The following is a 72,089-nucleotide window of genomic DNA, read 5'->3' as shown; positions in this document are numbered from 1 at the left end:
GAATGAAGCTCGCAATGGTTCTTTACTTATGATTACGCTGGGTAATTTGATATTTATTAATCTTAGTAAAAAAAAAAAAAAAATGCTATTATGGAGGTTGGGTGATGATGGAAAAAAGCCTTAGTGTTTTCTTTATGACTTTGGCACATCGTAACAAAACTCCTTTCTGTCGGCACTATCATTACCAATAAGCAATTCGGTTTTTCTAGCAGTTGTTTTTTGTCTCTACTACGGGATTATAACTTTTTTTCACCCCTTTTATGATGATGATGATTTTTTGGTGTCCCAGCATGCATTGCAAGGGTCGGATGAGTTGCGCCTCATTGTTGTGTGGGGTGTGTGCGCCAACAATCTGTGATGGACAGCCTGACATGAGAACAAAAACGAATCGGAACAATGGCGCCCGGTGTTTTCCATACACAAGTCAAACACGGAAAGCGGGGCGGACAGAAAGCGTATCGGTAGAAGAAAAGGATATATATTTTTAAAAAAATGAAATAGAAAAAAAGAAAATAATAGAGAAAATGGGTGGAGGAGAGAAAGAAAGAGATAGAGAGGAAAAACAATTGAATGCCTGGTCCCATGACTCACTTGAATTCAGCCCATCAGTTCACCATGGTATGAGTTTGAAAAATTGAAAAAAAATTATAAAACGCAATTTTGCGATTTACACGCTATAACATTGCTGATGGACGAAGAACCGGGATAGGGAAAGGGATGAAGTGAGAGAGTTAGGGATGTGGCGGAGTGGGTTTTGTTTGGAAATATTAAAAAAAAAAAAAAGTCTAGTTCCCAATAGGCTAGGTGGGAGAACCAAAAAACAAAAGTGAATCATATCTTGTCTCGATTTTTTTTTTTTTTTTTTTTTTACAAAAATCAAAACAAAAATGTGATGATAATAGTGGCAGTATCTATAGACAAGAAAAGAGAGAGAGAGAGAGAGAAAAAAAACAATATTTTCAGTGACAAGGCACCCGAAAAGAAAGAAGGAAAAAATCACACTATCGAATCGCCATATCGTCTTTCTTTTGTGAACTTATCTCCATAAATATCTCTGTGTGTGTTGATGTTGATGGTTTTTGCTACACATACACACAAACACTTCCGCCATTACCAATAGAAAAGATCTCTAGTGTGAAAAACCACCTATTCACTGAGTATTAACCCATTTCATTGTCTTTAATGCATCGCATTTTTCTATCGCAGAAAGGTATTGGTTTAGCAAAAAAAAAAAAAAAAAAAAAAAAAAAAAAATCTTACGTACCAAAACTTAACATATTCATCTCATCAACGTGATTATTTTACGTAACATATTTTTTTTAGCTCTGAATAAATAATATTATAAAAAATACTCGTCCATAAAATTGGGAAGAAGATATGCTAGAAATATAAAATTATTTAATTCAACAGCATAGGCCTATACATAACTAGTTCTATTCCATAGAGATCATAAGCCTTTATATACTGACAACAAAATTTAAGAAGAATTTAATCCATGCACAAGGACAATATAGATATCAAAAAGAATCATCTCTTTGTAGAATATTATTGTATATTTTTTCTATATATATATTTGTATACTAGAAATACCTGCAAACTCCCTTTATTTGCAAACCTCTTTCTATAGCAGATAATTCATTGGGAATTTTATATAGTTTTTAAATAACTAATAGAAACTTAAATCTGTATTATAGAACTTAAATATAAGAAGAGTTTAGCTTGCTATAAAACTTTTCTATAATACGAAGAATTAAAATTTTTTAAAAATCTCTGTTAATTCTGTTTAACAATAAGAAGATTCTACAAAATTGAAACAATATACGGATGAATGAAAAATTTATTCGTTCAGTTCTATTATAAAATATCTTCCTTTTATGTACTTCATTGTTTCGTGAAATAACCAAATTTAGGAATTTGGTATTTTCCTACGAATTACGTAACGCATTTCCAAACAAATTTTTATATATATAGGGTGTAACAAAAAGATACGGCAAAATTTCAGGGATGGATTTCTTATAGATAGACAAGTAAAAAAAATTCATATGACCCATATGTCGGGAAATGCATCGCTACAGAGTTACGGTCATTAAGCCGCCTGATCGTGTGGAATAAAGGCTATATAAAGGACTGTTACATTTTCTATATGGAAGATAACATAAACATAATGCATTTAGGAAGTAAACAAAAGTACACTAAAGGAAAATTCTACAATATTCTTAGCGCTTTACGAAAAAAAAAAAGTTCAAAGATAAAGTATGTACCAATCGATAGAATTTATTGGAGTGAATAAAATGATATGCGTGAGTGTGAAATCTCTGCGTAGTTTTCGAGGAAATGAAGAAAAATTAATTTCTTTTAAACTTAAAAAAAAAATTTGCTGTGCTAGAGCAATGCCAATTATTATTATTATTATTATTATTATTATTATTATTATTATTATTATTATTATTATTATTATTATTATTATTATTATTATTATTAAGTATTCTGCATTTTGATAGGTCCTGGGACTTATGGCTTTTTTTTTTTTTTTTTTTTTTTGTAATTAATTAATTTTATTTTAGGTTTGGCTCTGGAAATGTTTCTTCCACGTTTCTCGATCTTCTGCTTCCTTTTCTAACTTCCAATATTTATTTCTGTTTTTCAAATCGTCGATCAGTTGTGTTCTTCTTCTTTCTTTTTCTCGCTTTCCTCCCATCTTTCGTTCTATGGGTGTGTGAAGAAGACAATTTCTTCGCAAGATGTGTCCAATCCAATTGAACTTCCTGTGAAGGATATTGCTTAAAGTGTCCTCTTCTTTTCTATCTGTTTTAAAACATCTACGTTTGGTACTCTCCCTGTCGATTTTATCTTCTCCATCTTCTTCCAACACTACATTTCGAAGCTTTCTAAATATTTCTTCTGTAACTTTCGTAATGTCCAAATTTCTGAACCATACACTACAATATTGCATGTATAGCACTTGACCAATTTCTTCCTTAGCACAATATTAAACTTGCTAGTTAAGAGCGATCTTTTCTTGTTGAATGCTTCTTTGGCTATGGCAATTCTTGATCAAATCGTTTTGGTGCTGAAGCGTTTATCGTCAAAATATTTCCCAGATACTTGAAATTATCAACCTTTTCAAGTTCTCTTTGTTGTACTCTCACCTGTAAAGACGCATTTCCACGAGATATTCCCGTGACTTTCGATTTTTCGATATTGATTTCCATTCCATATAGTTTTCCAGTGTCAACTATTTTGTCAATCATCTCCTGTAGTCTTTCTTCGGTTCTACCTATAATAAACGTATCATCTGCATATCTGATCTTGTTAATAGTCTACCTTCCAAGTAATGCCACTTACTGAGGTGAAACCGATCCTGAAATATATTCCAGTTAAACTCTTTCTTGTGATACTAGCAGGCCCACAAGTATAGGTAATTAAATATATCTTAAATTTTCAACTCTTAAATTTTAATTTCTCATTAATAGGGATGCGCACGAGACAAGATTTGAGGCTGTCTCGTCTCGAAAATGTGCTGTAAAAGCGATGTCTCGACTCGAAAAATGTATATTTCTCTATTAGAAGAGCTGTGTCTCGACTCGAATTTTGTCAGGAAAATTCTGTCTCGACTCGTCTCGTGCGCATCCCTACTCATTAACTTAAATATCATCCAAACATAAGGCAATTGTGGGTCTATATCAGTCAATAGATCACGTCGAATTGAGTAAAACCACTCAATTCGATGTGAGAGCTTGAGGTAAATTCTAAACTAGGTAACTTGAGGTAACTACACATAAGAGCTTCAAGATAAATTCTCATGTGTACTTTTCGAGAAAATCGACAAGAACTAACTTTTGGGGCCCTAAAAAATGTCGTTCGTTGCCAATTGGCAGCTTTAATTTTGCTGAAAAAAATGTTATTTATACATGTACTATAATTGAAAATACACTGATAACTACCAGATTGTATCTGTTGTTTGTTCTTTCCTAACGCTAACACACAGAGCACTGCTTTACATATCTACTACTTGTATCTAAGAGATCCTTTTTGTTTTTTTAGATATAATATTTTGGTTGTTACTGATCTCATGAATGCGACGTGCCCTGGTGAATTTTGGAATATATTCTAATCAGAAACAAGTTGCCAATATCAGAGGAGAGAAAAGAAAAACTTAAAAAATTCCTCTCGACAAGTGGAGATAGATAAACTTGGTAGCTGCCAGGAGCAGATTTAGATGCAGTTGAATGTTGCTGGAATAATATTTTATCAGTATTTACACCAGAAACGAATTTACTCCTTTTCTTCATGAACACGAATCTTCTTTTTATCTTTTTTAATCTTTCATTGATTCTCGGACGTCCCTGTTAAAACTGGTTGAAAAATCTTGATATAATCCAGATAGAAACCAAAGTGATATAACCAGTTTTAAAGAAAAAAGAAATCACTCGAACATGATCAAAACAACGGAAACACGTGAACAAAATGCAACTCACCTGACTGCATGGTGCTACCGTCAGCCTGTGCACAAACACCTCTGGCTTATCTTAAAATTTCATATGTAACTGACGAACGCACTCCAGAGGAATATTGTTTAGTTTCGCAAGCAGTGCAATGTTCAGTTCTGTCAGCGAGGATCGAGAAAGATACGCCTCAGAGTGCAAACTCAAGAATTGACCATAGGTGTGTTTTACTACTACTCGTTTCACTCTATATAGCCTACTTTGAAGTAAATAGTTTAAGAAAAGATAAGATTTAAAAAGAAGAAAAAACAACATTTGCATTCAGCATTAACTTCTCTGTAATTTGATTCTCCATATTATTATTATTATTATTATTATTATTATTATTATTATTATTATTATTATTATTATTATTATTATTATTATTATTATTATTATTATTATTATTATTATTATTTTGGCATCCTTTCTTGAAGAAGGCTGCCGAAAAATATATTTCACATGACTATATTTATGTATATTTTTAATGTGTTGGTTGTAAGAGTACTGGCTTCACTTTAAGGCAGAAATATTTTTTGTGGGAATTAATTGTACCTTTTTCTCCTATTTCAATTCTACTAAAGGAGTATTGTGGGAGGCTGATAATGCTCTTTGCCTCCATAGCAGTGGTACCCGATATATTTGAATTTTCTGGATATGTAAATGCTACACATATCAACGTGCAAACTTCCGTATTTTTCGTAAGTCGTGGACATAATTCTTTTCAGTAAAAAGTCTGGGAAAAGATATTCAACACTTGTTTAATTTTTCCATTGGACAGCAGTAATGTCTTGAAAATGAGAATTTCCATTTCGTCTACATTTTACACCAGAAAGACAGTTTCGGTGGGTTCAAATCTCAGCCTCTTCTAAATCTATGCATTTAAGGTTTAGTAGTTTTGTAGAATATTTCATTAATAGTAAGCAGAGGGGCCACGGAGGCTCACTTGTTAAGCGCTTCCCTCTCGTGCCTAGAGTCCCTTGTTCAATCCTGGCTCGTACCATGTGGCCTTTGTGATGGCAAACACTGTGTGCGTTGGTTTTCTCGATGTTTGAAAATAAGTAAGATTATTCGATAGTTTTTTAAAAATTCCTGCCTTCTTTGGTTGTGGGGCTCAGGAATGATTGCTCCCTCCCTTAACACGAGTCTGCTAGTAACTGTCAGTGGTTTGACGTTGCTAACATTATTATAGCCTAGTTATAGTCAGCAGTCATGACTTGTTGAAAATAATCATTTCGATCTATAAAGGGGTGGTCTAGAGGGTTGACGGCACTATTTGGCTTTCTTAATCGTGGTATCCGTAATGTTTTAATTTTTTAGATAACTATATACGTTACTCTCTATCAATGTGTGAAATTCCATACCTCTAGATCGTCGAGAACAAATCAAACAGTTATGCTAGTCACTGACTGAGTCAGCCAGAAACACGGCTGTTAAGAGATAACACAGAATGGTATATTGATTTGTAATATAACATTTGACTGTAGCGCTCCCGTCTTCTCCAAGTAATCGTGTTGCAGCAGATACACAAATGTTACTTCAGATCTTTGACGGCAGCGTCGCAACGGAAATAATGTTAAAGTCTTCTAGTATTTCTGGGTCGCCACCGCTTCTAGAAAACCACCGAATGAACTCTGATTCCGGTTGGGTGGACAGTAAGTGTGGTACCAATTAAGTTCCAAAATCACATTGCATGGGACCAATCTTCAGATGCGCGTTTAAGCCACAGTATTAGACGAATTATTTAAACTAATTCAGAGGAATGACTACATAAAAGTAATTATAATAGATAATGCTTTTATGAAAGCTAATCTTCAAAGCTAATGCTGAAGTACAATATATATTATATAATAACAATAGCAATTTATAATAAACTATTGAAACATAATAAGAAGTAAACATTTTCTCAACATCATGGTTTATGAGAGACAGTTGAAGTTCGCAGAAGAAATACAGAGATAAAAAGGTAGGTATTCAGCTGCCTTCCATACATCGATACCAATCATTGTCCAGTTTGAATTTAAGTGTCATTATATATTTCCTAAATGTCTCAAAATTAGGTTAAGTTTATAACATTTTCCTGGTAAACTTTCAATAGTTTAAATTAGATTAAGTTGATATGATGTTATTCAGTTTGTGCATGTATTTTATAATTTAGATTAACTTTCGAATAGTTACTCGTATCCTTTGGTAATAGAGTTAGATTTAATAATATTGAAAAGATTACTGCTGATATATGTCATGCGAAGATAAAACTGTTAGTTCGATAAATGATCATAGTTGTAGTGCACAACTAGAATATCTTAAGATGACATTAATCACGTATCGTGTCCTTTAGAAGCCAAACATAACGCATCCCTCTCCATACAGATACTTCTGACATTTCCGTAACAGACGAGCGCGTAAATTAAGTAAAATTGCCTTTTAAGTAATAATTAATTATTTAAAGAATTTGCTATACGCACTAATTCAAAATATGTATATACTATACATAATATATTAACTGTATAGCTACCAATACAGTGTTTATTTCATTTAATGGAGTATGTTTAGTAGAAGGGGTCCAGAAGCAGGTAAAAAAAAAAATTACAGGAGAAACGAATGATCGTAACATAACGTAACCAAATCTAGCCTAACCTAATCTAACCTAACCTAAGCTACCCTGAACTAATCTAAATTAACCTAATATTAGTAGAAATAAGCGAAATTCTACCATTTTTTGGAAAATTATGCTGGATCTCTACACTAACACAACAAACTAACCTAATGTGAACAGAAATTACTAAAATTGTAACTTTTTTTTTTTTTTTTAAGAAAAAAGGGCTGGACCCCTTCTGCTAAACATATGTCCATTTAATAATGACGCATAGGTCTACTCTTTTCTGCTATTACGGAAAGATTCTATATTTACTGTAAGAAAGAGATTTGAAGTAAAGGATTAGGAAAGGATTACGTATGACGTGATCTTATTTAGCACAATTATAAATGTTGTTTTGCCCCAACAGGAAATTAAAGTATTTCCAGTTAGTCTTATTACCTTCGCCGACTAGTGCTTTATCGTAATGTACAGAGTAACATGAATCTGTTTTGACATCAAATAAGCAGAACACGAATGATAGGGCGATGAAGAACCGATATGGCGTATTCATTTCATAAGAAAATTTTACTGCTGCTATCAAATTTTCAGGTATAAATTTATTTTGCCCAAATAGTACAGTAAATAAAGGTCTGAACCCGGAAAAAATTCATACAAGCAAGAAACTTTGCAAAAAGTTTCCTTATGATGTCCTAATCAATATACTAAAAGTCCCCGAAAATTCATGCTGTGCTCTGGCCGCCATCTTGGAAAATGGCGGATTTTCCTAATATTTACAAAATACGCCATAACGTCCTTGCTAATTGACGTATTGTCATGAAACTTCCACTAAATTAAAGAGGAATAAATAAGAAATCTGAAAATAGTAGTATTATTGTTATATTTTGTTTCCATAAGTGAAAAATAATTAAATAATTAAGATTTTGAAACGTACAAAAACATATTTTGAGAAATAGCTCTAAAAGTATGCAAGATACCCGGCTTTAGTACATAAACTAAAAGGAAGATGCAAACTTTTTCTTTCATTTAGCGCAATTTTGGTTACGTTATGACAAACCGTAACGAAGATATGATTATTTTTCTAAACATAAATGACTATTGTTTTACGGGTTGCATAACTACGCGCATAAACTTGAATTCTTAAAATTTGTAATGACGCCCTTATAATTAAAATGTATCAATGAAAGTTTCACTAATCCCATCAGAAATACTCAGGGAAATTTAAATATAATCTTCAATACTTCTTATATTACCTAAAATTATAGTTTCGCCATATTAAAAACATGTTGTATAATAGATCGAAATAGGTATTAAATTTATTTCATAAAATGATCAAAATGAGGTATAATGCATTCCTTAAATTATCTTGGAAATTTCACAGCATTGCTTTTGTTATTTTTGATTTGTATTTAATCTATATATTAAGATGTGGTTCTATTTTCATGTACTATATCGTCTTAGACAGTTGTGAGAAAATTGCTTATTATGTTTATTCTTCTCTTTACAGGCTGAAAAGTGAATAAAATATCATTGAACATTCTATACGCTAAAAGTACGATACAGTGCAAATACCTTCTGTGCTTGCTTTAGTATTATTGTATTGTAGTAAGAAGCCTCAAGATGGACGAGAAAAATATTTGTATTTTATGTGGTGAGTGCCTTGATAAGGATGTAACTGTAAAAGTAGGATTGAAAGGAATTCACACGTTAGTTGACGCTAGTAAGAAAAGAAAAGATATGAAATATGAAATGATGCAAAATTTAGACATACTTGTAGTTCATGTTCATTGTAGGAAAGAGTATACAAGACCAAGTAGTATTGTTTCAGTCAAACGTAAAAGAGAAGAAGACTTATCAGATACTTCTGAAATATTTCTTCGTTCAAGTGTGTCTAAATTTGATTACAAAGTTAATTGCTTGTTTTGTGCGGAAGAGTGCAAATTTCCTAACACAAAATTACCAAAGAATCGCCGAAGAAGGATAAGTAGAGTTGAAACTATGGATATTAAAGATACTATATTACAAATATGTTCCCTTCGCAACGATTCATTGGCAAAGGAAGTCGCGATTCGTATAACAGATGCAATTGACTTAGTAGCTGCGGAAGCGCGTTATCACCACGATTGTTATATTGACTTCAGAAATGTGCCAGAGAGAGAAGACCGAGGGAGGCCATCCAATGTTTTAGGACAGACATTTGAAGAGTTGATTAATTATCTTGATGAAAATGATGAATGCCAGTACACATTAGCAGAGTTAATGGACATTGCAAAGAATATAACTGGAGTTACCGAAGAAATGTGTGACAAGAAAACTTTGAAGAAGTATTTGAAAGATTATTATAAATCAGGACTTGTATGTACTGAGATACCAGGAAAACCTTCTATTTTTAGCTTCTTAGGTACTTCTCACAAAATCATATCTGATCAGTGGTATGCAGAGAGACGGAAAGCAGAAGAAAGTGAAAGGATGAGAATAGTAGAAACAGCTGCTCTTATAATAAGGGAAGATATTCGACGAAAAGTTTATGATACTAAAAATTATCCAACTATCGACGAAATGGAAGAGGGTGGTATAGATCTTGTACCTGAAACACTGCGGGTTTTTACGCATAGTGTTGTTTCAGGAGGAACTAAAAGCAAAATTAAAGATCATACTAACGTACTCAGAAAAGAAAAAGTTATCAATCATGCAATCATTAGTGCTTGCAGACCAAGATCATTTACATCTCCTATTCAACTCGGACTGTCTGTTTATCTTCACCATAAATATGGCTCTAGGCGCTTGGTAGATTTACTTAATCGACTTGGTATTTGCTCATCATACTCTGAAGCCAACACGTACATGATTTGCGCAACAAATAACACAAATAGACTTGCAATAGATGAAGATGGATTTATACAGTTTATTTTCGATAACGCAGATGTAAACATTTGCACTTAGGATGGTTTTGACACTTTTCATGCGCTTGGAGGTATAGAATGTTTAACACCTGCTTCATCTGTTAATATATGTGGAAAAGTCTTACGAGATTGTGATCAGAAACTTGACAGTGGAAGTTTTAAAATCGACATTACTAAATTCAAACAAACCTCCTCAAATGGCACAAAATTGGTCAAAACCTTTGCAGTGAATAATGAGCAGATATCAGTAATGCGAAAAGCATTTAAGGTTGATGTAATATGGTTGACTGGATTTCCTGTTTGCAATAGTCCTCAACCAAGCTGGAATGGATATATGCAAAGTACCTCACGTCCTACAGGCACTTTCAGCGTAAGTAAAATTGTTCCAATACCATTCATTAATTTGGACCCTAATAATTTGGACACCTTGTATTCAGCTTTGAATTTTGCTGCACGACAATGCATTCAAAGAAAACAAATTTGTATCGTTACATTTGACCAACCACTCTATATGAAATCATCTCAAATATTAGCAGGAGAAGAGTCCACGAGTTACTTGTCGTCTGTCTTACTAAGACTAGGAGGGTTTCATCTCCTCATGTCTTTTCTGGGAGCTATAGGATATGTAATGAAGGGCAGTGGATTGGAAAGTTTGTGGGAGACCATATATGCGAAAAATACAGTTGTCCATATGCTATCTGGCCATGCTTTCTCTCGAGCTGTACGTGCTCATACTTTAACGGCAACAGCGCTCCTATCTGTTCTCATTAATGAGAGTGAAGATCTTAAAGAAGACGCCTTAGAACTTGCAAGGTTATTCCAAAGACTGCTTGCAAAGGAACTATCACCTGATGAAGCAGTTTCCACAGATTTCATGAATCAGTTTGTTCGAAATTTTGAACTTGTATGCGAGCGAATGAGAGCCGAGAGTCGAACGATCTCCCTTTGGTTGCAGTATTTTGAACAAGTAACTTTGATATATCAGTTCATTCGAGCAGAAAGAACAGGAAACTGGCCTCTTCATGTGGCAACAGTTATGAAAATGATACCATACTTCCATGCGGCAGGACACATCTTATACGCAAAATCAGCACATTTGTACGCACAGGAAATGCTTGAATTGGAATCTCGCCTATCTCCTGAAGATTACCGAAAGTTCACCATGGAAGGATACTTTACAATCAGAAGAAATAACTGTTATTGGTCAGGAACGTGGAGCGATATGATTATAGAACAATCGTTAATGAAGAACCTTAAATCAACAGGCGGCTTAACACGTGGGCGTGGCATTACTGAGAATACTTTAATGAAGTGGATACTGTGTGCACCAACATGTATCGAAGTTGCTCATGCTGTTGAGAGTTTAGCTGGAATTATTCCTTTGTCAACAGATCATGTAGAACTTAGAAAAAACCGAAAGTGCAAGGATGTATTTACTGCTTCCTTACGGAGAAAAGACAGAATAATACCTCTAGCTGCAGTTAGTTCAGGAGTGAAAATTAAGAATACTGCTGTAGTCATCCATCAGCAACAAATCTTTAATCGTATCGTTTGCTCCGTAAAAACTAAAAGTGAGCTCAAACATTGCTTCAAATTTGAATTAGCACCGAAACCTCCGTCATTATTCGACGACGTATCAATGCGAAAAACGAAGAAATCATCAATCATTCAACTGTTTAAAGCAGACAAATTAATGCATGAAACGTTACCATCGATTTGCAAGTTTGTTATAGATGGTGGACATATTTTGCATTCATGTCAATGGCCTAGGCCTTCAACTTATGGAGCCATTGCAAGTATGTATGTGTCATATATCATTTCTCACTATGGTACAACCTGCACCGTAGTTTTTGACGGTTACCCAGACAATCCTACCACTAAAACACAAGAACAGAAGCGACGAGCAAGTAGAAGGACATCAACTGATATTCTAGTGCAGGACCACATGATTACTACTACTACTCAAGAGGAGTTTCTTGCAAATGAAAACAACAAACGATGTTTCATAAATCTTCTCAAAACCAGGTTAGAGGAAAACAAAGTATCAGTTGAAGAAGCCGAAGCTGACGCTGACGTTCTCATTGTATCAGTCGCACTACGAGAAGCTGCTATGGGAAGTGAAGTTGTTGTTGTAGGTTGGGATAGTGATTTGTTAGTTTTACTGACTGCTTTATCTACACCTGAAAATAAAATTTGGTTCCTAAAGCCTGGTACAAAACATGCGAACAAAAAGGAAACTGTAGTTTTTAACATCTCGAAGCAAAAATCTGCTTTCAAAGACGTTTGCGATGTTTTATTATTTACTCATGCAATGAGTGGTTGCGATACTACTTCGGCGCTTTTTCGGAAAGGGAAGGTAAAAGTTTTGCGTTTATTGGAACAGAACGAAACCCTTCAAAAAGAAATGAGAGTGTTTAACTGTAAAGACTCAAGCAAAGAAGAAATATCAAATGCAGGAGAAAAATTCCTTCTTGCATTATATGGAGCTCGCCGTTGCACGTCATTAGATGAATATAGGTATTTCTACTATAATCGTATCGTTGGAAAGCAGCAGCTACATTCTAAGTTGGAATTAGGAGTATTACCACCAACAGGTGCTGCTGCCGCTCAGCATTCTTTCAGAGTCTATTTGCAAATACAACAATGGCTAGGAAATGCATTAGATCCTACCGAATGGGGATGGAGTTTTATTGATGGTTCACTGAATCCCGTTACCACAACTCTGGAACCAGCACCAGTTACTCTTTTGAAACTTATTTCATGTTCATGCAAGTTGTCTTGCCGAAAAAAATGTGAATGTGCTAGAAAAGGTCTTCATTGTTCAGCAATGTGTAGTAACTGCCAAGGAATGTCGTGTGAAAACTGTCATGATGTGAACGAATTGTATGAGGATGAAGGTGAGGTACTTTGATTGTGCTGGTGACGTGAAAATTTCAAATCTTAATATCTTTTCGTGTACTACCTATTTTTTATACTCCAATATTTTGCAGAAAATATAATTGAGGAAAGGTACGTAATGGTATACTCTCTACCCAGAGATATTTTATCCTCTATACTAAATTAATTACGGATTTCGAACTATTACGTATACAAGATGTGGTTAATATTGAGAAATTGACATTATTTACATAAGACAAAAAGGACAAATAAGAGTGAAGTTTAAATGTTAGTTTTTTGTGTGTAACTCTAATGGGATTGGATAAGTTTTTTTTTTCTTTTAAAAGAAATCAATTATACTAAAGTTTAACAAATCAAGTTTTGTATGTGGTTATGCAACCCGTAAAGAATATTCATTTATGTTTAGAAAAATAATCATATCTTCGTTACGGTTTGTCATAATGTAACCAAAATTGCGCTAAATGAAAGAAAAAGTTTGCATCTTCCTTTTAGTTTATGTACTGAAGCCGGGTATCTTGCATACTTTTAGAGCTATTTCTCAAAATATGTTTTTGTACGTTTCAAAATCTTAATTATTTAATTATTTTTCACTTATGGAAACAAAATATAACAATAATACTACTATTTTCAGATTTCTTATTTATTCCTCTTTAATTTAGTGGAAGTTTCATGACAATACGTCAATTAGCAAGGAAGTTACGGCGTTTTTTGTAAATATTTGGAAAATCCGCCATTTTCCAAGATGGCGGCCAGAGCACAGCATGAATTTTCGGGGACTTTTAGTATATTGATTAGGACATCATAAGGAAACTTTTTGCAAAGTTTCTTGCTTGTATGAATTTTTTCCGGGTTCGCCCAAATTTTGACCTTCATTTACTGTACTAAAAGGGAGTGCGCCTGTTAAGAGATAATCAGATGACATGATATAAATTTATAATGTAACATTTGACTTTGTCTGTGAAGTAACCAGGAACTTACAGGGGTATTGATTTCCTTGGGAAATTGTACCCCCTATCAAATTTTCGGCTATAAAGCCATACTGCCCAAAATGAGTTCATCTGTTAAGAAATAACAGAACGATACCAATTTATAATTTAAAATTTACCCTTCTCTTTGAAGTAACCGGGAATGAACAGGGGGTATAAATTTCCTAGGAAAACTTTACCTCAATTTAAATTTTGGATCTAATGCCATCTTTCCTAAAGTAAGTGCGTCTGTTAAGAGATAGTCTAGAATGATATCATTTTATAATATAACATTTAACTTTGTCTTTGAAGTAACTAGGAACGGACAGGGGTATTAATTTCCTAGGGAAATTTTATTCTTATCAGATTTTTGGATATAAAGCAATCTTGCCAAAAGTGAGTGCATATCCTGAGAGATCACATTCAATGTGAATTTTTAAGGTGACTTCTAACTTTTTAAAAAAATAACCAAAAAATTGACAAGGGATAAAGGTTTCCAAGACTAAAATTTTCAGGGGTAAAGATTTATATAGACTAAAAGTTTCCAGGGGTTTAAAAAAAAAAAAAAAAAAAAAAAAAAAAAAAAAAAAAAAAACTTGTCTGCGTGCGGTGCCTCACACGCTGATAAGGATTGGGATAACATTAGTACCAGAATTTTGTACCATATACTATAAAATAATAATAATAATAATAATAATAATAATAATAATAATAATAATAATAATAATAATAATAATAATAATAATGTAAAAGATAAAATAAAAACGGTATCTGTATTAGACGCTGGTAATTCAAATGCAATAACTCTTAATTAGTTTCAGCAGACAGAGATTCATCAAAGCCTCACCTATTATATCGATACTTAGCATTAGTGTGAAAGACCCAGAGGTGTCGTCAACTTGATCTGTGAAATTTCTAAGTGGTAAGAAATTAACGGTTCGAATAAACATGGTATTTCCTAACTTTTGAATTAACTGGAAAAGAAGATTCAACATTTTCAATCCAATTCAATGCAAAAACAAGCTTGCACTGCCATCTGCAGGTACATTTCCAAAATTAAACTACCTACATACTGTTCTGGGGTTTGAGTTATTAGGTGGAATATGTTGGCATCGATTTCATAGGAAGTGGCACGTACTATTATGTTGACCCAAGCAGCTGAAACATTGTTGATTGAATGATGTAAGAAATTCCTATCTTCAACTTATGAGGGTTTTCTTCAAGTTCATTACGTCTCTGTTATAAACGTAATACGGCAATTAAAAAGAGAATATATATATATATATATATATATATATATATATATATATATATATATATATATATATATATATATATATATATATATATATATATATATATATATATATATATATATAGGCCCTATATATATAGGGATTCAAATTATAGTAATGTTAACACTTTTTTTTTCGATCAATTGCGTTATTAATGGAGTACAATAAAGCAATTAAAACAAGTGGAACTGAGAAGCAATGTTTCTTTAATTATTATTAATTAGCTACATGATATATGAGTTAGAAGTCATGAAAAAGAATGTTTTAGGTAAAATCAAACTTTGTGGACGACTCCTGAGAGCATAAAAAATAATGCTATTCGGAAGAAGATATCCAATGAGATGTAATTAGATTGAAGAAGGAATAACTTTCTGCCGAAACGTTCACATTTTTTTAAAGAATACGTATTGAATATGCATCCTAGTAAATCAAGTAGCTTTTACGCGTTTAATAGTTTGTATGTTCTTATGAGTATCAGTAGGCGACACTACTGCACAAGTGGTCAACTTAAACAGATATAACTTCGACCAAGTTCCACGTTATGGGTAATTTAGGCAAGTGGTCAAGTTATAGTTAGTAGTCAACTTTAGAACTTTTATAACTTTTCATCCTTTCCTAGACTGCACATTCCCTCGTATTCTCAATAAAATTTGTCAAAAGTTCCCGCCAGAATTCCACAATCAACCCTATTACTCACCCTTCCTGGCGACAGTAATTGTCAAATGACATATGGTTTTCTTCCTCTCAATGATCAGCAGACCAGCACGTGTCGTTTCTTCTTCAATGATTAAACAAATGTTCATACATAATATTATATTTGTAACCCTTGACCCTCACCCCTTTTTTCTTATCATTTACTTTTCGCAGTTTAATCTTCTCACTCACTTGGATGACGATGGTTGTATACAATCTCCCCTGTGTATTCAGTAAACATTAAAAAAAAAAAAAAAAAATCTTCCTTATTTGAATTTAATTCGATTTTAACTGCTGGTGTTTTGAATCACCCCTGACCTATAGATACATCCACGCTCACATACGGCAAAGAAATTGAACCCCTTTCCTAGGATGATCTGCCGTTCTAAACCCATAAACGAAGTTAATGATGCGTCAAGCACCACCAATGTGAGTCATCTTGTGTTGAATAATGAAAACGGTTCACTTGTTGTCTGCTTTAGAGTTCAGTGCTACGATAGATGGGTTGCATTGGATGTTGTTTAACCCATTCCGCTCAACGCCAATCCTTTACCCATCATTTGCTCTGGATTTTGGGTAAAGGAAGTTTCAGATTTATTGATGTTTCTAGTGTTTGGTTCTTCAACTCTTGCTTTTTTCCCTCGTGGCTTAGTATTCCCTCTCTCTCTGTATCTATTTCGTATAGCCTATGTCTTCACACTTTTTTATGTAATATACTAAGTAAAGAAAATATTTGCATGAAGTTGAATTAATTAATCGGTTTCCTTTTACAAATGATCTTAATAATATTGTATACAATGTCTTAGTTAACAAAACAAGTTTTCAACTGTTTTGAGTTTAGAATAAATAAATATCAGGTAGTCTAAAGTATTAAGCCTCTTGCACCGAGATGACGTTATTATCCCAACTCTCAGGATATATGATTCTCAGCGGAACAAGTCCAACACTATTTGATAGCTGACATGTCAACTGTTCAACTGGTAGGGATTCTTATAATCAAAACCAAGCAGTGGCGTGCGGTACTATTTCCGGCCAGGGAAATGATCATAAATGGCAGGCAGCAGGGGAAACTCTAATATTAGCCATTACATTCCTGTTGGTCCACTGCCTAATGCATGTGTCTTTGATACAAAAGGTTCCGGGTTTGATTATCGGTGGGACAACACAGAAAATTTAACTTCACCATTATTCACTTTCATTATTTCTCTCTCTTCTTGAGCCGTAGACATTAAAACTGTTTTTAAAAAAATATTATTTCTAAGGTAATATTAGCATCCATTATGTAGCGGCCGACCTGAGGCGCCTTCGGGCCGACCTAATTTTTGCTTTTCTTACTGTTATTAAATTCATAATTACTATTTAAAAACCTTTTACTTGCTTTATTGCCATGTAATTATTGCAGGTATTAGTCAATGTTAAATTTCTCTCTTTATATTTTGTTCTTTCTGTGGAATAACTAAGCCAGACGAATACTTAAAGTTAGCTGTTTTCTCGTAAGAGGAAACTCATATCTTTTTCTCCCCTCTTTGCATCTTGAGAAACAGATCTGAATTGGTAACCTATAACCTTCGATTCGCTGCACGTGCAAGGGAATATCTAACCCTTGTGTCTTATCTGAGAGTCTGATGTTATTTTCTGAATACTCTCATTGTCCTCTGTTTAAGCCCAGATGTTCTCAAAAACATGGTAGACGTATAATTAACATTTTGGCGCCGAAGTTGACACTTCGAAAATACTAAATATGTCTATTTTGACACCGTATAAAATAAGTGTCTTGGGAACACTTGTATTTTTGGTATCATTGTGAAACGATTAAGAAACCTGTAAAATCTGGATAAAGCTTGATTTTCTTTGTAATATCAAATTAACCTTTGACTTTTAATTTGGATATTATGTACTAGATGACGCTAAAGCCTTATACTGTTTGTAATAACGCGCATGCGTGACTATTCTAGTTAACACCCTAAATAGTCGTTTAGATTATCAGTACCCAATCTAAACGTAAAGACTAATTTCATTGCACACGAGTATCCGCCCTTTTGGGAAGATACCACCCTACTATACTCCCACGTACGTAACGTGTGAATAAACTCCCTGAATACAAAATAGCTGTACAAGCTGTTCTCAGGGGGAAATCATTGTGTGTCTACGAGGCACGAGCTTCGTGCTCGTCGCCGGGGGCTCCGGCCCTCTCTTCGGGCTCAGGCTTCTGTCCTTCGCCCGCCGGACTTGCGTTTCTTCTCTGACTTTGTTAGAGTCATAGAGAGAAGAACTTAGTGCATTCTCAGAGTGTGTTATTACACTGTGTTAGTGGAGAACTCCGTCATCTCCGTTCTCCTACCAAGGACCATCTCTGTTTTCATTTCATGTGTGCAATACAGCAAGAACTTTGTTACTGTGCTGAACGTTGTTTCTAGTAAGTTTACTACTACTACATGCAGGCAGTCATAATTCAATCTCTTCATTGAACTGCCCTTGTTTCTCTCTTATCATTGGTCATATTCTGACCCCTCTCAAGTTTCACGCATACGCCACTAGACTTGTGCGTCATCTAAAATTACCTCTGATGTATAACAACTTATTGCTTATCAACTCTTCTGCGCTGTACAAAAGCAACTTACAATAAAACTCATACTACTTCTAACTCGGCGTTCCAGTCATTTAAAACGCCTATCTAAAGTTTTCAAAGTACGACCTCACCTACTCATATTCTCTCAGAAAATACCTCCGAAGAAGCCGTTCGTCGAAGTCATTATTATCACATCTCTTTCGTTCTCTGGTTCCTACATGAACCACTACACCAGTCTCGCCTGTTGAGGACCGAACTCTTTATCTTCCTTGGATTGGGAAGTTGAGTGAACCATTACCCTTCTGTGTGTGTTCTGCGACTCCAGTACTATTCCTGCATTCGCCGTGAGAATTCCGATTGGAGAAAGAACTTCACTCTCCGTAGGAAGTGGAAGCATCTTGTTGGTTTTACCGCTCGAACCTATACAGACATCTTCTGGGAATTCTTGGTCGCAGTGAACATCTTGTTACCACGCTAAGCTCAACTGGACTTATACAGGACTCGACGATATCTCCAGAGGCCACTTGGAACTCTTTCATCTCAGTAGGTGTTCAATTGCGAGGTGAGTGATTTAAATTGTTTTAGTGATCTTAATTGTGCATCTTGATTCCTCGCATCGACTCAGAATCACGTCTACTTCTGTGCACCCAATATCCGATTTCAATGTTTGTGTCTTTATAAAGTGATTCTACAACTAAGGTTGTTAGCGATAACTATCTATTCCATTTTATTGTTTTATCGATTAAATTGTTATTAGGCTGAATTATTTAAGTATAGCCAAGCCTGACCTTGTCTTGTGAAGTCTTAGGTATTTGAGGTCCACTAAGTGTGTTAATAATCCTGTCTCCATTGCATTAGCTTTATTTTTAATTCATTGTTGTATAGCACGTGCCCAATTATTAAGTTGTCGTCCCGCTACAAATATTTATTTCTTTGCACGAGTCCTAGTGTCTATTATTTTGGTGTGCTAATTAATCTCGTTGTTGTGTGGGCTTCACGTTAACTAGTGACCCCCTTTGGAGCCGCCACTGCCCTAGAGTGCTGGCAATTACCTGCGGGACATTCACGGATCAAGGCTCCCTTATAATCTCGTAAACTCGTGCTTGAACTTTGTAATTAATTATTGTCATACATAGGCACTCATCCTGTTCTCTCTCTCCCTATCAAATCACCTTGCCGACAGCCTTGTTAGTCGGACATTGTTTGAACAGGACGGACCTCCTCCTTACCGTACTAATAAATTGCCGAGCCCCATAGACTGCTCAGCTCCATTACATTTTAATGTCAGGCAACTCTCTAAGTCAGTGATATTGTTGAGACCTTTCGTGGTCCTTTATTAATTATTCTGTTAGTTGGATTTCGGCTACCTTTGGTAGAGATATTGTCGCTAATAATCTCTTTTTATGTTCGTGACCTGTGGTGGGACTCCCTCACCAGTGGCCGCAAAAGTTCTGATCGCCTCCTGCCACCGGCCCCGACATAAATTTGGTGTTCAACAGTGGGATTCGATCATTAGCTCGTCATCTAATAATGTGTTAATTGATATTGATTATAGAATCCTATGTTGCTTTTGTAAATGACAAAGCAGGAGTTATTTATATTATTACTTTCATTTGTGTTAAGTAGTTTGCTTAGGGTCACATTTATATTCTAAATGAGTTTCGTATAATTTAATGTTTAAATTGTGTTAATTGAAAGGACAGGTTTCCTATTAATTTGCTTGAAAGTAAACATTTTGTGTTGATATGTTGCACTGGGCAAATGCCCCCTTCTACCCTGAAAGCTTAACTATCATTTTGCTTGTTCTAGAGAAGTCAATGAGGGAAGGAAAAAGAAACAGTCCATATATCAAAATAATAGTTCGTTCCTTTTTCTTCAACACAGAGAGAAAACATCTGTTCTCTGTTAGTTTCCCCAGCTGGGCAAAACAAAACAAAAAGAAAAAGAAAAAGAAAGAGCAAAAAAAAAAGGAAGTGTGTTGGTTAGCGTTCCTCGGTTGTGTAATGCATTAGTATTTAAAAAAAAAAAAAACTGTAGGGAGAAAATATCAACACAATACCTTGAGAAGGTTTATGGCGCCAAATGCGGGACGGATACTTCCTTCTCCACCTATCGAGATGAAAGCTATTCCGTTCTGTATTCAAAGCTTCTCAACGTATTCTGAGTTCGATTCTTGCAATGGATTTTCGCGAGATTCATTTCAAGAATCATCAGTCGCAAGGCTGGTGTAGGAACTCCAAGTATTCAAATTCTGCTTGTGTGATTAATGAACAAGTCAGTCAAAACAAACATCATTGAAATTTTGAAATTTATTTTGAAATTTTCATTCTGTGAGTCCTTATACTCACGCGTTGTTAGTTCTTTGATTGTGGGTAAATTCTTGATCTTTCCCCGACTGGCTTCTCAGCGTTAGTGGTAAATTAAATATTATGTTAGGTGCTAAAGAGATTCCTTACACGAACTATACGAACTAAAGCCTTAATATGTTTCGTTTCTCAGTAAAAGTTCATAATGAGATTCATTATTGTGATTTTGAAGTTTTCAAATTATTTTAAATTCTCTTGGAGGCCAATTTAATTTTATTGTTTATAAATGGACGCGCTTTTTGTTAATTATGAGAGGATTAAGTATACCAAGATTGAAAGTTTAAAAGGGCAATAAATTCAGTTAGTAATTTGTTTTAAGTAGAGACCATTCTTAATAAGTTGTTGTAATATTAATCCTAACTCGTTATTTTATTATTTTAAGTCGTGTTTGAATAAAGACAACACTAATGTGGGACACCCCTGAAGTATAGTACCCTGTATTCAAAAACCGCGAGATCCCTTGTATTTTGATTAAATGATAAGAGCGTAAAGTATTAGGATATGCGTTAATGCTTTTGAAGTCCCTGGCATCAAAGTTTTGTAATTTGAATAAAGCTCTTGTAAATTTTAATTGCCAGTGTAAGGCTGTTTTATTAAGGAAGAAATATGTGAACTTAATGTAGTAGAAAGATTAATCCTAATAATTCCGTTTGTGCTTAGCTATTGTTATTAATTAAGGAGACGTTTAAATAATTTATTAGTAGACATTATTAATCAATGAATCTTTTCTTATTCATTATGTTAGAAGTTGAATTATCTATAAATTTATTACTTTCCGGTCACGATAAATTCGACCGTAGTCATTGTGTTAATAATTTCATTTGTTCAGGACGTAAAACCGTGCTCTGTAGTATTGTTATTAATTTTGCTATTCCTTGCCGAGCGCTAATGCCTCGAGTTGTATAATTATCTTGTAAATTTTAGCGAGCTATCTAATTTTGGAACGTATCGTTGGGAGACACCCTGTCGGAAAATATTGAGACAGTGATCATACCTCTCCCTTGTTCCAGCAGTAATTCATGGAGTCTAGATTAGGTTAGGATGTGTCAATTCCCTTTCCTAAAAAGAGTACCAATTCCATCAAACGTGATAATTAACTATAATTATCAGCCCCAAAGCGTACATTGGTCGTTCAGAGAATTGCCACCTGTTTCTATCGCTTGTATTAGCTGAGAATCGTGCAATCTCTGATGTTTATACTCCGTTGAATCGATCTTATTGTACCAATTCCATCAAACGTGATAATTAACTACAATTATCAGCCCCAAAGCGTAAATTGGTCGTTTCAGAGAATTGCCGCTTGTTTCTATCGCTTGTATTAGCTGAGAATCGCGCAATCTCTAATGTGGAGCCTCTGTTATATCGACCTTATTGTATAATGGTGCGTCCGCGTAATTGTAAGGATGATAAGCCGGATCTTTGAGAAGGCTTACCCCCTTAAAGGTACGGGACCCTCCTATTACATCCCAGGTCGCTATGGACCCCCTAGGTCCCGCAGCTGTTTATTATCGTTCAGTTTACTAACGAACGACCAGAGAATGTTTGGTTCTTTCGGAAGGAAGCCCAGTGTTTCGTTCGAAAGACACCCTATGGTGTTAAAGTTTTAATTATGTGCTTTTCGAGATGGTAATGATATGTATGGAAGCTAATGTTGTATTTAAATGGTCATAAATGTTCTTGCTCGCGAGTGCCTAATCTAATCAAAGGTGCGTTTGTGTAGACCTAATCCTTTTGAGCACTCTTGCTCCCTAATGAGTCCAAGCACGAGTCCTTAAGAAAATCTAAGGTTGTCCGAAGAGATAATTAAATTCGCTTGTCCAATGTATCAAGTATTGTTATGTTTTCTAGCTTCCGAGTAAATTAGTGATGTTATAATATCATGAGTAAAAGAAATGCTTTTGCAAGTCCAGGAATCGAGTTATTTTCTAGAATAAAATTCTTATCGGGCCTAAATGTCAAATACAGCCGCCCTGTTTAGTAAATAAGTGCATTATTGATCACTTTGTAACTGCATATAAACTCTTTCTTGTCTCCTATTTGAAATGATAAATCGTTCTTTTGTGCGTATAGATATCCCAAAAGGTCTCTAAAATGTAAATACGCGGTTAAATTCCTCAAAGTTAAAATTATGAATAAATGCGAAGTAAATGTAAGTCCCAGAGTCATATGAGTTAATATTAGAAGATAGGCTAAAAGTAATCCTTATTATACCTCTCTTGCCTCCTGCCGTCCGAGTGCCAACTTAATTTGTATCTAAGAGTCGACATCATGTCTCCTGTAAGGAATTCTCGTTGAATTGTATTAATTGTTCTTAAATGTATTTAAGTAATTATAGTCTATTCCCGTTCGATTGTATTTCTATAAAGTTGTGGCACATTCTATTTTTATCATTTGGATATATTGATTATTGTATTTACTAGGAATAGATATTTTAAGCTGTAATTCTAATAATATTCTAACGTGAATATACATTATAATAAATATGATAATGGCATTTGATATATTATGCGTTATAATGCATATGATAATTGTATTTTGATATCTACTATATGTGATAATTAATATGAATTTTGGTGAATATCCAGGTTGAAATTAAGACCTACCAATTGAATGATATCAATATTTTACTGTAAAAGGTAGTTGTTATCATAGTAAGGCAACAAGATAATTGCCTGAAGTTATATTTAAATTCATTGTTAATTTCTAAACGTCAGTACTTAAGTTATAATTGGTTCCTTTGTTAATAAAATGACGTAAAAGTGAAGTACCTCTGTGCGAATAGTACAATTAAATATATGTTGATTTGAAATTTTATATTGTAACTCTACCTCTCTTATCGATTAATTATTTGTAGCAGTTCCTTTTATAAATTAAGACGATTTATTTGATTAAGTTTATTAAGCGTCTGTTCAACTGCGTTGATTAATTATTTGTAGCAGTTCATTCTATAAATTGAGATGATTTATTTGATTGATTTTGTTAAGCGTCTGTTCAACTGCGTGACAATAGTCACTAAACAATAATATTGAACTACGCGTTAATTGGCATATTGTTAAATGTAAAAGTTGAAAGTTTAGACCATAATTGATCTTGTATATTGGTCGTTTGCGTCATATTGTAATTTAGGTATTTTTTAGACGTAACTATAAACTTGCCATTTAGTTTATGAACACCCTGTATTGAGTCGTGTTCCATATAAATGCTATTTAAAAAGGGTTCATTTTGAAACATTCATACGCTGTCCCGTACTGAATTCTAATTGTTTAAGGGATGAATGTTATAAAGTGTTTAAAAAATATATATATATATATATGTTCTAGTTATCCCTTTCGCGCTAAAAGAAATCAGCCTTCATTTCATTCGAAAGCTTGTATGCAAACATAGAAATTCTTCTTTTAGCCGTTCTCTGTTTAAAGAAAAACCAGACCCTTACCAGACAGGGCTGTAGTATAATTTCTTTTTCTTCACACCACCCTGACCTCAGCGTGGAGTGTAGTAGCAAAAAAAAAAAAAAAAAAAAAAAAAAAGAGAAAACATCTGAGTGTCAATTCCCAACTACCCTCCGGTAGTGGATAACCTTCGACCTCAGGGAGTCCCAGTAACCCAATTTTGGTAAAGACTAGAAGAGCATAAAAACAAACTGGCTCCCTTTCTTATCGTATAATTAATGGTTTGTTTTGACAATTTTGGAGTAAGTGATAAAGTGTAAATTTTTAATTAATGTATCCAAAAACAAAACGTAGAGAAAAAGAAAATTTACATATAGTAATAATAATAATAATAATAATAATAATAAAAAATCATGAATTAAATACTTCATTAACTAATGTAGTTATACTCTGTATACGGTAGTCTTACGATTCTATGTAATGTGTATAATCCCTAGAATTTTTAAGTAGTTGATTCTTGTACTTTTAATAATATAGAAGTCATTCAAATCTTTTGTTAAATTTAGTAATTCTATATATATACCTAGTGGAAATTTCGTTTAGGAAATGTGCAGTTCCTTGAATGTCTAGAGAAGTCAAGAATACAACTATCGTTAATGATTGCAAATTAGTAAAAAACAAAAAAATTTGCGTGTAAATATTTATTATCTATATATACTTCCTTTGTAGTTATAATTGATTTGTAAAGCATAATTGCATGTTACTTGGGTTTAATATCTAACTATATTATTTTAGTATGGGTCATCCATCCCCTTTACATATAGGTATATCCTTTGTATATATAGGAACTCGTATTATAATAATAATAACTATAAAAACTGAGTAAAAAAAAAAAATATTTTAAATGTGTACTGTACATAATTGAGGTCATTTATGTTATCCCTCGCTATAATGTTTTAGTAGGTATAAAGTAGTTATATGAAATCATGTTGTATTGGCCTTTATAGACAAAGCTTAGTTTTGTAAATATGTAGGAACAAATCGTACCAACTAGGGAATTCTTTGTATTATACGTATATAACCATTGGTAGAGCCATGTAGTAATTTCTTAAATTTGTGATTCACTCACCATCGAGATTTTATATCTAGATAATTGGTAGTCTAATGATAACTTTGTTTATTAACGTAGTTTAATAATAATTTTGGGTTCTCATATTTAATTCTAGTTATAGGTGTATATATATAAACCTTCCTTTAACTTTTTAATTGTTTGGGTATGACCTAGGTATTAGACCTTTAGATAATCGTATATCTTCTTATATACACAACAAAAAAAAAAAATATATATATATATATATATATTTTTTTGTTTTGGGATTCTAATGAATACTTCGGTACTACTGATATAATTACTTTTGTGTCATATTATTTTATTATGGTGTTACCTAATACTATATAATTATTTCAATGGGTTTTTACTTTATGGATTTAAGTACTTCGATTATTTAGCTATAATTGTGTATAAAATAATACTTGCTGGTATAAGCAACAAAAATGTTTTGCCTTTATGAACTTTACTTAAAGAATTAGTAAGTGTTGCCAACTAGGACTAAGAAATTTTAATTGAATATATCTATGTATGAGTATTAAGCAGTGTTGCCAATCCTAAAGATTAAAAAGTGTTGCCAACTCTAAAGTTTAAAAACAATATTGCCACTTAATTTTTTTTAAAGTAGCGGCCGACCTGAGGCGCCTTCGGGCCGACCTAATTTTTGCTTTTCTTACTGTTATTAAATTCATAATTACTATTTAAAAACCTTTTACTTGCTTTATTGCCATGTAATTATTGCAGGTATTAGTCAATGTTAAATTTCTCTCTTTATATTTTGTTCTTTCTGTGGAATAACTAAGCCAGACGAATACTTAAAGTTAGCTGTTTTCTCGTAAGAGGAAACTCATATCTTTTTCTCCCCTCTTTGCATCTTGAGAAACAGATCTGAATTGGTAACCTATAACCTTCGATTCGCTGCACGTGCAAGGGAATATCTAACCCTTGTGTCTTATCTGAGAGTCTGATGTTATTTTCTGAATACTCTCATTGTCCTCTGTTTAAGCCCAGATGTTCTCAAAAACATGGTAGACGTATAATTAACATTTTGGCGCTGAAGTTGACACTTCGAAAATACTAAATATGTCTATTTTGACACCGTATAAAATAAGTGTCTTGGGAACACTTGTATTTTTGGTATCATTGTGAAACGATTAAGAAACCTGTAAAATCTGGATAAAGCTTGATTTTCTTTGTAATATCAAATTAACCTTTGACTTTTAATTTGGATATTATGTACTAGATGACGCTAAAGCCTTATACTGTTTGTAATAACGCGCATGCGTGACTATTCTAGTTAACACCCTAAATAGTCGTTTAGATTATCAGTACCCAATCTAAACGTAAAGACTAATTTCATTGCACACGAGTATCCGCCCTTTTGGGAAGATACCACCCTACTATACTCCCACGTACGTAACGTGTGAATAAACTCCCTGAATACAAAATAGCTGTACAAGCTGTTCTCAGGGGGAAATCATTGTGTGTCTACGAGGCACGAGCTTCGTGCTCGTCGCCGGGGGCTCCGGCCCTCTCTTCGGGCTCAGGCTTCTGTCCTTCGCCCGCCGGACTTGCGTTTCTTCTCTGACTTTGTTAGAGTCATAGAGAGAAGAACTTAGTGCATTCTCAGAGTGTGTTATTACACTGTGTTAGTGGAGAACTCCGTCATCTCCGTTCTCCTACCAAGGACCATCTCTGTTTTCATTTCATGTGTGCAATACAGCAAGAACTTTGTTACTGTGCTGAACGTTGTTTCTAGTAAGTTTACTACTACTACATGCAGGCAGTCATAATTCAATCTCTTCATTGAACTGCCCTTGTTTCTCTCTTATCATTGGTCATATTCTGACCCCTCTCAAGTTTCACGCATACGCCACTAGACTTGTGCGTCATCTAAAATTACCTCTGATGTATAACAACTTATTGCTTATCAACTCTTCTGCGCTGTACAAAAGCAACTTACAATAAAACTCATACTACTTCTAACTCGGCGTTCCAGTCATTTAAAACGCCTATCTAAAGTTTTCAAAGTACGACCTCACCTACTCATATTCTCTCAGAAAATACCTCCGAAGAAGCCGTTCGTCGAAGTCATTATTATCACATCTCTTTCGTTCTCTGGTTCCTACATGAACCACTACACCAGTCTCGCCTGTTGAGGACCGAACTCTTTATCTTCCTTGGATTGGGAAGTTGAGTGAACCATTACCCTTCTGTGTGTGTTCTGCGACTCCAGTACTATTCCTGCATTCGCCGTGAGAATTCCGATTGGAGAAAGAACTTCACTCTCCGTAGGAAGTGGAAGCATCTTGTTGGTTTTACCGCTCGAACCTATACAGACATCTTCTGGGAATTCTTGGTCGCAGTGAACATCTTGTTACCACGCTAAGCTCAACTGGACTTATACAGGACTCGACGATATCTCCAGAGGCCACTTGGAACTCTTTCATCTCAGTAGGTGTTCAATTGCGAGGTGAGTGATTTAAATTGTTTTAGTGATCTTAATTGTGCATCTTGATTCCTCGCATCGACTCAGAATCACGTCTACTTCTGTGCACCCAATATCCGATTTCAATGTTTGTGTCTTTATAAAGTGATTCTACAACTAAGGTTGTTAGCGATAACTATCTATTCCATTTTATTGTTTTATCGATTAAATTGTTATTAGGCTGAATTATTTAAGTATAGCCAAGCCTGACCTTGTCTTGTGAAGTCTTAGGTATTTGAGGTCCATTAAGTGTGTTAATAATCCTGTCTCCATTGCATTAGCTTTATTTTTAATTCATTGTTGTATAGCACGTGCCCAATTATTAAGTTGTCGTCCCGCTACAAATATTTATTTCTTTGCACGAGTCCTAGTGTCTATTATTTTGGTGTGCTAATTAATCTCGTTGTTGTGTGGGCTTCACGTTAACTAGTGACCCCCTTTGGAGCCGCCACTGCCCTAGAGTGCTGGCAATTACCTGCGGGACATTCACGGATCAAGGCTCCCTTATAATCTCGTAAACTCGTGCTTGAACTTTGTAATTAATTATTGTCATACATAGGCACTCATCCTGTTCTCTCTCTCCCTATCAAATCACCTTGCCGACAGCCTTGTTAGTCGGACATTGTTTGAACAGGACGGACCTCCTCCTTACCGTACTAATAAATTGCCGAGCCCCATAGACTGCTCAGCTCCATTACATTTTAATGTCAGGCAACTCTCTAAGTCAGTGATATTGTTGAGACCTTTCGTGGTCCTTTATTAATTATTCTGTTAGTTGGATTTCGGCTACCTTTGGTAGAGATATTGTCGCTAATAATCTCTTTTTATGTTCGTGACCTGTGGTGGGACTCCCTCACCAGTGGCCGCAAAAGTTCTGATCGCCTCCTGCCACCGGCCCCGACAATTAGTAAGATGGAGAATATCACGTGGATGGATTTTTTTTTTTTTGCGTTCTCCTGTTTCTCCCCACTCCCATTCCATGCATTCTTCCACAGTTCTTTATTTATTTATTTCGATTTGTTTTACATGTCCAGATTAAGCCTATAAGAAACATTATCTACCACCTAAACATGACACAAAATTTTAATAAACTAGTTTTACAATGAGAACAATTAGAAAGTAAAAATACAAAATTATTATATATATTGTAAAGTAACAAACAACGCTCAATTATTACTCTCTCTCTCTCTCACACACACACACACACACACACACACACACACATATATATATATATATATATATATATATATATATATATATATATATATATATATATGCAGAGGCGGATCCAAGGGGGGGCTGTAGCCCCTATATCCCCCTCTTGACACTCAAGTATACACTGCATAAATGGGTTTCAATCCTGCTTTACATTGGATAAAACTGCAAACTATGGTTTAGCCTCTCCCTTGATCATATCCTGAATACACCACTATGCATATATGTATACGTATTACAATATGTACTTTATGTATTCTTATTCTCTTACAGCTAATTGACGAATAGCTCTATTGGCTTTTCTACCTCTGTGTGGTGTGTACATTCAATCCTGCTTCTATAATAATAAATTGTAAACTGCTCCTTTTGAAAGACGCTACAGAGCTTGGCTTCCGTATCGAAGTTTGCAAAGCATTCCAATCGCGACAAGTTGAAATTTATGTATGAGTTCGAGGAATAAGTAGATCTATGGAGAGGAATTGCAAGCTGGTCGTTAATACATGATGTTATGTTCCTGCCATGGGAATCACTTTGAAAAACTAAGGTGTTTCAGGAGGTAAGAAGGTTCTATGAAAGAAAGTGTTTTATAGAACAGTACCAGTGAGTGTAGTTAACGCCGTTGTTACATTTTCAGCCAGTTAAGCTTATCAAAGAATGGTATTACATGGTAAGAGAATTTTAAGTTAAAAATTAAACGTATGTTAGCATTTTGTACCCTCTACATACGATTTTGTAAATGAACATCAGCGTCAGTTAAGGTGGTGTCACAGTACTCCAGATGTTGTGCCACTAGAACTTTGGACAAGAATTTTTTCAACTACATTGATAAAAAGTTTTTTTTTTTTTTTTTTTTAAATTTGTTGAGGGAATTAAAAGTCTTTCTGTACAATGTGTTAATTGAATCAGACCGAGTTAAATGTTTGTTGAATTTAATATCGAGATTTTTTTCACAGAGGAAGAGAAGGAAATACCTACGTTATCTAAAGCTACGTTCGGTAAAAGTAAATGGCATATTAGTGGAGCGTTAAATTAAAGATTTCTTTTCATTTTTATGTACACTTGATCAAAGCCGCTGCTGATCGATTCCAGTGATCCACTACCGTTGCCATGTAGTGTAGCAGTGTTCAAAGTTTCGACTTATTTGGTACATCTGCTATTTTATCAAGTAGCAACAAAGAAAGAACTGAAAATTTCACATCCTGTTTCGTCAAACATTAACTCTGCTATAAAACTGCTCAGGTAATTTGAATTGTATTGGACGTTCCAGCAAAAGTTCTCGCATTTGGCAAATGGTTGCCAAGCTTCGAAGCAATTTCTGCAATCAAATTCAACGGTTCAATGTAGTTGCTTTTGTTCACAGAATCGCCCCTCTCTTCATGTCTTCTAAATGTTAATTCGTTCTTTGATAAAGAAACTCTGTTATACTAATCAAACTGCTAATATTTTTTTCTTTTATCAATATTATTCATCCACTTGAATGTCGATCTTTACGTAATCGATTTTTTAAAACATAGTAATTAGATAGAGATACATTTGGAATTATTTATCTATAAATTAAAATTATTTTATCACTGATTTCCGAGAAAGTCCACATCCATTCCTCTGTAACAATATAAACATGACAAATATTGATTTTATTATTTAATGAGCATCTGGTAAGCGTCTTCACAGAACTATAATAACCACTTTGGAAATGGCCAACGCAAGATTTTCTCTTGGTTTTAAATTCTGTAAGGTGAAGTTTCAAGTTAGCCTTTCAATTAAAAATATGTTTCCTTTATTATAAAATTTAGTAAACAAAAATGACACAATTTCATCTCTTTCACAGATTGGTACGTTGAATTTGTTATTGTCTGTAGTTTTATGCATAACGAGATTTCTGAGGGCGTGAACTTGAATGAGCCAGCGCCAACCTTTTGCTTTGTTGTCTTATTTGCAGATTTATTTAGGAGAATGACAATCTAAGACTTTCGGATTTATTGTTAAAACGTAACGTTATCATACACAACGTTATAACAAAGAATGAACAAATTGCTTTATTAATTAGTGAAATAAAATTACATAAATTAATTGAACTGGACGAAACACTAGATTTCCACTATATTTAATACACTAAAGAGAAGCGCTTAACGACTCGGATTTCACCGCTTCCCTACTAGATTCGTTCGTAAAGTTAGTGTCTGTTCGGTTTTATTCGGAAGAAAACATCCTTTTCAATTAGGATTAGATTGAAGACAACAAAAGGGAATAGAGCGTAGCTCTTGATTTCAGTAAGCCAGCGAATGTATTTTATATTCCTAGAAAATATATAAGGGAAGGAACTAGACTCTTCCGTCTGTTCCATGGAGGAATCGCCACTGTACAATAACCGTAAAGATACGAATCTCTACTGAAATGTAATAAACTCAAGTAATTTCTGAAACGGTTGATCATGAGTAATGAAAAGTGAATAACCTGCGACAATAATATTCAAGGTCCAAGAGGGGAGAAGCTCCATAATCTGGCAAAGTCCACACTGACGCCTAGGAGGTTATACTGCGCGTTTGGTAAAATTGTAAGGCCATGGTGCATCACGAGCTGTTGCTACGGGGCAGAATGATAGACTCGGACTTGTAGAGTCGACTATTAGCGTGAGTACAACTAGCAATTCAAAAGGAAGAAGCGGAACTGGTGAACAGGAAGGGTATCGTATACTCCGCTGACAACATTAGACCCATACATCTTTAACGATCTGTTAGAAATTGGGAGAACTTGAATGGGAAGTTTTAATGCATGCACCTTATAGATTGATACTGGCACCATCAGACTATAATTTCTTTCTGTCTCAGCAGAACTCTCTGAATAGTGTAAATTAGTTTCAATAGAAGCCTGTGAATATTATGAGTCATATTTCTTTTTAAGACATGTCATGCCACTGCTCTCCAGCTTGACTAGAATTCAACTTTCAATTCTGAAAATAGCCTGGGTCGCCACCACGCTGATATAAACGTGGACAAGTTCGAATCTGACTATATATTACACGATCAGAGGAATCAGATAAGTGCAGAGGTAATAAAAGCAAGCACAGCTTGATTACGGTCACATCGCACGGGACATCAGACACCGTGACTTATCAATTTATATGGAAACTCTCATATTGACTGCGTTATTATTATTAATCTGTTTTGTGTAGGCCTACAAGTACAAAAGTTTAAAGCAAATAGAAACCTATTTATAGAATGTTTTTCCAAATCGTCCAAATTTGTGTTTTACATACAGTATATTGAAAGTTTACTGTATTTATTATTAGCAGTACAACAAATAATCCTCTCTCTACAGTCAGCTAGTTAACAAAATTATACAGATTGCTAACGATCTTCTATTACGAATAAAACAGCATATCGACTAGGTACCTAACAGTTAATCATTATTATTATTTAACTTTCCACAAGGTTCAAAATTCATTTCATATAAATAATTACTCCATTAAATTAACGTTTCATTGTATAACTACATAATAATTTTCATTCAAATTCGTAATATTCATATTCATTAAAAGTAACCATTTTCATTCAAATTCATAATATTCATATTCATTAACATAACCTTGTGCCTTTCATATTATTATTTTAGTATTCAATATTAGGTGTTTGGTACCTTCTTTACAACGTTGAATATGCTGATATCCCAAAATATAACATTGAAAGAAGAATATTACGAGAGTTATGTTGTCATATACTTATCGATTACACAATATAGTCATTGAATATATGTTGTTACTGCTAAGGTACTGAAATATAGAATTTTGTTTATATTCAAAATTTACTAGCACAGGAATTTTGATATTACTTATGAATTAGATTATATATAGTCTACATTTTAAGCTATTGTTCGGTGGCTGACGACAGAAAGAAGGGCTTAGGCCCCTAGAATGAACTTTCTAGCTTGACATATTAAATAGTGTCATTTCAACGTCAAAATTCAACCTTAATTCGTAAAATAGTTATATTATTATTAATAACTACGTGGTACTTCTCAGATTTACTTATTTTTAATATCTTTTCAGATATTTAGAAATTTTAAATATTTTCCTTTTTTAAAAATTAACCTCAAGTATTACAATTATTTTGTTTACAATATATATATTAAAAACTTTCTTCTTTTTTTCGAATTTGTTCTTCTTCTTCTAGTAACGTAATTACTTTTCTTTCTAAATCGGAAGTTTGAATAATTAATAAAACAATATATATATATATATATATATATATATATATATATATATATATATATATATATATATATATATATATATATATATACACGCTTTATTATTTAAGAAATATATTCTACATGCAAAAACAATCAACAGAAAATAGAAATACTTCCGTATTTGTAATGTACCTGAACTGTTAGTGAACTGAAAGAAATAAAAATTAAAATGTAACTTCAACATTTAGCTAACTTTAATATGTGCATTTGTGATTTGATTTATTGATTGCAAAAAAGTTAAAAACAAAATATTTGGTAATGTTTTGGTAAACAAATAACATACATTTTAAAAAAGCTAAACAAAAAGCAAACTTCAAGTCTATTAAGTATCCAATTTTTTATTTAAATGAAACTGCAATATTAGACTTCCACTTATGTTATACATAAGTGTCGGAAGTCTTAGCCTATAGAACGAATTTGTCCATTCGTCCGTCCGTCTGTCGGCAGTTATAACAACAAATCGGTAAGAGATATCGAGATATAGTTTCTTGCAATCAATTCAGCGTCCCAAGGACAGGTTCCATCTCCTCCATCTATTCAAAGTGGAAGTGGTTCAAATTCGTCATTTCCGGTTTCAACATTTGTCGCCATAGAACGAAAATGGTAACAGATAGTGAGAAGCTTTTTTTTTTTTTTTTTGAAAACGATTCAGCATTTTAAGGCGCCACATATTGACTATTTCTAAGACTTTACAAAATCCGGAAGTAGTTCAAATTTAATATTACTTCCGGTTTCAATATTCCACAGAACAGAAACGGTAAGAGATATTGGGATGTGGTTTTCTGCAATCGATTCAACGTCCCAATAATAAATTCCATCTTTCACATTAACCCTCTATTAAAATCTGAAAACTGTGGGTTCAGTAGTAGAGCATTCTCTCTGGTGCATGGGGTTCCTGGTTCGATCTCAGTTCGCACCAAGTGAACTTTGTGGTGGACAAACACCATGTGCGTGGGTTTTCTTGGAATTCTCATGTTTCCTCCCACTTTCTTCATTCCACCATGTCATTTATTTCTCATCATCACATCTGCTTTATCCTACACGGTATAACGTGGTACGTAAAACTGAAAGATTTCATTTCATTTTCAAATCTATAAAAACAATACTACTTGTGGGGAAGGAGATGTGAGTATAGGCCCCCTTAGAATCCCATTGGACCACACGAAGGTTCTTTCATATCTTAGAAGTAAACGACCATGATCTCTCTAGCAAAGTTTTAGTTACGCCAATGGATTTGAGTACGAGAATATAGAAGCGGAAATCATGAATTACGTGCGAGAGGACACTCCTTAATATTGTACGCATCCCCCCCCCCCCCCATCTCAGTTAAAGAAATTAAAAATCAAGCATCTGGTAAAACCTTTAAAATGTGCTTAACATTTAGTCTTGACAGAAAAACTAATATTATGGTAATCAATCACCTTTGTCTTCTCTCAAACTCTGTTTACTTCTGTACTATACTACCGTTTGTACAAAAGAAATTAATATTATTTAGAAAAAGATCTACAGAAGCCACACGTTAATAATATCCTTTTACCAAGTTCTATTTTGTCTGATGTTGTATTCTCACGTTTCTTCATTTTCTTTGGTCCTTCTTCTGAATATTATATTTTCTTTTCTTTTCTTGGTATATATGTAAGTAAAGGGGAAAAAACTGTGAGGCAGAGCACATCACAGCAGCACCGTCTAGGAGGATATAGAAGTAAAAGCAACATTTTGAAATGATAATAAGAGAAGACGAGGATTTATCAAAGTCAGGTAGGAGGCGCATTTATATATGTATATATAGTTTCATAGCATCTATTCGTATGTCTGTTCCCCCCTCTCTCTCTTACGCTTTTTTTACCCCCTCCCTCCCCACCCTTTCTATCTCTGAAAAATCCAGTTTTCACTCCCCCCTCACCTCCTCTTATCATTCTTTCTCACTGTTCTGTTTCTCTCTTCCCGAGTCGAGGAGGAGGATTCTATTGTGCATATTTGATTAATATCCCTAAGAAGTCCCATTCTTGCAAGTTTTATTGTCGTTCGGCCAGATGTTATTGTTCGTCGCCATTTTACCGGTTGTAATATGTCTCATAGCTATGCGTCAAAGCCAAATGGTTCCCTTTCATTCAAGGAAATGACAGCTATTATATCCAAGATTAATTTATAACAAAGGATCCATTGATAAACATCTTTTCTACCTTCATGTTTTTTTTCTTTCTTTTTATTATTATTGTTATTATTATTACGGACATGTATCGGGAACTTAGCATATATAGAGGGAGACACTGCAGGTGTTGTTGTTTTCATTTCTGCTGAGGGACTGAGTTTGAGGTGGTAATCGATATGTTTTTATTGAAATAAAAAAAAGAGGAAACACAATTTCCCTCTCGTTCTCAATTTTGCCTTCATCGCGATGTCTTTGCCTCCTTGTATGCAAGACACTACACCTTAGTAAGCTTAAGTAGGGGTATATGACGCGAATTGCTTCATAGAATTCTTAGGGTGAGGTCGAGAAAAATTACTAGGAAGATCTTTCCCAGTTAAAAAATCTTTCAATTTTACATCCCACGATTATGTTATCCAGGCTAAAGGAGAGGTGATGAGGTGAAATGAATACAATGGTGAAATGAATAAAGTGAGAGAAAACGGGAGAACCCCGAGAAGACCCACGAATACGGTATTTGTTCACCACAAAGCCCACTTGGCGCGAGCTGGGATCCAACCAGAGACATCACGCACCAGAGGTGAACGGTCTGCCACTGAGCCACCGTGCCCTCTCTATCGCAGTTAATAACAATAATAATAATAACTATATAAAATTAAAACTTTTAAATCAAAAACTATTTAAATAAAACAAAATGATAAGGCTAGGGAAGGTCCTTCGTGGATTATACGTAGGAGAATGGATACCCCTGTACTGCAAACCGTGTTAAAATATAAATTGTTTACGTCTATATACAAAGTGCCCCAAACTAACTGGGGAGTAAGGCAGGAGATAATTCCTTGAGGCAATAGATGAAATATACGAGTATTCCTGAGAAATATAGATGAAAAGTTTATAATTTGCCCACCAGATGGCTCTCACGCTCCAAACCGTGAATGGAATGTCTGGAAGGATTCTGCGGGGAACAAAGTGGATATGTTTCAACGTAGAATTTACTGGGACAATGATCCCTATTGACTATTGCATCTGAGTTGGTGTTGATAGTGACCCCTGGGACGGCGTGGACGGTGCAAACGATATGAACTTTCACAACAGGTGAATTGGACACGTGGCCACCCCACTCGCCTAAGTTGAACCCCCTCGTCTTTAATTTGTGGAGACATATGAAATCCATTGTGTACGAGACGAATTAGTCCCAGAAGCGACAGTCCTATTAGCGACAGGAACTGTTATCTGTCCTATGAGCGACTGATTCATTTACATTGAGATGATGGAAGATGATATGATTCCATCTCGCAAGATAGGTTTGCCTCTGGCGTTATTAGCGCCCGAACAACCTTATATGAAATATGTACGTGCCAGTGATACTGTTTCTCAAATATATTTTTCCTTTACTGTGAGTGCAAATAAAACTTATTTTAATTTTGAGTTAGATTTGACATAAAATATATCAAATAACTTAACGATACAACAGGGATATTTCCATGAAAAGTATATTCCTATGTAATTATTGAAAATCCAGTTGTAATATCCCCTTTCTTGAAAAGCTCTGTTTTCTGTACTTAATTTGTTTCAAATCTAATTACTCACTAAGCACAGTACTATATTTTATTTTGAAAAACTTAAACGTGTAACAGTTTCGCCAACTATCTACTTTTTAGACTTTCTAAGACACTGAATAAAATAAAAAAATATAAATGATAAAAGACAGCTTTTGAGATCCCTTACATCTGATTGGCTATTCTCAACCAATCCCACCAAAAATAATGCAGTTCACTCTAAACAATCCAAAAGGTAAACAAACTTTTTAAACTACCTACCCCCATATTGTAAGCTATTAAAACGTAAACTAATAGCTTAAATTTTCTTCCTCCCTTGTTTTGACTTATGTATAAAAGCTTGTCGTATAGCAATCTGAAATAATCCCTTATAACTAAACGAATTATAAAGTCCTGCGAGAGATTTGTAACTTGTGTAATAATTTCTCCGAATACACCGTGTTTTCAGATTTCTTTGATATCCTCAAGTGGTGAACACCCTCTTTCCATGGGCGCCCGATGGGAAGGCAGGGATCGCCCCCCCCCCCCTGGCTCACGAAAATGTACGTAATATAGCAAACCACGTATATTAAATACCAGATATACCAGACGAGATACAGCAACCATGAAGATGCCCCTCCCTAGAAAATTTTCTTCGGGCGCCCCTACCTCTTTCTGATTTCTTTCTTATGCCATAAACATATTCAATCTAAACTTGTGCTCCGCATCATTTTAACATGAAATTTTTAATTATATTAGAATCATAGACAAAGGCGGAGCTACTCTAAATGTATTTAGTTAGTTTTCCCCTTGGTACAGTCAGTGTATTCATAGAAATTAATTCAAAAATATAATATTAGGAAAAACGTATAAAATGTTGTTAATGTAATGAGAGCACTCTTACGTATTAAATTCAGGTAGAACGAAATTTTTCATAGTACATTTTGTTAGGTTCTAAATAACATTAACATGAAACAAGTTAAAGAAGAGAGAACCTTATCTTCTTCCATCATCTTAGTATGAACGAATCGGTGACTCATAGCGCAGTTAACAGATCGAATCGGTCGCTCATAGGACAGTTAACAGTTCCTGTCGCTAATAGGACTGTCGCAAGTGGGAGGACACCGTCTGAGACACCAGTCTCTGACATGTCTATCTTGAATGAATGCATTCAAGCGGTGCTTACACACACCCAACGCATGCCAGATATTTTGGCCCGTGTCTATGACTCCATGCAGCGAAGTATCAAAGCCTGTCTTCAAGCTAACGGTCAACAATTCGAACACATGTTGTACTGATTCTCTAGTATGTTTTATTAAATTGTACTGATAATGTTCCTATATTTTCCTTATTCACCCTTAAGGCTAATTCACACATATGATGATGTGTTTCTGCCATGTTCCATCCGACACCAACAAATAACGTCCCAATACCGTTCCACTACTGTTTTCTAAACCATTTCCAAGGGTAGATTACAAGGAGGAAGACGTTATTGGTTCTGTTCAACTTCGGCTCGCTCGAAGTACTTCGAGGAAAGCTGAAGGATCGTGCCCGTAGAGTCGCGTCCGGCACTGGGTGATTTCTTTTCAAAGTAGGACTGTCGGGGTGCGGTAAGGTAATGAGACAGGCACGACATGACAAGTCATGTGAGAATTAAAGAATACAACCCAATGAATTGTTAATGTCACAGTCTGAAAATAAGCTTCATGGACCACGACCGGCGTGGGAAGAGCTCCGTATGTGGAATTAGCTTTTATTGTCCATAGCCCAATATTTTCAGTCGTTTAACGGGCAAACTGTCAATTTTACACCTATACCTTTCAGGAATGTATGCCCTCTACTGGCCTCAAGGAAACACCTCTTGCCTTACTTCCCTTGTTCTGGAACACCCTATAAACTGAAACTATTCATCAATATATAGTATTTTATTATATCCTATATACGCAGGGCCGGATTTAGGGGCTGCACGGGAGCACGTGCACCCCCCTCCATTCTGAATATACACTATCTAAAGTGAGAAACTGGCAGTGGAAATAGCAATACTTTCCTAAGATTTCATGTCATGTTTCCGTTTCGGGCTTAAAAGAAAGCAGTTTTGCTAAACACAATAGTTTAAGTCAGTTCCTCATACCACAGATGCTTAAAGGCATTTAAAAAAATAAATTTGATTCAAATATACTGATAGTTATTGGTCATTCCCCTCTCAGAAAATCCTGGATCCGGTCCTGTATATACGGTATGTACTGAAAAATAATTGAAAGTGTAAAATGTTTACAACTTAGGAGTATAAAGGACCATGTCTCCAAATTTTGGTAGGAGTATCTTGTCGTACGCCAAATTTTCGGAGGGGTACATAGGATTACCACCTCCGTAAATTTTGATAATTTCCAAAACTAAAATAATAATAATAAATGATATGGTAGTATATTACCGAGGTATGCAACTCTGTAAGTTCAGTTGTCCCATCTTGTTCCCTTTTCTGGGTAAAATATTGTCAAAAATGTAAATTTGGGAGGTTTTTACCTTTTTTATCCTGTTTGATCATGTTATATGGTTATATGATTGAGTATAGGAGTTCATTTTCATTCATAGGATATAGGTATATTAACGCACCACTCTTAAATTTCGAGAAGGGTGCATTAGGCCACCTCTTGAATTTGGGAACTGTCAAAAAACAAAATTTTACAACTGTTCTCTAGGACTCGAATATAAAACCTTGTAAATTTAGGTGGTCCTGCTTATAACCTTCTAGGGGTAAAAAATAATACCAAATATGTACGTAATCAATAAGTATTTGTCATTTGTTCAACATGTAATCAGTTATTGTTCTGCTTTATCTTCTTTGATGAGTCTTTATTGCACGACATGTTTATATGATTGAGTACGTGTGTTGTCATTAAAATGGAATGTTAATAATGTTATGCTGACGTTATAAGATTTACCATCATTGCCAATGGACACAAAGACAGATCCACTGAGCATTCATTTCAACATTAACATGTGATGGTACTTCATGGTATTGTGTACTAAATCAGAATTGATAACACCTTCCAACTAATCTTTTGTAGAATAAGTATACAGATCTGGAGTTTAAGAAGCTTAAAAGTTCTGCTGATTTTATGGCTTCCATGGATAAATATCTAGCAGGTAAAATCATGTTTATGTTATCTTCAAGAATCATCAAGAATCTCAATCCAAACTTGGCTGAATATAATTTTATAATGTGTATTCTGATGTAAAGTACAGATTTTGGTAAATGATTGTACCACATCACGTGCGTTTAGAAATTGTAAACCACGGATACCATTTTGAACGATACTTGTATACCAGAACAATAAATTATACGTAATAAATGAATGTGATATGATTCTGTTTATATTGCAGAAACTTGTTTTTACATGTATGATTGCATCAGGATGACGACATTCTAGTGTATAGTGTTGCTAGATCTTTTAATTCTAAACTGTTTCGATTCTTTAGAAACGATTCTTTTTCTCTTACAACTGTAAACTTTTTTTTCAGCGAGCTACAAAGTTTCAGGGAATATATATGAAAAATGTTAAAGATTTGAAAGCCAATCAAATTACACTAAATAGATCAAGTAAAATATCTGCCAAATTCATATCTAGCAAAATTAGTTCCTGATCATTTGGAGGGGCCCTGCACTCAAACCACGATAAATATCTGTGAGAAAACTTGAACAATTTTCAAATAAAATTTGAAAATTTCTTTTTAAAAAACTCTTTAGTAAGTACAAAAATTTTAAAACAGTGATAGAAAAATACAAAAGTTTTTAAAACTTAAAAAAAAAATTAAACAAAGATTTGAAAGTGATCAGAAAGTGATCAAGCAATCGAATTGCACCAAGGATAATTTTCACCAATGACCTTAGTCTGAGTTATGACTAAAATTCAAAGTATGAGATTGTTGTTATTGTATCTGTAAAGGTTTTAATAATTACATATCAAGTTTCAAGTCCTAATTTTTTTCCACCATAACCTTACACTATGAGTCGTAACTGCAATCCTAAGGCTCAAAAAATGTTCAAAATAAGAAATTTTAAAACGAGATCGTTGGAACTTAGGCTTTGTAGTCATGGCTCATAATTTAATTGTAAGATCATAGATGTAGTCAAATAGTTGAAAACAGCTTATTTGTAATCGAATAGTTAAAAACCTGGCAAAGTTTGACGGATAACTGTGAAATATTTTTCTGATCACAATACTTCTGCTTGGCAACCATTTGCTAAAAGCTTTCCACTAATAATCTAGATTATGAGTTGTGGTAAGTTCAAAGTGTGAAATGTTGTTGTTGCATATCAATTGGTTTTTAGAACTATAAGGTTTCAAGTCCTAAAATTTTTCACCATTGACCTTAGATTATGAGTCATTAAACAGAAATTTTCAGAAACTTTTGAAGAAACTTAACTAAACTTCGAATGTGGTCAGCCAATCAAATTGCACCAAAGGTAAATTTTGATCAATGACCTTCAAGATACAATCCTGACGTTTCAAAGTGTGACAAAATGAATCCTTAAGAATCACAGACATGGATCAACCAATCATACTGCAGCAATGTCCCTAGGCTATGAGTTGTCCCAAAGGTCACGTGTTAAGATGATAAATTAGGTCAAAATTTCCCAATCTGAAATTTGGCAGTTTTTTACCTATGAAAGGATACAGGTTAAACCATCCAAATTTACACACACAAAAAAAAAGTATATACACCTGAGTCCTAGAGAACGATGTTAATTTTTTAAACTTTTTAAACAAGTTTTATTTTTAAAAACCTCATCAGAGGATATAATAGCTCAAAAACCGTCACATTTTGAAATTTTGCGATTTTTTTTTTTTTTTTTTTTTTTACAAGGAGACAAAGAGGATCAATTAAATTTACAGAAACATATATTGGAGTTCTAGATATTATTCACCAAGTTTTATTTTTTGACAATTTCCAGATTTAAGGGGCAGACTAATGTACCCCTTTCAAAATTTAAGAGGGGTGGTTAATATACCTACGTCTTATGAAAGAGAATATGCCCTGTGCTCAATTATATAGCTACATAACGTGATAAACTTTCATCAAAGGGGATAAATTAGGTCGAAAGCCTCCAAATAATTGAATTTTTGGCAATTTTATACCCATAAAAGGGTAGAGATGGACCACTCAAACTCACAGAGACACATATTATAGCCCTATATTTCAATAGCAAATGCTTAATTTTGACAATTTCCAGAATTTAAGAAGTGATACTAGGCACCCCTACTAAAATTTGAGGGGTGGATCAACATACCTATTTCCAAAATTTAGAGGAGGTGGTTCAATGTACCCCAGGGACAGGGATCATGAATCCTGAATCAGGGACTCAGGTGCACAAAAGTGCGCCAAAGTGATACAGATACTACTCTCATCATAACATTTCTATTGCAAGTCGTTTCCAGAAGTAGGCCTATTGTACGGTTCCGAGTAAACATGTATTAGTGGAGCCTATTGATTTTGCTGAGCGTTAATTTTGTATTATTGTGTTTTGATGTGTTTAAGAATGCCTCCTCCACTTTCAAGAATACTTACAACTTAGGGTACGGTTATACCGGAATTTTCCTATTTTATCCGTCCTTCATGAGGACGGAAAAAGCCAAAGAAAAACATTGTTTTAAATGGATGCCGGTGATACCGCTTGTCGAATCAAGCTTCATATCATCTTCATTTTCAAAAAAGCAAACGTGTTTGGTTTTTGCAGTAGACGATAAAGGGGACAGCGCGTCTCTCTCTTTCACACACACAGACACACAAGGAAGTTCTGCTTGCTCATTGACGTTTTTAAAACATGATTTCAGAATTCTCTTTACAGCCAAGTGTCCTGTTGCTGCCTGAGCCAAAGGAGAACTCTTTGAACGTTTTTGTTGCCAACTGTGATTTGCGACTGAGTGGGGAAAATTAATCACTCGATTAAACTTGGTATAAACACATTGTTCTGTGAAAAAACATCTAGCGTGAGATCACACAGGGCTTTTGAGGGAAGTCATATCGGTTCTGTAAAGATTTTATATTTCATTATAAGTTAAGGGGTAAAAGTTTCATACATCTTCAGTGGCAAGCTTTCTTCCCTTAGGTTGTAGCGATAAAATTTCAACTTTTACCAATGGAGCTTCTCTCTAAAGTCGCCACTGCTTAACCTGGACTCGAACACAATCTATCGTTTTATTAATGGAATTACAAATAATAATGATAGCTCCTAAACCTCATTATCTTTCACAGACACACACTTACTGTTGTATGCCTTGCCCACGATATCATCATTACATTAAAAAGACTCCCGTATGGAAAATTGTATTTCAATAGAACTTCATCGTACTGTTATTTAAATAATTAAGGTATTGTTTTAAAAGAATCCGAACAGATGTTATCCGAAGCCCTTTTCCCAATCCATTTCAGCTTTAATGATCTATAGAATGCTGAGACATCGTGTCAACAAAACTTAAAGAAAATATGTTTGATACAAGACAGTATCTCTCGCATAAAACACAAACCGACAACTACTTTGCTTGTAGAGAAACTGTTTAAAAGCATTGTTTAAATAGTGTGATTGTTGACAGTTAACGTTGTCGAGTAACAAAGAAGAAACAGAATATAACCATTTGGAAATAAGATTTCCCTCTGTCTGTGTCTGTCTTCTCTCTCTCTTCAGTGTATATAAACGACAAAAGGTATAGGAAGACACAGAAGGAGGAATAATAAGAATTATTGGGAAGCATTTTCAAACACAAAATGCAGAAAGGAAAAGCAGAAGCTATTGAGACAAAAGGCTCACTAACAAACAAGAAAGACAGTGACGTAGAAAGACAAAGACAGTTTTTCCCTTCAATAACACAAACTGTCTACGATGAGAATTTCCTTTTTTCATCAACAATCGACAAACAAACGGCTCGGTTGAATACTATAGTACTCAGTTGAATATATGTATTTAAGACACTTTTTGTTCATAATGGTTCTGTATGCACACCCTACTGCGTCCTTGCAACGAGAAATAACGTACGTACTAAATGTTATGTCCTTATGGATTGTTGTCAAGTTTCAATGAAGCAGTTCAGTAAGGATTGTTTTATCTTATGTATCATAATATCTTTCTGTCATACATTATTCTTCTCAGTACATTTCGACTGACAACCCTTTTCACAAGCCTCATATACTTTGTCAAAACAAGAAGAAATAAACTGAAAAGAATTTAAGAAAAAGAAAAACTACCCTTTTGTTTGTAACAGTTGCCTATTGTAGATACGCTCCATCATCTTTCAAGTGCTCTAACATCAACAACAAAATAACGAATAATAATAATAAAAAAAAGAGAAGTATTCTTTCATCTCCGTTGTTCCACATCCTATTCATAGACTATTACGTTGTTCCTCTTTTGTTTTGCCTTCTTGTTAGAAACGATAGATTGAAAATAATAGTTTATTCTTGCAACAAACGTCAGACGTCAAGTGATGATTGTCTCCTCGCGTAACAATGTTGCTGCTATTGCAGAGCCTATATCATCCCTCTTTCTCTGTTCTTAGCATCCCAATTACTGACTGCACTTCTTTTACAAAGGGAGAAATACTTTTTTATTATTATTATTATTATTTAGTGAGAAGGTAGGAATAAGTACAAAAGTAGATCATCTGATGAGCTTTATAAGATTCTATTAGTGTATTATTCGAAATTTGACTTCTGTGGTATTGTTATGGATTTAAAAAAAGATTTTGCACATAATAATTAACTTCTAAAGTATCCTCTTTGAAAAAATGTACAAAAGCGAAAAGTCAGCTGCGTACAGAACCATTCAACAATAATAATAGCCAATTCTGAATGATCTACTTTTCTTTAAACTAGTACAAGTCCGTTATCTAGTTGATTTAGAAATAAAGTCCTTAAGTTTCATCTGGCATATGGCTTAACAATGGTAAAGTACTGTGTAGGCTTATTAACAAACAATCTACTGAAACATATTGCTTTAATTTAAATTCGTATGTATCATTGAAGAGAACTACCACCCTCCCATACCCTCCCCCGAAATAAATAGACATATACTAGCTTCATTCAACCCACTTGCTACTTGTTTTATATATAGGGTCCCTTTTCAGTACTGACGCTATATAAGACACGGACCTACAGTCTAAGATGTCATCTGGACCACCGTAGTGCTTTCAAAATTCAAAGTTTCCCCAGTGGCAATCAAACCCGGGGCCATGTACACCAAAAGCGCGCACGTTAGCCACTTTCTGTTAAATCGTCCCAACTGGGATACTGGTCCCCATGGTCACATAATTAATCTTTTTTGTGGGGAGCATGGAGACTCAGTGGTAGAGTACTTACCTCTAGTGTGTGGAGTCCCTGGTTCGACCCTCGGCCAAGTAAGTTTGTGCTGGGCAACATCCTGTCCGTGGGTTTTCTCGGGGTCCTCTCGTTTCCTTCCACTAATTCTTCCATCACCTTAATCATCCCTCCTCTTTTATTCTAAACGACATAATCGTAGTACGTTAAGGTTGGTGTAAAGGGACAAGCTTTGCCGATAGATGTCACTACAGTCTTCGTATCTCTCTCATATATTTTTTACCTTTCACGATAATTCACGATTTCTTTTACAAATTTCAACCTAGGGACTTCAAATTTTTACAGAAGGAACTTTATGACCTATCGAAGGCAACAATCCGTGCCGATTTTTTTATTTACAATTTTCTTCATTGTTGAAACAGTTATATTGTTAAAGGTTTCGATATCCATTTCAACAATGAGTTCCTTCTGTAAAAATTTGAAGTCTCTAGGTTGAAATTTGTAAAAGAAATCGTGAATTTTCGTGAAAGGTAAAAAATACATGAGAGAGATACGAAGACTGTAGTGACATCTATCGGCAAAACTTGTCCCTTTAAACCAACCTTAAACTGAAAAATTTTAAATCTTTTTTTTTCTTTATTATTCTATGGAATCCAACACAATTGGGACACGAACACAGAAATTTTGAGATCAGCTTAAAATGTCCATATGTTCTTCGATAGAACTCGAACCCATGATCAATTGTCCCTCGTGATTCGAAACCAAACATCTAAGACCATTCGGCTATTGCAATCAGATAGTCATCCACTAGACCAGCGTGTTTTGTGGCTTAAGTATTTTTCACTTTTGTTAGTGCCTAGGTATATACTTTACCAATTATACTGGTATATATCCTTCCGAAGACCTTGTTATTAGCTCACTGGTATGAGTAATTTCAACTCCTATAGAAGCAAACGCCAATCTTCTATCTTTGTTGAAATAGTCAACTACCTATTTATTTTTTGTCCCTTTTTTTTAACATACATATATAAAAGCAAACTCTTGTAAGATCCCTATTGATCTATAATAGTATGTCAGAAAGTTCGTAGATGAAAGTGAAAAGATACTATTCGCCTAGAATTTTATTCACATCAGATGAGGGTGGGTTGTGGGTGACAGATACAAAGGATCATTGCAAGTGGGGTAAAAGAAGATGATAGGGAGAACTGAACCATTATTTTATAAATACACACACTTATTGTGCTAAGCCATAACTGTGGGTAAACACAAAAGATCAGTATATATATATACATATATAGCGAAACACTAAAAATGAAAGAGGGGAGACGAACCTCTCTCTGTATCTTCTCATAAAAGGGAAATAGAGGAATTAGTTGGTTCCTATATCGTTTAAAGAGTCACAATGCAACTCACATATACTTCTCACACTTCATCAATCACAACATAACGATATAAATCCGGCATTCTTTTTTTGGTTTCTGTACTTTTTGTTTCGCTTGTGTTCATCATTTCTTCTTTCCGTATTATTGTGTATTCTAAAAGGAGAATGGGAGATTTTCCTGTAACATTTCTTTGTTGCTTAAAAAAAAAAAAAAAAAAAAAAAAAAAAAAAAAAAAAAAAAAAAAACTAGTGTTTTACTGGAAGAAACTACTTCATTCTGACAATAGAACATTGTATGTAGCACTTACGGCTGTCTCATTTGAAAGACTGATATGAGTCATTGATACTGAAAAGTCTAAAGATGTGTACTCAAATTTCCTTCCAGTTTTACTTATTTTTAAAAGATCATTCCAAAAATATTGTTTTGAAAAGTAGATACAGTTTTGGTGTACTCATTAGATACGCCCCCCCCCCTCCCCTCTAAAAACAACTGGAGCATTTCAAGTGTGTATGGGCTATCGCGAACATGTAACTATGAACAATGTTCATTATAGTAATCATAACTAGACTTATTGTTTGGATTCACAATATTCTTTTCCTTAACTAAAGCTTAATGGCCAATCAATCGTGTTGTCATTATTATTAGATGAAATAAATATTGTAAGACGTATTCAGATTTCTTGTTTGAGTTTCTCTTTAAAACTTTCTTTATCAGTGAAAGAACATCTATTTCATGCAGAACAAATGCTTAGTGCTCAGAACGAATTCAATATCTAATGCTATCCACTGTTCGACTGAGGTTGCTGGAACTAAGCTAAGTGCCTGTACTGTGGGTAATTGAGTAAATTCATTTTTGATCAGATACACAGAGCAAATGTCAAAATTAGTACTCTATAAGGAACTTGATTTTGAGAGGAAAAAAAAAAAAAAAAAGAGAATGCGTTAGTGAGTCTTTCCTTGGCTTTATAAAAATGATGAAGAAGAATGTGGAAAGTTGATTGAAGTCATTGTGAAACAACCAGAGGTTGACGAAAGATAGAGAGTGTCAGTCTCAGTGTTATGACGACAAAGCTATTGTGGCATTAATCCGAGAATTAAAGAAAAAATAATAATCTTGCAATGTTTACGACTTTTGACACTCACTCACTCACTCAACTTGGACATATGGCAGCGAAACATAACCAATTGATGATAACATTTTTTTTTTTTTTTTTAATCATCGAAGTCCTGTACACCTTTGCTCGTTCAACACAGCGGTGGCAGAAACTGGAAACTGCTGTTCCCATCGCTCTAAAATCGGAATCAAGAGCTAAATGGAGCGCAAGGGTGGAAACTGCGAAGCCTATCAATAAGTAGTAAATATATTGAAGAAGTTCTTTCGGTTCTTCAGGTCATTATTAAAGCCCGGAAAAGCAAAATAAAAGCTCGAAAATGACTGCCAAAATTGCAAAATAAACACCCAAAAATGGCAGTAAAAATGGCAAAATAAAATAAACAAGCAATCACGAACTTTGGGGGAAAAAATACTAAAATATGTAAAAGCTATAATAGGCTATAATTCGTTTACTAATCGAATAAAATGTTTCATTTTGCACTTTGTACTTATAGTACAGTAAAATTAGGCAGAAAAACACCTAAACCCGGGCATCCAAAAAAACAAAGGTTTGGCTGCTCCAAATCGTTTATTACACTTTCCTCTAAGTGTGGTAAAAAGTCTCCGCAGAAATAGTGTCGGGTTTGGGAGAGGGAAGGGGTAGAAGGAAAGAGATTAGAAAATTATTTTTTCTCTTTGTTAAAGATACAGTTATATTTTTGCTCCGCAGATGTCTCTAAATTACAAAATCTCAACATTTCCTCTGCGTATTGTTATTTTTAAATCAACATGCATAATTATTATTTTAAGATTAATGCTTAAAAAATGTAAACGACATTCTCTTGTGTATCTACTTTACCTTTTACGTTTAAAACCTATTTCTGATAATTTACTATGTCTTCCAAATAAAGGCATACTGATCAAGTATAATAAGTGGTATTACCGGTAGTTGTTTCATAACAGTTTTGATTTGCTTTGTGGACGTGAAAACGATATTATTATCATTGTAAGTATGAGTTGTGTATTGCAACCTTGTGTTGATAAAGGTGGTGAACTTATTCGGTTAACTCAAAAAGGGAGAGATAGAATAATAGAGTGTAGTAAAATTAAGCAAGATGGTGTGAAGGAGAAATTCGAAAAGGAAGTAGTGTTGGAAGTGTATAAGGAGTGTCGTAGGCGCTACACTTTAAAACCCAAGCCACCCCCAACAGTTCCAAATCCTGAGCTTAGACAAATTCCCCATGCTCCATTTGACTTCAAAACACTGTTTCTTGTGTGGTCCGTGAAGCTAAATGCCAAGCACCTAAAAGTTTTAATAACTTGGTTTCGACTGCACAACCCTTTTACAAAACCTCCTCAGTTGTCTTCTCTCTCTCTACAGGTGTATTGGCTGACCCTACCACAAATTGTGACGAGGCCAGTGATATTGGTCTTTCTGCAATAAAAGAGATCGAAGGGCTGAAATTCAGTGAAATCCATTTAAAAAGAAAGTATCCTGTCAAATCGTTAGCACCCGTGACAAAATCTGTCACCATCCGAAATGACACCACTCACGTCAACCCCAACCAGTTGTTCCATCGCATGGTTTGTAGTGTGAGAACAGAAGAACATTTAAGAGAAATATTTAAATATGAACTATGTACATACCCTCCCTCACTGTTCGATGAAACTGGTTTGATGAGGAAAGGAACCAAGTCTTCAATCCTAAAAGTGTTACCAAGTGTAGGAACCAATCCACCTCCTGATGATGAGATGGCACTGAGGGTATCATATGTGGTCGATGGAGGGGATCTTCTACATCGTGTTGTTTGGCAACGCCCTGCAACGTTTCAAGTAATATGCCGACAGTATAGTGACTATGTTCTCTCCCATTACGGAAGACCTACTGTCGTGTTCGATGGTTATAGGGAAGAACTCAACACAAAGGATGAGGAACATCTGCGAAGGTCTCGCTCAGCTAGCATCATAGATGTGAAAGTAGAATACCACATTCACGTCACCTTTGGGCAGAGTGATTTCCTTGCCAACCAGAACAACAAGGAACAGTTAATATCCCTTCTGACATTACACTTGAAGGAAAGGGGGTGTCATGTGCTTCAAGCATATGGGATGCAGACACTTTGATTGTTTCGACAGCAATCGCAGAAGCTCAAAATGGGATGGAGGTGCGAGAAATAGGTGATGATACTGATCTGTTGGTTTTGTTAATTACTTTTGCTCCCCCATACTGCAGCTTACGCTTAAAGATGATTGTGCCTGGTAAAGGAAATCAGTCAAATAAAATTTACAATATTCAAGAAATGCAGCATGAAATAGGGGACATGAAGGAAGTTCTGTTGTGTGATTATGCCTTTACAGGCTGTGACTCTGTGTCCTCAATATATAGGAAAGGTAAGACAACCCCATTTAAAAAAGTTAAAAGTGATGAGGAACTCAGAAAAAAATTGCTTATTTTTAATTATCCTAATGCACAGGCAGACGATATTGCTGAAGCTGGCCATGATTTTTTTCTATCTTTATATGATTCCCACAAGACACGAAATTTGGATGCTTTACGTCACCAGATATATTTAATGACAGTTGCAAGACAGCCAGTGCAAGGTGAGTTTAAGTTAGCTACTCTACCTCCAACGAAAGCTGCAGCAAGGGAACATTCACTGAGAGTCTACCACCAAGTGCAACAGTGGAATGGATTCAAGAAAAACCCACTAAAATGGGGCTGGAAGAGGGTCAGTGGATATCTGCGTCCAACACCAACAAATCTTGCTGCTGCTCCAGCATGGTTGCTACGCCTCATCTCTTGTTCATGCACAGAAGAGTGTTTAAGCGACTGTGATTGCCTAAGAATTGCCCTTCAGTGCACAACCATGTGTACTAACTGCGCTGGATATGGATGCAGTAATACAGATTTTGCCATTGATTCTGATGCGGAAGAAGATGTGTTGACAGATGACGAGGATATGCAAGAATTTTCTGAAACAAATTCAGATAGTGATGAGAATGATGAAGAGAAATGAAAACTCTCTGTGCTTAATGCGTTAAGGTAATAATTTTCGTTTTAGGTTTGTCTAATTATATATGTTTTTTGTTTTGCTTTCCATACAGTAAACTCTAATTATCCTTGTAATTGGGTGGCGCGGCAAACTTATACCGGACAGTGCACAAAATGGACAAACAAGAATACATCTACACGAAATTTCTTTTGGACAATTAATCGATCATTTGAAAACAGACACATGTTATGTGGAGCTACAATGCATACCTCTTCTTAATGTCAAATTGAATTAAAATTTACAGGTGAATCTCTACAAATAACATTATTACTACCTAAAGACAAGTTTGTTGATTTGCTTTCTCATAAAAAAGTCCACTGGCTTTGTTTTAAGTGTTAAAATACCTTTTCCTTTTTGTGATTTTATTTTCCTACGTAGATTTTCTTCAGTAAAGAAGATCGCGGATAATCGAGAGTTTACTGTATATGTTTTATAGGTGTCAAGCATATAGATTAGATGTCAAGGATTGTATATTAAAGTATTACTTATATTATGAATATGCTTTTGATCAACGATATTATCATTTTTCTAAACTAATTTCAACAACTCATACCAACCCCCCGCCCCCCTCTCCCCTCCAAAACCCGACAGTCTTTTGGCGGAGACTTTTTACCACATTTAAAGTAAAGTGTAATGAACAATGTGGAACACTCAAACCTTTGTTTTTTTGGATGCCCGGGTTCGGAGCTAATTTTACTGTACTATTATCACTTAAAATTCTGGAAACCTGCACAACCCTTGAAGGGACGACATCTAACAATTCATTCGCCATTCTTCAGTAGTAACAACGAAACAATAACTTAAAAACACTATCCCATTTTATTCACACGCGGTTATATTAGGACAAACATTCAAAGCACAAGAAATACTAAAGTGAAGTTATTTTACACTACACTAGCAGTTTATTTTCACTTACGAAAGGTTTTTCATATTTTTGTACTCTGAAATTCCTAACATCTTTTTAAGATTTTCAAACGAAAGACTTTGTCTCCTATCAGAAAAAATTCACTTTAGATGTGGAAATGATCTTTCCACACCTACAGACATCACTGGAGCATATTTGAAACATGTAATTTGGGAAGGATCCATATCATTGTCAAAAGTTGTATCAGCATCACCTTTCATAACACTAGCGAAGTAGCGGTGTCCTTCAATTTTCCCAAATTTGGATTAACACTTACAACACGATCACACTTACGCCGTATGTACTCGCCTTTGTCACCAGGTACAACAATCAGATCGTTGAGAGTATCATTGAAGATTTTCAGAGAACTAGCGAGAGTGTTCTTTTCTTTCTTTCTTTCTTCTTCTTCTTCTTTTTTTTTCAAGCTTGGCAATAATGGCAATAGCATCTGGTTACTTTGCAAAATGTGTTGCAATGAAGACTAAGTCCTTTTTCAAGGATTTCTTCTTAAGCAAACTTTGAGCAACCTCATTCAATTGAAGACGCATCATCCTCATCAAAAGTATCAATGATTCTTTTGATGGGTTCAAAGTTGTTAGCATAATAGAGAACAGCTGTAATCCATACCCCATCTCGTTAAGACAGGCTGTGGTGGAAGCGGAAGTTCAAGGGCTAATTCGCGAAACGCACTTGTTCGCGAGGGAGCTTTCAGAAATATTTTTTCCACATTTGACACAAGAAGGTCAACGTCAGGAAAATGAGAGCGAACTTCCTCTGCAATTCTATGTAGCGCGTGTGCCAGACAGGTGACATGCAGCATACGTGGGAATAGAACCTTAAGGGGTTTTGCTGCACCTTTCATGTATGCAACTCCGTCTGTGACAAAAAGAAGGACCTTATCGTATTTTACACATTCTGGTCACAGAATACTGAACGATTTTGTAAAAACCTGTGCAATTGCCGAGCCATTTACTTTTTCCAGAACTTCTGATGCAATAAAAATTGTCTGTGCGCCTTCTTCCCCTCTCAAAGTTCCAATCCCAACGTTGGCAATGGAACGTCCTGGAATACCGTAAGTTTCATCAATTGAAATCCATATATTTTTGTCAGCAACACTTTTAGGGATATCGTCAATAGTTCTGCTGTACGCACTATCAACGTAAGTCTTTCTCAAAGGTGATTCACTTGGAACTTTTTGTTTTGTGTATTTCTCGAGAAAGTTTCTAAAGGAAACATTTTCTAACTTCCATAAAGGAATGTCCGCGTTAATTAGAGCTTCACACAGAGCATTCGCAAAACTGTTAGTACGCGAAGCGGGATTCGTGACTGTTCCAAGATTTTGAACCTTTTCACCAGCTGATTTGCGTGTCCTTGCAGAACTGTGTTTTGCAGTGCTTATATGGTGTGTTACAAAATAACGCTTTTCAGCGGAAACCACAGTTTCACATAACTTACAAAACAGTACAGAACCGTCAGTTGAAAACACAGTACGCCCGAACTCACTCACAATTTTTTTCAGCTTCTGTTGCCTAGAAAGACCAACTTTCCGCATCTTGAAATACTGAAACGCACATAAATACCAGTTCTGTATCAGGCACGCCTAGCATTCACAATAACTGCCCACCTAGCTACTTCTTGAAAGTAAGCATCTTCGTTTGTCATTCCAAGAACTGCATACGCACTAGCATCCCCGGCCCTCCACTTGTCACATTCCAACGGGAATAGACCAGTTATTATCAGACACCGAAATCGCTTGGCCAGATAAGAGCGACTCAGATCTGTGGTATGCTGTCATTCATGAGTAAATAAAGAGTAGTGGGAGAGAAAACCTGTGACAATGGCAACAAATTGCTTCTAAATTGTGAAATTGCACTTTGCCTGAAAATATCATGAAAATTTTACTAATGGTACTTATGGCATTTTGCCATTAATTCCGGGCTTTAGTCATAATAGATGGTGAAAGAGAGAGTAGTAAAACAAGATGTTATACGTATGTAGGCACTTTTACCATTAACATGAACATGAACAACCTTTCGACATACCTTTGTTCCATTTTGGTTTAGCGTACATTTTTCATCTTATACCCAACTATCATTTGTGACCATTCTAATCTATTAATGTTTAGATGCATAATAATAGACTAGTAGTACTTATGAACTGGTTTCCTTGTACACCTTCGTTAATCTTACTGAGGTTTTTCCAGTGCTTATTCACTCCTGCTATTATCTGGTGGCTAGCGCTTATGCCTTTGGTACGTGAAGTTCCAGATTCGATTCCCGGACTTTAGGGAGGTCAATATAATTTACGAAAAACAACAATAATACATTTTACAAAATTCTTGCAATACTAAACCGTAAACCCTATGATTGATTGAAGTTTCTCATAATTGGTTCGAAATGGGGTGGGTGGACTGATTCTCAGAAGTGAAGTAAATGCTGAACTTCTAATCTATTTCTAATCTGTTCGATCTCTTTAGAATCAGAGTATTTACGGGGCTGTATCCGGCCCGCGGGCCATAGTTTGCTCATCACTGCTTTAAACTGAAGATCTCAACCTACTATTTAACCTCACTGCTGACGAAGGACGTAAATACAAACCAATCTGTCAAACAAATTTATCTTGTGGTTAAGAAAATATATGAAAAGCTGGAATTGAGAAAACTGTAAAGGTGAATAGGTGGAGAATTAACACTAGGGATACCACGTACATAGAAACTGAGTAAATATAGACCAATTACACAAATATTCAGCTGCATACGTTTACATAGTAAGTTTCAATTGTCCTTGGTACACTAACTGAATACAGGAGTTTCTCTCATTTTCATATACATTTTCACGTAATAATGCATACCCTTTTAGAGCGTAGAGAGTTAACTGTCTATTTTGTCGGAAGCTTGTTGTAAAATATGTTATAGTGTATACACAAGACAGCAGCAAAACGGGAATTACCAGTCTTGTCTTTTCAGCTCGTCAATTCGCTCTTTGAAAATTGAGAAAGACATTTTCTCTCATCCCCTATTCTGAAAGAGATACGGGAGAGGGGAGAAGAGTGCATGCAACCTTTGTTCGATAGTGAATACCTGAAATCTAAAGGATGAAAACGCCTTCTGACATGAATCAAACGCCTTGTAGTATATACTGTACATATAGGAATTATAGTCGGTTGTTATGTGATGTATGAATGTATCTATATATTCGGTGTATGCACTATGTATAGGGAAGACTATAGAAATGAAATAATGTACGTCACTCTTCAGCCGAGGGGGGTTGATTGTAGCTCTTGTTAAGAAGTTATTCAGGTAAACTGTGTGTGTGTGTGTGTATATATATATATAGCTATACAAAGAAAGGAACAGGGAATATACAGGGGAAGAGAGGGGCAGATACTATAAAAAGCTACTTCTCCTCCTCGCCCCTCATGAACTAAACCGCTCTGTACCAAAGAAGAGCTTATCTATAAGGTACGAGAATTCAGGGAGATAAGTTGAGTGGTGTATAATGCACGAATCTCTTTTGATTCATATACTGTATGTATGAATATATAGCCCACAGGAGGTGTTTAGCCTTCTTTAAAGCTTTCTACTCAGAATCTGTCCTTTCCCCGCCACAAATTTTGTCTGCTTTTTAAACACATTAAAAGTTGTGCCTTATAATACAACAATTACAGTGGAAAAACGCTTATTAAACCTCACATATAATCTTTTCTCCTTTTCATTCTGAGGAAAAAAATTCATCAACAATAGACGATTTGTCAACAATAACGAAAAAAGTACCATTGTTGTATTTAATCTAATGTAAGTAGACTTTAAATAATGGTTTATGTGTAGAGCGTTTAACTCAAATTGAAGTTTCAAGATAAACCAATGCAGTCAACTGAAAACTACAAAAGGAAAACTAAAGTAGAAGTGGATGAACTATACTTCTCTATATAATATCTTGAGATATGTTTGATTTAATCGCCTACTTCAAAATGGTATCTGTGCTCGATCTTTTCATTGCAGCTGAATACTTAGGTTATTGATATGTTTGCACATTGTGGTTTTCTTTTTGTTCCATATATCTTAACAACGGTTTCATTCTATGTATTCTTCATATACAATATCAATCGATATACTATCTTTTGTTTGTTTCTGTTCTTACGTTATTGTGTAATAGGATTAAAACTACTTTAGTGTTTAACGACCTATTAAACATTTTCCAGTTAATTTACTTCTCAAGATAGGCTATCTTCTTTAAACTTACACCTTTAAAGTTTCAAAGTGGTTTTTATTTAAAACTTTCTTCGACCAGTCTATTTTTCTTTCCTGCTACTGTTTTCTTCCTCATTCCTAAGAACATTTTTGGATCAAAAGATCCAATACATTTCAATCAAAAATTTTCTTGTACGCTTTATATCTGGAGAACTACATATAGTGTATCCAAACCGAAACTAACACTTAACTCAGTATGATGTGCTTATTCCGTGGAAAATACGAAAACTCGATTTAGGGGCTGTTTAAAAAAAATTGTGGCTCCTGATCTAAAAACTAATTATTGGCCAAGATCGCAATTTTTTATGCATTATTTTGGGTCATTTCTAAAATTCTTGTCCATTTTTATATTGTGGTCGTTTCAGATTAGAATTATATTTTATGGATGCTTTCTAGAAAAGAAAAGTGAACTTAAAAGCATTGACCATTCCTGAGGACACGAATATTAATAGCTGTGACTGGTTGCATAGTCCTGTAATCCATGCAGTGGTTGCGTGGTGGGGAACGTCTCATACTGGAAACGTTAATCTTACAGATGTTCTGCGCACTGGTTCCAAGCCCCTCCTTCATGTTAAGTCCTTCATAACCTCGGTGCTGCCTCCCTCTGATATAGTTGATAGCGCTCGCGCCTTTGGCGCACGAGGTGCCGGGTTCGAATCCCGGTAGGAGAAATCTTGAACTTGGAATAGACCATGCTGGTTCGGATTTCACATTAAACGGTGGAGCCAAGTATTACATATAGGAATGCACACGAGACAAGATTTGAGCAAATGTGCTGCAAAAATTATGTCTCGACTCATAAATGTGTATTTCTCTCAAGAAAATTATCTCGTCTCGTCTTGTACACGTCCCTACTCACGTAATCTAGACACTGAAAAGGAATGCTAAACACCAACTAATTAATAACCTTCATGCTGCATAAAAGCATAAAATTTAAAACTCAATAAGTATTGACTACCAATACAACTCGACAAAGTAAATCATACAATATTTCACAGGGCTATGCTTTTATGTGAAATAAGGGCGATTCATATATATATATATATATATATATATATATATATATATATATATATATATATATATATATATATATATATATATATATATATATATATATATATATATAGTGTCTGTCTTTTTTATTTAATTAAACATATTTCAGGAAGATTAAGGCACGAAAACGTATCGGTATAGCAAGAGCAGTCCTTCATTTGAATCTGTATTCGTACCTTTCTTCTGATTGCAGTCAGAATACAAGCGTTTCCATTTCGTGAGTGGTCTTCGGTTGGAGCTGTTGTCTCGAATGCAAGTGTCTAGCACTATGCTTCGTATAACCTGAAATGGGACGCTAAACTCGAAGTTAATCCAAGGTTTACAAGGGGGCCAATCGTTACGGAGGGCAACTGCAGAATTACTAAGAGGAACCGTCCATTTTTTAAAATTAAGAACTGGAAAATTTCAGAGCAAGGAAAGAGATAAATAATTGAATTTTAAGTAATTCTTAAAATAATAAAATAGGCACAAGGACATATGCAATTTTCAGGAGCCCCAGAGCAAGGCTATGAAGGAAGAACGATCCATTCAGGGGGATAGGTGCTGATTGCCATGGGTGCTGACTGCCACAACCACTTATTGGTGCTGATTGCCACGACTGTCGCTGATTGCAAATATGAAGGTGTTGACTGCCACGAGCCTGAGAGAAACTGTATTTGAAAAGAGTGGAATTAATCCCTCATACTAAATTTATGATTATTAATTAATTTAGTAGGGATTAATTTAGTAATCATCACAGTAAATCTATGTGGCATCCTATAAGTTACAAAGTTGCTCACTAAGTGAAACGAGATACACTTGGATGTTTATAAAGGGATTGTCTTTTCTGTTATATGTGCAATTTGCACATTTCATTGTTTATATTAATTGTTTTATTGTATTATTTAATGGATATGATGGTCTGAAGCCAGCTGACAAGGGAAGTTCGGGAGAAAGCACTCGCCTGCAGAGAAATAAGCATGTCATTTGAAGGACCAATTCATGCTGATTACAACAGGTAATAAAACTCCTGTACGTTGAGAACTGTTCGAGATATTCAGCTTGGAAGTTTATATGAGAAAATGACTGGATGCATGTTTCAACGTGTTAAGTATTCTCTCCCATGGTGAAGCCTGATGGTTTGAACTTGCTATTGCTTGATCACTGGGGCCCATTCAAGACAAATTGTCCATTACAAGTTGCATGACGGATGGCAAAGACATAATGGTTGAGAAGATACCAAAGAATTGCACACGATTTTTGCAACCATTTGATGTGTCTTGATTCCGATCAATCAAAGATTATGGCAGGAGATTTGTACATAGTATGAAACTTCTTCATCCGGAGGTTATAATGTACCAACGAAACAATTAAATAAAGTTCGAGTCCATACAAATCACTTCCGATCATCGCGATACATTGGATTATTTCAGTTTGCGTTCTACAAGGCAGGCAAGGCAGGTTACGAACAAATTATAGGCCTATAACTTTTGAAATTTGCTTTTTGCTTTGGTTCTGCAAACTGTTCCCTTGACGGATGCAACGCAATTGCACATATAAAATGTATATACGTGGTGCAAAGGAGTCTTTTGCCTGCGTCATTTCTTCTTAAAACAGAAGAACAACAGTGATCAATTTTCATCTCTAACCTATGATTATTGTGAACAATGTAATGACTAATTGTATCTAACAAACCCGTTAGTTATTGCGAAACACTTTTTTTCTGTTACTTCCGATAGCTTTCAATTCGTATGTCAATATTCGTTACTAATTATGTTGTACTTAACGCGTATAAATGCGCATATCCTCATTTTCTCATATAAACTTCAAAGTTGAATATCTCGAACCGTTCTCAACCGTACAGGAATTTTATTAGCTTGTCGTAATCAGCATGAATTGGGGCTTCAAATGGAATGCTTAGTTTCTTTGCAGGCGAGTGCTTTCTCCGTAACTTCCCTTGTGAGGGACAGCCAGCAGTGTTTTTTTGATGGAACTTTCAAGAGCTGCTCGAAACAATTTGGGCAGCTGTACACAGTTCATACTGACATAGGGAGTTCAAGTGAGAACATATAAATCGTACCAAATTTTGTACGCACCGCTCCCTGACAAAACTGAAAGTACACTCATGTCCAAAATTATTGTCGCATATCTATAACTGTCTCCTTGTAAGAATATAATTTGATAATGATTTTGCAGAGCAATTTTAATACTGATACTATGTGTATAATCAGGAAATATATATTTGTGGTAAATTTCATAGGAAAAGAATTATAAATACGAAAATCATAACGAGTAAAATAAAATGTAACTAAATGTACAAGAAAATTTTATTTTCCTTTCATTGTTCTAATTTAATGCTCTTTTGACATGAAATTTACCACATACTTGTCTTTGCCAATTACTACCACATACTAACATTATAAGAAATGCCGTGCGAATTCGTTATCAAATTATATTACTAGAACAACATATTTATAGTCATGCGACAATAATTTTGGACATGAGTGTACATACAGAGACCTGTTTACCTTTGTTAGGAGTTGGTCTGAACAACACGATCCTAAGGTTCATCACGTTTCTTTCATGCTTCTTGGCGTCCGGTAATGTTACGTCTAGCAACTTTCTCTCAGGCTCGTGGCAGTCAGCACGCCATCGTGGCAATCAGTGCCTTGATATTGGCAATCAGCGCCAATCGTGGCAATCAGCACCAATAATTGACTGTGGCAGTCAGCACCCCACAATTCAGGGTACCAATCTTTGTTCCATCTGTACGAAGAATATTTTATAGCAAACTATTCTTTGCTTTTTGATTTATTCATCTTTTTCTCATTAATCATATTCCATCTCACCCGTACCGCAGGAACAATTGACATCAACTTGTACTAACTGAATCTGGTCATGACAATTATTACTTTTTTTTTCAAGATCTATATTATACTGTCATTTTCTTGTTGTCCTACCCTCGTCTCTAGACTAGCGGCTTGTGCGTCTTTGGTACCGGGTTTGGGTCCTGGTGAGAACACCGAACATGCTCCAGTTGTTTAGATTCCACCTTAAACTATATTTTTCGTCTTATGTAGTATTGCTAACGACAAACTCAGTCACAATCTCGAAATCCTACTCCTACCCAAAGACATCACAACATGCTAAATTTCTTCATTCACCTGTTGTTCATCTTTCTACCGAACATTTATTCCCTCTCAGGACATTGTCTCTCGTAATCGTAATTTAACCAACTAAATAACTAACTCTATGGTCTATGAAACCCGGAGGTTCGATGTCGCGTTCACAAAAGCTCTCCATTGACTTCTGTCCTTAGCCAACTGGATCTACTTTGTATTCCTATTTAAACTAATATTGTCCTCAAATCTACGCCTATGTCTTCCTAATGGTCGTTTTCCGATTGAATTTCCAGTTATAAACGTTGAAAGCATTCCTACTTTCTTCCATTCTGACTACATGACCTACCCTCCTCATCCTCCGAGGCTTGATGACCCTAACAATATTTTGTAAGCAGTTATTCGTTATGCAGTTTCCAACATTTCCCATTCCCGTTCCTCTTGGGTCTGAATATTCGTCTCAGGATTGTATTCTCGGGTGCATTGCCCTATCTGTTGGTGACTCTTGGTTCTATTTGACTGTATGTGCCATGCATGCGTAGATGTAGAAATGTCCATATAAAATGGGCAAAAGATTTAACTAACCCTATTCTTCTTACGCGGTTTGCAATATTAAAACGCCGTTTTCTCGAAAATGCAGTTTTGTGACATTCCTTCTTTTTTCCCCTTACCCTTCAGCAGTTATTCGTTATGAAGTTTCCAACATTTCCCATTCCCGTTCCTCTTGGGTCTGATATTCGTCTCAGGATTGTATTCTGAAGCCTTACTTGAAAGTATGCGACTACGTTTCGCAACCATACAACACAACAAGCATGATTATCATTTTATATATGGTACTTGTACCGATTATGGCCCGGGTCTCTAATATGGCCCGCCCACCATATCTCTGCAGATTTACGTTGGTGCTACTAGATGACGATATAAACTATGTCCTCTGAGCCGCGCAAATATGTTTACGTCGCTTGTCATGAGGACATAGTTTATATTGTCATCTAGTATCACCAACGTAAATCTGCAGAGATATTGTCCGTGGGCCATATTAGGGACCCGAGCCATAATCGGTACAAGTACCATATTTTAAGCTTTACATTCCTCGACAGAATTCACGACGACAAAAGTTTTTGAACTGAATAATAACACGAATTGAATGTTTTCAGTCGACATTTAACATAAAAGGAATTTGACCCTTCTTTTTCTTATCAGCCATTACGAAAATAAGAATATGAAGGAAACTAAAAAATAATAAAGCTTAAAATAAATCCATATAGAATGAAATAATGGTAAATAAGAAAGTAATGAATTTGTTGTAAAACAAAAACCAAACAAAGAAAGGAAAGAAACCGGAAAGAAATAATGAGAAGTATTGACATGTTTGATAACACTGTAAAAAATTAAGAAAGAAAAAAAAAACAAATGCTCTTGTTTCATCAATCAAAAGAAGAAAACGAAAGAAATCGTTATCTATTTTCCTTCATTTATATAACATTTATACAATTCTTTTTTAAAAAAATCATTGTCTTTTATATTTTATTTCCCCTCATTTATTCAAAAGAGGGAAAATATATTATTTTGTACCCTATACTTCTTTGTAATACAATTCTTTCAGTTATTTTTTTTAATTCACTTTATCTCTCTCTCTCAAAGAACAGAAGCAAGATATTACATTATAACAATGTTACTTTTCTTTTTTTTTAGTTCTTTTTGGATTCTCATTACTTCCAATACAAATTATTTTTCGCCTGACAATGAAGATGAATACTGAAGAATAGAAAAGAATGAAGTAAAAATGATGTGAAAAAAAGAGACAGATTAAAAAAAGGAAAGAAAGAAAATAAAAAGAACACTCACAAAAACGTAAATAATAATCGAAAAAAAAAGAAATGATTTTTTTTCTGTAAAAAAGAGGCTTCTTTGCTATACATTCAATGTAAACATCGCCGTGTGTGTAGTATTGTCTGTTTCTGTTCTGTTATATAAAAGTCGAAAAAAAAAAAAAAAGAAAGAAAGAAAGAAATGTATAGTCTTGACACTCTTTAGAACACCTGTGTTCCATGTTTTCTATCTATTTTTTTGTTTGATGAATAAGGAGGCATCTCTTTCTTTCTGTTCCTCATTATTATTATTATTACTATTGTTGTTATTATTCTATTTGTCGTCTATACGTATATACGCAGACAGTGCAATACAGTTAAGAAGCAAACATTCTATTATACAAGCTTCCCGCCCACTTCATACTTCCTATATTCTATATTCTCTACTTAAGAGAGTACGTGAAGTGATGGGTAGAAATTAACACAATACAACAAAAGGCAATTGAGGACAGACATTTTACTGAGGGGGAAAAAAATGGAAAATAAAAGTACTTGGTGAAAGGTGGGGGGGGGGGGGAAGAAATGATATGTAACAACCATTACTTTCAATACATACTCACTAAACACACACACACACACACTTACACATTTACAATATTAAAAGTTTGTGATACTGACACAACACACTTGTATTCTGTTTTCTTACCATTTCGTCATATATATATACATGTTTCCATACGCGCACACACACACATGACCGTATTGTTCCATTCTTTTCTCTGTATAACAGACAAAAGAGGAAAAAATGAACAGATAAATGCCAGAAATAATATGTTTGTATGTATGTTTGTTTGTTCTGGAAACTGTTCTCTTTCGTGTGACAATCTAAGGTTTAGTGTCTGCGAAGATGATTCAAAGATTTATTCTCCGAAATAATAAGTTTGTCAACGTAGTTAGTTTACTTCACTCCAAACAACTATCGAGAAAGCAACTGTCATAAAATGCTAAAAGGAAAAACTTCAGCTATAAGAAATTATATTTCTTACCCTCTGGATTTAATTTTGTCATACTGATACCAAAATATATATATATTAATGAAAAGCCATAGCCGGATAAGAAAGCGATATAATGTCGTTACATTAATTTGACATTTTTAAAGGAAAATATTTTTCCTTTATAACATACTAGCAGAATGCCCGTTCTTCGCACCGGGAGAATATGTTTCATTTTTGGACACAAAGGGCACCAAAACTATCACCAACTTAGGGACCCAAAAACTATGAATTCGACACTAATATCCCTCATTTTGGATCAGATATATATATTGGCAGAAGTGTCACTGTTCATCTCAGCGGGCCTGAAAACTATGGATTAGACGCTAATATCGGTCATTTTCGCTCATTTATATATATATATGCCCCTCCCCACGCCTAGGTTGCAATGTCAAAGTGAAATGACAAAAACACTTCCAGGCCCGAACCTTATCTGTGTTGTAAATTTGATCGAGATCGGTCGGGTGGTTCAAAAGTTATTAAGTCACAAACATAGGGATTTTCATTTTCATATATATAAATGTAGTAAGATAAATAATATAGTATGTTGAAAAAGTCACGCAGACCATGGGGAAAATATTTAATATTTTTTTCTTTCTTTTGTTGCAGATAATGGATATGTCAAGCATGACGTATTTCTACGGGTACTTCCGGCATTTTTTATTCCGTTGGATATGAGCTACGTATAGAACTTACAATGGTTATGTTTTAAGCTGGCTTCTAAATATTAAAATGAAAGAGAAAATTGCAATTTTTGTTTAAATTTCTGAAAGAAATTCTTTAAAGAGTAATTGGATCAAAGACAAGGAAATAAAGGAAACTTATTTATTTCATGAAAACAAAGTGAAACACACACCTGCCAATACTTTGTTTACCTAGCAAACGCACTGTTTGAAATCTACAACGTGAGTTTTGGAATCTTGCACTCAGGTTGAGAGAAATGACAAGGTTATTTGACTCAGTCATTGAGGCTAGGAACTTCTAGTCTCTGAAGTATCTATTGCAAGGTTCTACACGTGCTCCCAGCACCACGTGCTGGCTGTAAACATAGACCTATTTCAGAACGACAACCACGAAGAAGGAGTTGTCAACTATCGCCAACGATCGGCAAGTGACGAAGATTAATCAAATCAGCAACATTTCTGGATAAAAGGAACCAGTACACCGCAGAAGGCCTCCATCTCCACCGATCACCTCTTCTGTCTAGGACACCTGGTCTCTGAGAGCTCCTTTATCCTTACCATTTTCTAGGATGCCTGTTCTCAGACTCAGAGTTTCTTTTGGAAGAACCCTGGTCTCTGCAAACACTTCACTACTCTCTTGGACGCATCCCCTTATCTAGGACGCCGGACTCTCAGAGGTACCTTAACTACACCTTCTCCGCAAAAGCCTTGGTTCTTGTCGCCCTAAGATGCTTAGTCATTGGGCATTGGTCATAAACTCACCAGTAAACCACCATGTTATCTAAGAGGAACTTATACTTTATCTGTAATATTTATTACTATTACATAGTCTATAAGAATTTTTTTTATAATAAAATGTGATTGGGAAAGTATAAATTGCCGTGTACCATTTTTTAGCTCTACTCTAAAAGACAGAATTTTACATTATCGTCTCTGAAATCAGCAGCCTCACAACCCATTCTCGTACTTTGGAAGATTTGCAAACCAGCATCCAACGAACTGTGACCAACATTTTACATGCTACTCTCCAAAGAACGGACACCGAGAGGAGAAACGGTCTGGACAGAGACTTTACGAGGTATGAAAACAAGTAACATTCCGGAATTGTGGCGCTGAGGATCAAAAGTGGCAGAATCTTTTTCACTATGATTTTTTTTCTTGACAAAGCGACAGTTGACCATTTTTTTCCATGCTATTTTTAGCTAAAATTTCCATTTGCGTATTTAAAAGCAGCTAGGGATGCGCACGAGACAAGATTTGTCGCTGTCTCGTCTCGAAAATGTGCTGTAAAAGTGATATCTCGACTCGAAAAATGTATATTTCTCTATTGAAAGAGCCGTGTCGTGACTCGAATTTTGTCAGGAAAATCCTGTCTCGACTCGTGCGCATCCCTAAAAGCAGCTAAAACTGCTTTTTCAAATTTTCCAAGGAAAAATACAGACCCTCTTGCTAAGTCTTAGTGGTATTCCATAATCCGAGATACTCCGGTCATGAACTGTGAATTAGAGGACCCCCTCACTCATTTTCAAAACCCGATGCTCTTGCTCCAGAACGTGTTAGGAAGATGATTAGAAGAGTGTAGACACACATGTGAAAGTAAATGGTGACGATTTTCAACATTTTTTTTGTGTGATTGTTTTTTGGCCACCCTGCAGTTTTCACTAAATTATATTTCCGAGAGAAAACAAAATATTATCAAAATGTGAGAAACAATTTTTGCTTCGAATACCACTACTCCGAACTTAAATAGCTACAGATATAAAAATTTCTAAAATGATAGTTAGTGTAGTTTCTAGTGACTCTTGGTGCAACGCAAATGAGGAAAGCAAAAGATAATGTGACGTATTTGGCGCCTTTACGGCGTCGCGAAACCTGACGTCTCCCAGATACCAGGCAATCAGGTATATGTATGGTACTTTGTTCAGAGAAGTGATGCATTAACCCCCCAAAATTGGGTAGAATATATCTCTACATCACCAGGAATCGAACTCAGGCCTCTAGAAGCCGACTATTCTAATCATATAACCACGAAGAGATTCTGAGATCGCAATAAGTTAGGGTCTATAATAAGGGTTTATTATAGACCCTCCTTGTAGTTTATATTGTCAGTGTTGTCAATTTTGGTACAGAAGACCCGGATTCAATTCCTGCTAGATGCTCATGTAATCAGATCCCACGTTCAGCTGTGGGTTCTCGTTTTCTGTATAGCCTTATTGCTGAAAAGGGACGCTATACATTTATCTTTCAACCACTTTTTAGAAAGGTTTCCCAGCCGTTCTTCTGAAATAGTAGAGTTGTTAATACACTTCTTGGTTCCCCACTTACTTTCCTCTCTGCACGCTTTAAAATGTAGATAAAAATCTTCATCCAAGAACCCTCACAAGAAACGTGCTTCGACCGGACTTTGATGTCCAGCAGAAACCTTATATTTACAAATTGCTTTATTCATATACCGTATGTACGCTAGTAACAAGAACTAAATAAAGGGCAACAATACGTAGAAGCTAGAAGACCTACAATAGACACTTTACAAGAATAAATATCACTCCCACACTCTAACCTATGTTCCGTGTGCTATGTATTGTATACACTTCAATGCAATGACTACAATATTGCAATAGAATATCATATAGCTATATATTCCACTATTTACTCTGAAAAGATACTGTGTAGAATGTGGACATTATTTGTCATGGAAGAACACTTTCAACTGTTCGAGTTACAACGTCGAATTCAATAGCAATGAGATAGGTTATTCTGGAGGTTTGGTCATCAAAAGAATAGGCCTATTCGACTTCTCTTTATTGAGCAATCTTCTCTATTGAACGGAGTTTTACAGAAAAATATGAAGAATAAGGTGTTCATCGTTTTGATTTGATATTAAGTGGATAATAAATGCGGATGTTAGCAAGAATTAACGCAGGCTAAGTAACAATTAAGGAATTAAGCTATGTATATGGAATCTATTATTTTCTTTTAGTTAGAAAAAGTGCTCACAAAATGCTTATGGTTTGAAGGACAATTTTGGCTAAAGTTAACAATTCAAAATCTGATTTATTGAAATGGTAGAAAGGAACGGTGATTCAGTCACTGGTAGAGTTGGAGTGAAGGAGTTCCTTGTTCGAACTGAGGGCATGTAAGTTTGTGATGAAAAGCATCGTAACTGACTTTTCTCAAGGTTTATCCCTTTTTCCCCACATTCTCATACCATCAAATTCCTTCATAATCTTTTACTTTCATTAATCATCTGTCTCCATTATCTCATGGGGTAAAAACGTGTGGCGTTAAACTATAACTTTTATTTAATTTGGTGAAAGTTACATCTCTCAAAACTTTCAAGTTAATTAGAGTATTTTTTAAAAAAGTAATAATTTGGTTAGATGCACGCAGTTCCCAATAGCTCTGTCATGTATATGGAAGAAGTAGAATAGGCCGATCACACGGGAACAACGAAAATACTTGAATTAACCAAATATTAGTCACTAAACGATGGAGGACCAAAAATAACAGGAATTTCCTGATAGAAAGCATGGACTATTTTTCAATACTTTTTTTTTTAAAATACAACTTTAATCACCCTCCAAGTACTAAAGCACTCGTCCAAACGTTCATTCATTGTTGGAAGCACCTTGCAAATTCGGTCTCTTTGATACCTGCTTGCGCCGTTGTGACATTGCATTTGACTTCATCGACATCGGCAAAACGCTTGCCTTTGAAGTTCCTTTTCATCCGACGGAACTGGAACAAGTACGCGGTAGCAAATTCTGGGGAATAGGGGCGTATGTCCTCTGTGAGACTGCGTCCTTCATTGTGTGACAGGTTTCCACGAGACGATCCCTTTGCTCTTCGGTGAGAAGACTGGGCAAAACTTAGTAGAAACTCGTCGAATTCGCTAATCGTCGTGTAAAATGCGTTGAATGGAGCTCCAGGATAACCCGGATAAATCTTCGAGTTCGTTGACTATTCTGCGTCGATCTTCCCTGATGAGACCGTGGATTTTGGCGATGTTGTCCTCGGTTCGCGCTAATGGCTTGCGCTAATCTTCAATGGTCATTTCCTCCTTTTAAACCGAGCAAACCATTCGTACACTTGCGTTTTACTGAGAGTATGTTCTTTGTAAGCTATTTGCTTCATCACAACAGTTTCTGTTGCGTTCTTGCCGAATATAAAACAAAACTCCACGGCTACACCTTGTTCGTGATAATCTGTCGTTTCTTCGTGTAACGAATGCATTTACAGACACACACACAAACACCCTCCCCCCCCCCCACACACACACAGAACTGTCAGAGAAACCTCACGCGCCGTTGTTGGTTGACGCCACTTGGTATGCTGACTCAGGAGAGGTCCTCCTACAGCGCCCCAGCGGCGCAACTTCGTATTACAAGTACACGATGCACTGGAGTATCATTCCGGTTATTGGGTCACTTAAAACGAAGATTTGGTTATGGAAACCAAAATATTTGTCATTTATATATTCAACTATAAACAGTGTAAAGAGGGCTTCACGAATAAGAAAGATTTGATCCGTTATTGACTCTCATATCTTCTTCAGTTTATGAGTTACCAAAGTTTCAAATCTCATACTGCATTCACGCAACACTAAAGAAATTATTTAAATCGTTTTGTATCATTATTACGAGGGTAAGTCAATATCTTCTTTGTATCATTATTACGAGGGTAAGTCAATATAAGTAACTGCAATATTTTCTTCTATTTCTTTTCAGGTTGGCATTACGGTATTGTGCGTTTACCAGACACTAGGTTTCACTGTCTGTTTCGCCTGTGATAGGCTACTGCGTTATCACATCAATCCGCTTTGCGATGTTGCGAAGTAAAGATGGCCGTGCCACTGTCTGTGTGCACCAAGGAAGAACAGCACTCTGTCATCCGTTTTGTGTGTACGGACTGAAAGTTTACCTGGATCGCAAATTCATAGAAGACTTTCAGTACAATACGGGGACAATGGATGGTACAGTTCACAAATGGCCGAACGAGCGCGAAGTTGGAGGAAACAGCAGGGCGTCCAGCCCCAACTAATGACATTATTGAACGAGTCCGTACCTTAATTCTGAATAACAGACGAGTGACTGTTGGTGAAGTAGCAATCCATATGCAGATCAGTCATGGTTCTGCGTATGACATCATGCATAACAGGCTCAACTTTTACAAAGTCTGTGCAAGATGCATTGCTAAAAAGTCCATGAAGAGCACAAGAGGAACCGTGTGAGAATGTGTTAGCACCTACTGGATCGTTATGCTAACGAAGGTGAAGCATTTCACAGGCGAATCATCACTGGAGCATCACTTTGAACCAGAGAGCAAACACCAAAGCATGGAATGGATCTCCCGTCAAGAAGAAAATCAAGAGTCAACCTGCTAAAGGAAAAGTGATGCTCACAGTGATTAGGATTCAGAAGAGCCAATTCCGGAACATTACCTAGAAAAGGGGTTAACAATAAACAGTAGAAGGCGCAGTGATATGCTGGTGAGCAATTTGAAGCCTTCAATTCTTAATAAACGCAGAGGTAGATTGTCGGAAGACGTTCTTGTATTGCATGACAATGCACGTCCACATACTGTCACCTACATTGCTCAAACTCTTCAGGTGCTGCGTTTTGAGGTCTTAGACCCTAACAGCAAAATTACATAGTAGGCATATGCCTATCATGTTCCCTCAGGTACATGGGAATGTGTCCAGTATGTGTCTCATATACCTCTGAGAGTGAAATCACATGGATGGCAAGTGATTGTCACAGTCTATGTCCGCCCCTAGACACATGCCTGACATGCACCTGGGGAACGTGCCTAGTATGTTCTAGGCATGTTCCTCATGCCCTAAGCGTCAATGAACCACAGAATTACTCCCCCAAAATATGTTAAATCGCCTATATGCGTAATGTGTTTACATTAAGGTGAGTCTAAAAACACTTTAAACAAATTAAAAAATGTAGATACCTCAGGGTGGGCGCGAAGCACCAATCTTTGGATTACTAGCCGCGTGCTCTTCCAACTTGGCCACGGAGACGATGCAAGGAACGTCGCTTGTAGATGGATAAATTGTTGAGGTCTTTTGAATTTGGCTCATCAGAGTGCTCAATAACCTCGTATATTCGACGATAACCATTTGGGATCAGATAAAATCTGCTCCCCGTGTAATTTTATAACAAAATGACGAGTGTCTATTTACTTTCTTCCATATTCACTTTCAAATGATCGGTAACAGTGGCCATCTAATATAGTTGATGCGTTTGTTGCTTCTAGTACACAATCGCTTAGAAAAAGCAGCAACAAATGTGGGGATTGAATTTAGAACACCATAATAGCGCATGCCTAGCACATCTTGTGCTGTTAGGGTATCTGAAACAGTAGAATATGTACCTAAGGGACGTACCTAGAACATGACAGATATATGTCCCAAATGACGACATAAAAACAAATGAGTGCGAAACAGCCAGGTATATAAATGCTATATGTGTGGTCCATAGTTGCAAATATCAATTAGGTGTAACGTACCTAAGACTGTAGGTAGCTGAAGTACATACTTAGCACATGAATATCATATGTGCCAAGTGTCGGGTACCTAAAAAGTAGCTGGGACACCTAAATGGCACATGCCTAACACATCTTGTGCTATTAGGGGAGCATCCTGCATATAGTCCCGATATCGCCCCGTCGAGTTACTATCTGTTTAATCCACTTAAAGATACTCTCAGAGGTAGCTGATTCAGCTCCGATCAACAGGTGAAGGAAGCAGTGTATTCGTGGCTTTCTGTGTAACATTTTTTTTCCAGAGGGTATCGGAAAGCTTGTGCAACGTTTAATCAGGTACATTGGAAAGGAGTGTGACTACGTTGAAAAATGATACGAATAAAAATATTGTACTCTAGTGGTAATAAATAATAACAATTGATTTCAGATACTTATTGACTCCCCTCGTATATTCACTAAAGCATAATCAAATATTTTGCATGGAATATTCAGTACGAACCAGTAATGTGGACATTACACAAATAAATGAATTTCAGTTGAGTTGTTTTTGTGGTTGACATTTTTTATGCAATACTGACATTATGGAGGACGGGAATTAATATTATACTAATAACGTGGGCTGTGAAACACACGTAAATCCAGTACAGCAGGCGGATGCACATACCCTCATGTAAGAACAACCTTCACTGTATAGGCCGTAGTAAAAGCCCACTGCCCCACTCCTGTCAAGTCATATACTTTTTATTAAAACCGAAAGTGGTAAATCTATCACTTTCATTTACAGCATTGTCTCCCTTTGGATCAAAAACAGTGGCTTACATAAGGGGGGAGGAGTTTGGGGTTTAAACCCTCACTTTGAGCAAAATACTATGAAAAAATAAACATTTGCTATTAACTAACTGTCTAACTCTATGGCCTATGGAACCCCGATGTTGAATGGCGCGTTCAGAAAAGCCGTCCATTGAGTTCTATCCTAAGTCAACTGGATCCTTTTTCTACTTTGTATTGCTATTTCTGCGAGATCCATCTTAATATTGTCCTCCCATCTGCGCCTCCTCCTCCTAAGTCCTCCTAATGGTTGTTTTCCAATAGGATTTCCAGTTAAAACATTGAAAGTGTTTCTACTTTCTTCCATTCTGGCTATATGACCTGTCCACCTGGCCTCCTAGACTTGATGACTCTAACAGTAGATATATATACACAAAAATCACATTTGTCTTGAAATAATATGAGATTGAGTGTTTGAACTTCCCTCTTGATGAAGTTCTGTGTATACCACTGATTGGAAAATGAAATGAAATTTTGAGTTTTACGTCCCACGGTTATGCCGGTTAGGCTAAAGGAGACGGTGATGATGAGTAATGAATGAAATGGTGGAATGAAGAAAGTGGGAGGAAACGGGAGAACCCCGAGAAAACCCACGCACACGGTGACCACTGATTGGAAGTCTACCATAGTTTCATAATATGAAACGAAAGTCACTTGTGTCGGGATAGGCGCATGGTCCTATAATCTAAAGCTCTTTGGGGCGACATAGAGAGGTGTGTAACGGCTGATACATAGGGATGCGCTCGAGTCGAGACATGTCTCGAATCTCGACTCGACTCGACTCGAATTCGAGTCGAGATTCGAGTCGAGACACACTTTGTAAAATTCGAGACGAGTCGAGACAAACGTATTTCTCGACTCGAATTTTCGAGTCGAGACACGAGTCGAGTCGAGACGGCTCTTAAAAGTCTCGACTCGACTCGAATGTCTCGAAAATCTTTCTATAATTTTTAATATTATTTTGAAGAAAGTATTCAGTCAGAAACAGCCTTGAAACCAATTCCAGCTTTTATTCCTTCAGAAAGGTACAGAACGCATAAAATTAATAGTTAATCTTTAAAGATCAAGATTTAATTTTCAGCTCAATTCAGTTAATTAGAACTAATAGTTAATGTCGTTGTATTTGGTTGTACTGCAAATATAATGATAATAATAATAATAATAATTGA

This window comes from Thermobia domestica, chromosome 8 (genome assembly GCF_964235325.1).
Source record: "Thermobia domestica chromosome 8, izTheDome1.hap1.1, whole genome shotgun sequence".
Lineage (NCBI taxonomy): Eukaryota > Metazoa > Arthropoda > Insecta > Zygentoma > Lepismatidae > Thermobia > Thermobia domestica.
This window is presented reverse-complemented; position numbering follows the sequence as displayed.